Source organism: Pyxicephalus adspersus, chromosome 8, assembly GCF_032062135.1.
Source record: "Pyxicephalus adspersus chromosome 8, UCB_Pads_2.0, whole genome shotgun sequence".
Classification (NCBI taxonomy): Eukaryota; Metazoa; Chordata; class Amphibia; order Anura; family Pyxicephalidae; genus Pyxicephalus; species Pyxicephalus adspersus.
Genome location: NC_092865.1, coordinates 66,104,675 through 66,176,763, shown reverse-complemented (window position 1 = coordinate 66,176,763; position 72,089 = coordinate 66,104,675). Strand labels below are relative to the sequence as shown.

Genomic DNA, 72,089 nt, shown 5'->3' with positions numbered 1-72,089 from the left:
AAGAAATCTCTAGCCAAGGGCTGGGGACACAGGCACAGCTTTATCACAATAAGATCCGGAGGGTCATAATAATATAAGAGATAAAATTTAATATACTGTAGGAATAGAAATACAGGAAATGTTGAACAGGAAGAGATTTTTTCCCGGTGTTACTGTTTTCTTGAAAAATACAAAAAATGTCACATCTGTGTGTATGTGTAGGGGAATTTGGTGTAGTTAACTCTTTTTTTTCTCTTGTTGCCACTTTCTCAGTATTCAAAAGCTCATTGTATTCTTTTGTGGTTCACTTCTTTAGTTTGATGTTTGCACAATATTTTTTTCAGGTGTGACAAAGTAATAAGGGGTCAACCATATTAGTGGGTCTCTATCTAAGAAAGATTATTCCCCTTAAAAGCAGGCTATTGCAAACATACTTTATCTGGGAGTATTTCTGAAGGTGGCCATACATTGGTCGATGGGTGCATGGCTAGGTAAATGATTGATAGCTCTCTAAGACTGAACCAGCATTGTTGTGTTGTTTTGTAGTAAATGTTGAGGATTGCTCCCATTGGCTGAGTTGTTAGGGAGCACTTCTCCCTGGCTCTAACTTCCAGCTTCCTGGACCCCCTATATTGGTTTATGTTAGATATTTAGAATTTTCCAAAGCATCTAACCAACTATAATGCTTCTGCAGCTAGGTATCCTCTTTATAGTCTTGGCTACTGTGCTCAATAATCATATTTCATAAAATCTGTGGTCTTCTCATTAGCATTTGGCACAAATGATATAGCCGTGCCTTTATGTTTTTCATGTGATACAGTTTTAATATGGCGAAAAAAAGCTACAGGAAGCTTTGGCCGTACTTTGCACATGCTTTGTAAATGCTTGCCTAATGTGATGCTTTTCCAAACACAATTTTTAAGCTAAGATTAAAAAAAGGCCCATTTGTCGAGACTCTTTTTTTCTTATTAGTGTTTAGCTCTAAATATACATTTTTAATGATGTGGCTTGTCATTTAAATCTAAGGTTTATTGTGCTGTTATGTACTAAAATAGAGAGGTTTAAAACTAAATAAACTTTTGTAATCCCTCACTTGTATGTACCTTCTTTATGCTTTAGAACTTTGTCCCCCTTCCCAGAAACTCCAAAACCCAAGGCAATTAACATAAAATTAGTGGCTTCTAGGTCTTTAACTGAACCCCCTGCACAATCTCAGTGCCATTATTGTAAATCACGCTGCCTCTCAACCTCAGATGGGCATGTAATCCAGGTTGGCATGCCAGAGCCCTAACGTCTGAGCCAATATGAGGTTCTAGGGGTTCTTGGGCTGCAGATTAGCACAGAAGGATAAATAATGTATGTGGAACCATACCCAGGGGCTGCTTGAAAAGTACTATCCCGACTTTGTTACAACAGTGAAGTGACAACCTATGACAGCTTTGCCTCAATAGTATGTCTTTCAGATGTTATATAACACATCGTACCCTCTTTGCATTTTATACAGCTCAGGGTGGTGATGCAGACAATAGTGCCGATGTCTGCTGAAACATTTGAATGTACAGCAGAGAGCCATGGTGGCTTTTGGCTTCATGAAGTGGGTGGATGAGTCCTTGGACTAATCGGAAGAAGACCTAATAAGAATGAAAGTCAACAAACTTGGAAGAAGTTTGGCTAGGTACACACGTGCTATTGATCTGGTCCGATAACCGGCTCAGAGCCGATATCGGACGAGTATCTTACGTGTGTACAGCGCCCGTCGTCCATCGTCCGAATGTCTGTCCTGGCAGATCTACGGACGATGGATGACGAACTATTGTAATGGAAGTGAAGGGAGAAAGAGCCCAGCGGAGTGCCGCTCCATCGTTCTCCTCTCTGCATAGAGCAGACGGTGCTGCGTTTACGCTCATGCATCATGCAGTTGTTAGTCATTGAAAGATCCTTTCCAACAACAATTATTGCACGTTTGTACATAGCCTTTGACAATGGCATACAGACCAGTTCATTTTTGGGGACATGGTAAATGTGAAGGTGAGTATTGCCAAAGCTACAATGACTTACATGGGCAAAGCACAGGTTTGCTTTAAATGTCCTGTGTACAAATGATATACAATCAGACAGATTTGTAATCTCCTTATCAAGGACGATTTGAAATTATATCATCTACGTAATTACCTAACAGAGACTGGGTCATTTATGTCTGTCACTCCATTTGTACATATGATAAAGATAAACCTCTGTGCTATCGGTTCCTTCTTGGCGGGTGATAATTGCATTGCTCATTAGAGTATTTCTAGTGTTGCCCAACAAGAGTGAAAGACCCGGCTTCCCCAGAGATGTGGGAGGAAAGTGGAAGAGCCCAGACTATTGGTCCTCATCTTGGGAAGGGCTGGCAGCTTCCAACTGGATCTTGTCCTATGTACTGCAATCATGATTAAATCAATCTGTGGTGTCAGCATAATATCCTTAATTTGTTAGTGTGAAATCTCAACTGCCTCCATCCTGCCAGGTTTGGAGATAGTCTTTTCCAAGCTGGCTGAGCAGAAAGAGCTTTTAAACATAAATGAGACAGACACTGCTTTGGAGATGTTACCCTGCTCTGATTCCAGAATTTTCTCCTGTCCTTGATGAGGAAAGAGACTCATCATAGTGATAAATACATCTAATAAATAACATCGAATTTCTTCATGTACTGGTGCTGTCACCATCTCACCATTCATTGTGAAATCTCTGGAAAGGGTCACGTTGTCATAAATATTATAAGTAAAAGAAGTTCTGTGGCATAATAAATATTTATATACTAGCAAATAAAAACTGTTTTGTGTACACTAATTTTATTGGAAATGATTGTTCCTTCAATATTGCTTTTAAAGCCCAACTTGTTTTTTTTTTTTTCTTAAAATTTTTTGTAAAACTATACTAGAAATCTAGATGTCCACTTAAAAACCTATAACGGTGCTTTAAAAGAAAAAAAGTACATGAAGCATGGAAGCATGGCAATGTGCTGAGTGCTTCAATGCTTCATCACAATCAATACGAAAAAATGTACAGTATGGTCTATCCAAATATATAAGGAGGTACAAAACATTTTATTTTAGCATCTCTTCTCTGGGATGATCAACAATAACTGAATCTTTAAAACTCATTTTGAAGGTTTGGGTTCTGTATTAGTATATCACGAGGGATGAGCGAGCAAGTTTTTAAAACTCGATCTTGCGGCGAATTCGGCCATTCTCGCTTACCGAAATTGTAAACGAGGACGTGTAAATTCTCCAAGCGAGATTGAATCTTAATTAAAAAAAAATAAAGAAAATAAAAAAATATAGGGCTGTGCTGATCAATGAATGCAGCCACTGCTACATTCATTGATCAGCTCAGTGTGCAACTCTCCCCATTCAAAACCTCTAATGCTCTCTGATTGGCTGAGGAAAGGAAAATTAACCTCTAGTGCTGGGGATCGCACACATGATTCCCAGGGCTGCATTAATGAATGCAGCCATGGAAACCCTCTTGTACTGATTTCCTGGAACTTCTGATGGGATCGCCAAATTGGTTCGCTGAAATTTCGCAGACCCATCAGATGTTCGAGGAAATTTTCTTGAGAATGCCAGAGGCATCTCATCCCTAGATATCACCATCTGTTTGAGAAGTGAGAGGTGGTATTGGATCTGATGTGAGCCTGAATCCATGTAGTCCTCCTTCTGTGTCATCGTTTGTATCTGTCCATAATTTGCAACCCCTATTTATTGTACAGCACTGTGTATTATGTTGCCACTCCATAAATATGATTTTTATTGTTATTATTTTTATTATTATTATTATTATTATTATTAAAAAAAATAAGAATAATAATACACCTAGTAAAAGGGGTTGTTTTTATTAAATTGCAGAAGTGCTTTTGCTCTACAGGTACCAGGAAGCCGTAGTTAAAACCATCATCGTAATCATAGAGTTAGTATAGTTGAAGATATTGTAAAGCATCAATTTATTTTTTGTAGGAAAATTTCCAACTCATTTCAAGGATCAAATATGTCCTCTTTATCAGGGTTATAATAAAGTAGATTATAAATAATATTGAAAGATTCAAAATATAATATAAGTAAAATATAAAAATATATTATAAAAATAATATTGCAGGATTCAAAAATTAAGAAAGATTCAAATTTAAAGAATATATGATCCAAAAAAGGAGTTTACCATTCTGTACATGTTGTGGTTGCTTTGTTTTTTTAGGCTAAAAACTCTTTTGATACTTAAACAGAAATATATATTTTATTATGCTAGAGATGCAGTGACCTCCTCAGTTCCTAAAAGCTCAATCATGTTAACTTCTCTTTAAATAATCCTCTAGGAATTCCGCAACCTTCGGTGTTGTAGGGACAAAAAGGAAGGGAGATGTGTCTGCAGTCCAAACCTAAAAAGCAGCCCAGGACAACGATGGTGTCACCTTAGGGCTACACACACTATATAATTGTCACCCAAAATGAATATGGTTAAAATCTAACGTGTACAGTGCTCCCTGATATTGATCTGTTCTGATTCAAAGAAGTAACGACCGATATTATTTCCTATGGAGGAGGATGCAGTGGGGTACCCCCCCCCCCCCCCATATAGAAATACCAGTGCTTTGTACAGTACCTGTTTTTTAATCTGTCACTGAAAACAATCACAAAACACAATTAACCAACTGCAATTGTAACAAAATGTTGTAAAAATAAAAAGAGCTAAGAGCTGCCAACCTCCAACATCCTGAGCCTTTTGGTTCCTTAAAGCCTGAATGAGCCATTGGGATGCTTAGGAGGACCAAGTTTGACTTTTATTTTAACATCTGTATTTGCATATAGAATTAGCTGTCTATAGTCTTACACCTTTGGTTTAAAATTCTATGTTCGCTGAACCTATACCTTGGGTAACACTTTTATTCACATTCACTTTAAATTGCCATCTTCCTTATCATCACTTTGTGGTTTCTTGATTGATAGTGTTTGGCTCATTCAGTTAGGTTGCATATTCACAAAATAACATGGGGCTCTTTTACTTTATTACCTAATATGCACAGCACATAGCAACACAGAATTGGACCACCGATTCTCTAGTGGTCCGACATGCCCTGCCCCGAACATTGCCCTAATCAACAATGCTGTTTAATAGTAATAATTAAGAAGAGGGGTGCTAATCAAACATCTCCGTGCAAAATTAGGCCGCTATACCCTGATATGTAAAATTGTAGGTTGTAATAAATTCAATTGCAGTGAAATATATTCGATAAACAGTTTCAAAAAGAAAGAAAGATTGTCTTTCCTATGCATACAATTATAATATTTACAAAGGCACTGGTTCTCCCCATCAGAGACAACTTAGAGGAGGGGTAAACAGCAAGACCGTGCACTACACAATAAATTCCTGTTGGATATTTACAGTATATATATATATAGGAAATCTTGTGTCCCAACGCGTTTCTCCTACTTATGCTTTCTCAGGGGACTTGGTAAAACACTTTGTATAGCTGCACATAAACATATGGTATAAATATGTATAATTAGATACAATACTTCACATGTACAAATACCTAGATAATTGAATATTGTAATATTATATGTTACACAAGGGTATTTATGGGCTTAACATGATGAAAGAATCTTTAATCAAATATATAAGGTATAAATTCACATAATTTAAAATGATCGAAGATACAAGAGTAAAAGATTTATCACACTGCTAATGGGTAGGGTACGTGTAAGTCTATAAGTTATCGATGTAGCAAGTGATTATGAGAAGCGTAATAATGGTATACATAAGGATGTTATGGTATTTATTTAGATTTCATCTTAATAAATGATATAGAAATGTAATAGATAAAAAGGGTGCACTAAAAGAGGTGTCGCTTTTCTGTTTTATCAGCACAAGGTATTGTAACCCTTACTGCCAGTGTAAGAAACGTAGCAAAAAATCTTTATTACTGTGTATGTTATAGTCATATATAACAGATGAGTATAATAAATACCTAGTGTTTAATTCAACATTAAAGAGGGTAAAGAAATATTAAACAATCTTTTTAATTTTAGTGGTTTATTTATTACATACGCAAGTGGTGTCTCTATGTTAAAAAAAATATTTGTCCTTATTTTCTAGGTAACGGTTAATTAATTGTAATGAAATATGTTGGAAATATATTGTAAAAGTCACAGTATTCATTGCCTAATCGCCGTATCCAGTCTAGACATGGATACAACAAAATTCCCCAACATTCAGCACTTTAGCCAGCAGAGAATCAGATTAAAACCGCCTATAATATTTAAAAAAAATAAATTTCTAAATTTAACCATGTTCTCCCTCTTGCCAGATCAGAATGTGTGAAACAGATTATTGCTATGTATTCCTAATCTTCGCCCCCTGTTGTCTCTGGAGCTCTGATATTCAGTATAAACTTTAGTTTAATATTTTTATATATAAATTTACATTAAAATAAGGAAATAAAGGCTACACCACACGCTACATACCCATACACCTAAATTATCATCACATATATATCTTTTTAGAGTTGTTAAAAACTTACATGCGTATAGTATCATTTTATTTTTATGAGGGTTTTATTATTTATGATTTTGTCAATCTTCACATTTATTTTTTCACAGCTTTTTCAAAAACCCTCAGTTTGAAAAATTATATTATGATTTCTTTTTAATAACCCTTCCCAATTTATGATTTATATGTCTGGATAATTGAACATTATGATGTGTTCATCAATAATGATCTGATATGAAATAAGTCGGCTTGCTCCTACTTTCTGCACATTTAAAAGCCATCTTTTCAAACTTGCCTACCCGTCTTGTTCTGTCTCCTAAACCCTCACTACTTCCCACCATTCCATATCCCCCTCCTATTGTGTGTTACTTACCACTTCTTCTAGAGTGTGAGCTCTTTTGATCCTTTCATCCTGTTTCATTGTCTGTATCTGTCTGTCAAATTCAACCCTTATGTAATGTACAGCGCTGTGTAATATGTTGGCGCTATATAAATACTATTTATTAATAATACATGGTCAGTATCAGCTATGAAGACACATTTTTCTGCTCCCCTGGCATAGGGACTTTCAGCTTGCATTTACCAGGCTGATTATGTTGAAGTAAGGAGCACAATATTTTTAAATAGTAAAAAAATTTAAAAAAAAGGAAAAACTCTTAATGTTATGCTGTGATGAATTTGCAGTGAATGTGGCATTTAATGTGTCATGAATAGGTTGGATGATATACTAAACACCAAGGACAGTGACAAATTCCTGTTAGACCCAAGGCAACTCTGAGTACTTGAGTGTAGCAAAAAACAGGATGAGACTTTTGCATAACCTAACCTGTCAAAGTGAAGTTTACCTTCTGGTGTCTTAGTGAATAGGGTAAAAAAAGTAAATATTCAACTTGCAGAACCAGCAAGAAAATATTGATATATACAGGAGGTGGTGCTGAGAAGTTCCTGGCTTTGCCCCCTTCCAGATGAAATAGAAAAATGAATTGGAGTTATGGGCCGTCATGAAGTTTTTATTTCTCCAGTGAAAGTCAGCAAAGGACATTCACACTGAGATGTGACAAACACTGGGGGAGAAGTGTCCTTCCTACAGCACTGTCAAAACCTGGATATCTTGTTTCATGACTGGGCATTTCACTGATGAAGATGAGCCCCGCAGTGGGCGCCCCCCAACCTCAACTGACCCGGCAACCTGCAATGCTGTCCATGAGCTGATTGAGGACCGGCGAATATCCGCAAAAAATATAGCCCAAATACTTGACATCTCACGGGAGCGTGTTGGGTTTGTTATCCCCACTATCCTAGACATGCGCAAGGTTTCAGCGAAGTGGGTGCCGAAATGTTTGAATGGTGATCAGAAGTAGGAACGAGTTGAAGCATCCAAAGTCGTTTTGGTTTTGAAGCTGCACAGGACTTTTTGGCTAGGTTAGAGACTGAGGATGAAACCTGGCTCCACATCTATGATCCTGAAACCAAGAAACAGTCAAAGGAATGGCACCACAGTGGGTCCCCGCGGCTGAAGAAGTTTCGAACCCGGAAATCAGCCAAAAAAGTCATGGCATCCGTTTTCTGGGACAAAGACGGTATTCTTTTGGTGGACAACCTATTTCGGGGCTCTAGTATCACGGGACAGTATTATGCTAACCTCCTGGACCAGCTGAAGGAGGCAATTAAGACAAAATGCCGTGGAAAGTTGACCAAAGGGATCCTTTTTTTGCAGGACAATGCACCTGTGCACACGTCCAATGTTGGGGCTGCCAAATTGAACACCCTGGGTTTCCAATTGGTCCACCATCCCCCCTACTCACCTGACCTGGCCCCTTCGGACTATTACCTGTTCCTGAATTTGAAGAAACACCTGAAGGGGCAATGTTTTGAGGACATTTCTGACGTCAAAGCCGCTGCTGAGAGCTGGTTTGCGGCCCAACCAAAGGCCTTTTATTTCAACGATCTAGCAAAGCTGCAACTACGCTGTACCAAGTGCATCAGTCTCAGGGGGGATTATGTTGAAAAAATGTGTTATTTCATAACTCTGGCTCTCTTCTTTCTGGGCAAATCCAGGAACTTCTCAGCACCCCCTTGTGTGTGTGTGTGTATATATATATATATTTATATATATATATATATATATATAATTATACACAAAACAGGAGTTTTACTTTTGCTTGCACATACCCCAAAAAATTAAATCAGCACAACATCACCATATTTGCAAACATGAGTGTATTTTCTTTTTCCAAACGTAAATTTAACTGAGCTTGGTGAATCAGATCAAATAATTCTATAGAACTGTTATTGTCACCATTACACTAAAAATATATCATTTGCAATTTGCACCATTGATTTCATTTCATTAGATTTTTTTCAGTAAAATTATTTCCCCCAAAAATTGTAAAAGGAAAAAATTATTTATCAGAACTCACAATGGCAAATTGAGAATAAAACAGAAGATTATTATGTATAAAATACATCTTATACTGTACTTTATAAATTCTGAGAATAAAGGACATTTTCAAGGACAAAAAAAAATGCCAAGGATATGTTTTCAAAAACATGATTTTTGTGTTCTATATAGGGACAGAGGGAAACTGTAGCTGGAATTTGAAAGCCTTTAAACTATTTTGTTTGTAATTTTGCAAAGCTAATGTAAAGGAAAAATAGATTTGAGAAAAAAAGGACTTGTTGGTTTAACCATTCATTTTTCACATATTTTTTGTTCTTAAAAAAAGGGGGGGTAGCAGGTCTTATCATTTTCCTAATTCATGCTAAAACTTGTCCTGCTTTCTTCCGTAACCAAAGTTTGGGAGGAACGGAGAGGTACCATTGGTAGGGTTTTAATTGAACAAACCAGATTTTCTCAACCTTTTTTTACAGGGAAAAACCCTTGAAATAACTTTCAGGTCTTCAGGGAACCCTTTCTATAATTACTGTAACCACAGCTCACAGAACATTAGTGTGGTGGTCCATAGGATAAATGTCTCTTACATTATTGGCCATTGGGAAGATTGTCACCCCTACAGATACCCAAAAAGATCATATATAAATCCTGTATACTAATAATTATAATAATTGGTGTCAGTGACGCCATCAACACACATACATTGGCTGCCATTTCTGGCTTTCTGAAAAACTCCATTGTCCTGACTTTGATCTCTACCTTCTATCTTCAGTTAATTCAGATTATTAACCTGTGATAATGACCTGGTTTAGGGCCTGGTGTTGAGGCTGTGCTCCCTGGCAGGTGACACGGGATTACCTGGGGAGTGGAGTGTTTCTTGCTTTTCACCAGAGCAACCCCGCAAGGGATGATGGGGGGGTGACCCTAATGACCTTTGGACTGCTTTCCTGTGGGGAAATCACTAGGTCGGGGCCCCAGGCTCTTCCCACCAGAGGTGGGTGGGACAGAGGGCTGCGGTGTAGGGACAGTGCAGATCAGGGACAACAGGAGGTATAGTCCAGGGCAGGCAAGGCACGGTCAGGTAAATGGCCGAGGTCAGGACAGGCAGCGGACAAAGCAGAGTCAGGTAACAGGCCGAGGTCAAACACAGAGAATCCAAATAAAGGATTAGCTCGCAGAGAGGCAGGAAATGTACTGAGGATCCAGCAACTAGATCCTGGAATCAGGGAGGCATAAATACAGCTAGCAGCCAATAGCAGGGCAAGGTTGGAACCAGGAAATACTCTGCTCATTTGTGCTAGCATTTCCTGAAATACCCTTAAGCTGAGCACAGCCTCAGAGTAAGTGCAGGGGATGCTTAAAAGGGTAAATCTTTGCACAGCTAAAGGGAAGCAGAGGATGCTGCAGGCTGCTGGACAGATGATCTCCGGGTGGGGTGGTAACACCTGGATTCAGGAGGTCTATAGTTTTAAATCAGCTATCCTACAATATCCTATCCTTTTTAAGACTAATTTCTTTAAGAATATTGTCATATTTTTCTCACTATTTGTTAATAAAGCTTCAAATTCCACAGTTCTAATCCAGGGAAGGAGTACCTGGAAACACTGCAACATTATTCCATAGATACCTACCACACTGTAACTGACTCCATTCCTGTGGTTCTGTGACAACGGGTGCCAGGGGTTTGTTAGAAGGTTGTGGGTTGGGGGAATCTGTGAAGTCCTAAAGTACAATAAACCCATCCAAATCGAGTATTGTTTTAAAGCCACCCCATTACGGTGAAAGGTATGGCAACATTTCATTCATCATTCTAAAGTTTAGGTTGGAAGTTTTTATTTCTCTTTTTATTGTTAAACATACTTCTGTGAAAAATGCAGCATGATCGTTGTTGAATTATATATCAGAAATGGCTCATTTGAAGCCCATGTCTGTCCAAAACCAATATTTCACATTTGGTTAACTGCTGGCTATTCGAATTACTCTTTGGCTTCTTTTATTTGTGCAGAATACCAAAAATGAGATATCCCCACCATGGCCCTTGAATCCAGTTCACTGACTAGAAGTGTGTCACTCAGTTCTATTGGATCCTGTACCTATTTTTGGGTTCAATGCACACTAGAAAGGCCATTGAATGAGTGTATGCAGTTGACACATGCTGTTATATTTATATTTGTATTTTATGCAACCTGGAAAGACCATTAAAAAAGTATTACACAGCTGTCTTAGGCTTTTCATACATATTTCTGCATTGTGTGCACCCTGGAATGATCATTAAATGAGAGTTCTACATTTGGCATTGGCTTTTATACCTATTTCTCCATTGTGTGCTTTCTGGAATGTCCAAGAATGTCACACACCTGCTACTGGATCCCATACTTTTTCCCGTATTGTATGTACCCTGGAAAGATGATTAACAGTTAACTGCGTTTGGATTTTATGCCTTTTCCTGTATTCAATGCACCCTGGTATGATCATTGAAAGGGGGTTACACAGTTGGCATTTAACAAATACAGGTTGGTAACTTTGAGACTTTAAAGGCATTCGATCAGACAAATTATACATATTTCATAGACATAATATAAAACATTAATTTATTTAAAACTAAGCTCAGGCTTATGTGCCACATGATGCAAGTGGACTAAAATGGGGATGCAGGAGACACTGGATGTAATCCCTTTAAAACAATTAAAGTTGCTGTTTGGTTAACATATTCCTCCTCCCTGTGCTGTGACATTGGTCTGCATACTTGAACACTCTAAGAGAGGATCACTCTGTTGGTCTAGATGCTCAAACCAGGGAGCCACAAAATAAAAACATATGGTATTTGTTCCTGATGAAGCGGACTTTAGTCCATGAAACAGGTTGAACACTCAATGCCTAATAACACATACTAGACCAATTATGGAATTGTAAAGATCAATCTAATGATTTTTTAAATGTTTTTAAATGAAGTTTTGAACAAATTAATTTATATTTTGTCTGATCGAATGCCTTTAAATTTCAAAGTTACCTACCTGTATTTGTCCAAAATGGAGATGTGTCATGTGATACTAATCTGATGGAGAAAAAGGAGATGTCTACCACTTGGCATTGAACCCTAATCTAGATTTCTCTTGGTGGTCGTTTAAGGAGATTTTTTCCTCACTTGCAAGGAAAATAAACCATTAAATTTTTGTGTAATGCTTTCTTATACTTTTATGTGTTTTTGGCCATGTTCCATTTTGAAAGATTTGTCATTAAGTCCTATGATTGGCTTTGACTGTATTCTTCTCTTGAAAAATCAAAATAAAATATTGTGGCTGGAATTGGTCTTTAAATGATTTAACTTTTGATAGTCTTGAAGCACGTGGGTCTCGTTATCTAACTATTACTCTTGTTGGCCCCACTAGATAATAATTATATTGTCTCCCCTTCTTCCTTAGATGACCACTTTTGATTTGTTGTATATATGTACAGTATATGATGATCCTTGAATGTACCCGCTGATGATGCTGGACACATAGGGGCTGACTTACTAAAGCTCTCCAAGGCTGGAGAAAAAATACATTTACATCAGTGAAGCTGGGTGATCCAGCAAACATGGACTGGATTTCCTAATAGTAATTTGCTATTTGTTAGCAAATGTTTTTAATCCTGGACCAGATCAAGATTCCAGGTTTGCTGGATCACCCAGCTTCACTGAAGAAGGTGTATCCTTTCCAGCCTTGGAGAGCTTTATTAAATCAGACCCAGAAAGAGAAAGAGAGCATTCTCACAGCACTTGAACTCAAGTTCAGGAGTTCACTAAGTTCAGTGTCTTTGCCATTTTTCTCTATTGTGCTACAGTGCAACATTCTTCATTAACTCTGTGATCGTCATCACTCGCTTCAGCAATTCTAGAGCACCGAGCAATACCTTGTACCTGTTTACACGATAGGATTCCTGGCAGTGACTAAAGTGGACCATAGAACTATTGAGATCTTAAATGCAAAATATAAGATGTCAAACTCAACACCTCGTCTAAAACCTGTTTACAATAATAAAGGACATTGAAAAAAATGGAAGAAATAATATACTTAACTTTTCTTGCAATCTGTGCTACCAAATGCAAAGAAATTATTCCCTGAAGTCTTCTATGGAAACTGCCAACTCCATGAGTATTGACCAGGGATGGGAGAGGGAATTTAATAAATTTGGTCTTTCGGCAAATTGGGCCGCTCTCGCTTACCAAACATGTAAGCGAGGACGGCCTTTGGAAATTCAGCCAGCGAGACTGAATTTTTGGGACCTGCAAGACCAACCAGGGAAGCGGAACTGTCAGCTCCCCTCTCCTGATTGCTCTTGTAGCCCTATACTAGTTGTATGTGTTCTTGGATAGAGAAATGGCTGCAATCATTGATGAGATGAGTGTGCAATCATTTATTAACCTCTAGTGCCCCGGGGATGGCACACTCTAGTGCCCAGCACTAGAGGTTAAATAGGGAGATGTCTCCCTATTTAAAACCTCCAATGCTCTCTGATTGGCTGGGGAAAGCACTAGAGCACTAGAGGTTTTGAATGGGGCGACTTCTCCCCATTTAACCTCTAGTGCCTTAAAAAAAATAAATTAGTACAAATGTTGTGTACTGTTTTCATTTACACATACATATAAGGAACTGTTTTCTGCTCGCTGAGCACCAGAGAACCTGAGACATTGTAATATAAGTATCTCTTACTCTGTAACATACTTTCCAGCACAGTAATAATATGATACATTTGTTACATTTTTCTCGCAGTGGATCGCATCGCAGTGGATAAAAGATCCACGGGGCACTGGAGGTTATTTAACCTCTAGTGCCCTGGGGATCGCAAACAGGAGGATTTCCAAGGCTGAATGCAGCTCTGGGAATCCTCCTCTTTTAATCAATTTAATCTCAATCTTCTGATGGTTTCGCGAAATCAGTTCGCCCATATTTCACGGTACCATTGGAAGTTCGAGGCACTTTTCGCGAGACTGCCAGAGGCATTCTCACTCATCCCTAGTATTGGCCTCCTGGACTCATTGGTTCACTTCTGGTGACCCCAGCACTACTACATGACACAGACATGATGAGGGGGTCAATGGTAAGAATCACTAAGTGTGGTAGGGTATTAGGAGAATTGCAATCCTAGAGATGTAAGAAGACTTAAGAATTATTGATCTCTAGGTTTTAGAGAGGCATTTGGTGCAGGTGGGAAGAGAGGTAAGTGAATACTTTCGTTTTTACAGGTAAAGTATTAATAGCCATACTTAGTCAGGCCCACTGCTGAGTCAGGCCAACTTTGGATGTAAACATTTGCATCTTCCAGCTATGTTTTTACTGTCCATAGTTTGCAAATAAAACAAGAATGGAGGGGTAAAAGGAATTTTTTCATGTCAAACTCTGCTTATATGGGGAACAAAACAAGGGCAGTTTTGTACATTACATGAACTTCATCAAACATCATTGCAGATACCTGATTTTCCTGCCTTGATATGGAGATATTAAAACCTTTAAACTTCTGTCCCAGTATTGTAATAAGGAAAAAACTGCAGGAAAGCCAACCACATAAGCAGAAGAGAAGATGGCGGTTCTTAGAGTGCCAGCCCAAAGACAGATACCAGGATAACGCGGGACTCGATGGACAAGACCTCCGGACCAATCAACTGTGCTGCAGGATTGAAGGTAAGTGATTTATTTTTTTTGGCCATTTTTGAGTTTTGTTCCTCTTTAAGAAAGCCTTAGAAATTCACAATCACTAATAACAACATATTGAAGTGTATAAATTGTCCAAACTTTTTTTGGAACCTTTCAAGGTTCCTATTATCCCCACTAGGAAGATTTAAGTTGTTTAGAATTTTCACCAGACCAAAAGATGAGGGGTAAATCTTACAATGGCAAAATGTGTTCAAGTGATAATTGTCTAACGGGGAAATACTTTCTTTTAACTTACTGATGCATCTCTGGTGAAGAAAGTCAATGGGACATTCCCCAATGGAACATAAGCAGCAAAAATCTGAATAGTTTTAGCTCTTCTTTATCCAAAACTAAGCAAAAAAAGTTTAATTTTAGAATTCCTGTAATAATCTGCATATGGAATCTCCTTACCATAGCACTAGCAGTAGAATATTAGGTTAAAGCAGGACACTGTCTGAAAAAAGAATATGTATACTATGTAAGCTGTTTACATTTCTGTTAACAATTAATATTTGGCAATTAGAAAACAAAGAGGTGCATATTACTAAACCTAGAAATGATTGAAATAAGTGGCCATTGTAATCTAATATTGAATTATAAGAAGACAATGGGCGTTTATGCATTTCTTCTCTTCATTGGTGGACAAGAAGTATCTCCCCTTGTGTGCCAGGTCAAGCCCAGGTTACTGCTGAAATAAATGTATTTATGACAAGTTTTGTATATTTTCTAGGCTGTTGGCAGAACAATGGAGCTTCCAGGCAACAAGAAGCAGGTTGCCAGTAAGGGGTTTGTTCTTCTTTTATTGCAAGATCCTCAAAATGACTACAATATTCCAAAAGCAATAAGTGTTACTTTTCTGCAATTGATTGATGAACTGGTTAATCGACTTCTCGATTAAAACTTTTCCCTAAGCCACAACAAGTACTAGGGTTGCTGCTCTGGGAATCAGTGTTTATAGAAACTCTACAGAGTACAGCAAATGCTGATGCTGACGCTGCAGAATTCTTTGGCTCCCTTGTGCAACGCTGGGCAAATAGACAAAATAGTACAACGACAAACAGTAAGCAGAGCAATGTGCCGGAGACCTTGCCAGAAAGACAACAGTAGTGTACCACAAGATAATAACATATGATTTAATGGACAGGAAAAAAAAAGTCTGTTCCCCTGCTAGTTACCCTGCTCTGTGCTGAGGCATGTGATCCAAGCACATTCTATATATATATGGAAAAATAATGAGTTCAGAAAAAATATAAACTGATGGATCTATGCTCTGTTAGAATGGTTAATGATCTATGCATGGTCTGTTTTACTAACTCTTAGCTGATATAGACTTATAAAAGTTTATAAATACCAATACTTTTAAAGCTGAATGCCAAGTAGATGTATGTCACAAATAAATGGAGCTCTGTATGCATACAATAAATCATGAAATGTATGTTTTATGTACTTTTTTCCTACTTTCTGCTTATTTAAAAGAGCACTCAAAACCCATCTTTTCAAATATGCCTACCCGTCTTCTTCTGTCTCCTAAATCCTCACTACTTCCCACCACTTCATATCTTCCCTCCTTATTGCCCTGATATAATAAAGCTCTCCAAGGCTGGGGAAAATAAACAATCTGTGAAGCTGGGTGATCCAGCAAACCAGGAATGGATTTACTAAAAGTCATTTGCAAATTAGCAAATTTTGTTAGCAAATTTTTTCGATCTTGTACCAGATCCATTTCATGTTTGCTGGATTACCCAGCTTCACTATCTGTATTTGTCTGTCATTTGCAACCCCTATTTATTGTAAAGCGCTGCTTAATATGTTGGCGCTAAATAAATCCTGTTTAATAATATTATTATAATTAATAATAATAATAATAATAATATATGTACATGAATTTGACGTGACATTTATACTGTGAAACCCCACTTACAGCCAATGGTATCGAATGACATCCAATGACTTGGTTTTTAGTTGTGTAGTGTCTCCCTGTGGTAGCCCCCATAAGGAATGAATAGGGGTTGCAGTAAGCAGTAGTAGTACCACTCACTGCCGACAGCTGATGTACCAGGGCTTTTTGAACCAGCACTGCTGTGTGAGTCCCGGAGCGGCTGGCAACGTGCTAGCAGCTGGGAGCCACACTTGAGCAAGTAAGAGGTGGGACAGGGGGACATCCGGGTGTACTTTGTTCAAATGATTTACCAAGCAACATTGGAGGAGAGAGCACAGTGAACAGAGAGATTAACTAATATGCTTCCCGCTGTTTTTTCACTCTTCACTTAGTAGGCAGGTGATGGATTCCATTACACTGCATTCCATTAGTATTAGCTTTTGTTTAAACAATTAAACAATTAAAAGAAAACATTTGTACCTTACTTATAACAAAGTCAAAGTCAAAATATTACCTTTAACCTGGCTTTTATATATGGGGGCTCAGCGGTTAGCACTTTGCAATGCTAGGTCCCAGGTTCGATTCCCAGCCAGGACTTTATCTGCATGGAGTTTGCGTGTTCTCCCCGTGTCTGTGTGGGTTTCCTCCCACATTCCAAAAACATGCAGTGAGGTTAATTGGCTTCGCCCTAAAAATTGACCTTAGACTACATTAATGACATATGACTATGGTAGGGCCATTAGATTGTGAGCTCCTTTGAGGGACAGTTAGTGACACGACTATGGACTTTGTACAGCGCTGTGTAATATAATGGTGCTATATAAATACTGTAAAATAATAATAATGGGGGAGTTATGTAAAATATAACCCTGGATGGGCAGAAAAAGAAATACTTTGGCAGATAAAACATTATGCATTTATTTGTATTTTTACATTTCAGTCCAGCTAGGCTTTCCCAACCTTTTTAACATAGGGGGAACTTGTGAAATAACTTTCAGGTTTTCAGGGAACGACTTTTATGATCACTATATCCACAGCTCACAGTATATTAGTCTAAAGATCAGTGGGAAGAATTCCTTTTACTGGCCATTTGGAAAAATGTTGTGCTTACAAATAACCAAAAATCATTGGTGTCAGTTAACTTGACCTGGGAGGCACAAATTGCTAAAAAAAAAAAAAAAAGGAAGGAACCCTAAGGTAAAGTTCACTTTAAATCCGACCATCTTTATCTTGCATGTTTAGTTTTAATCTTTTAAAAATGCAGTACCAAACAGTTTTGAAATATTATGTAATGAATGGTATATAAAATGTTTTTTGGTTAATACAAAAGCTCAGAATGAGAAGACAGGAAAAGATATCTCTCCACTGGAAATAATATTTGCAGTTCCAAATATCTTCTCAATATCAGTTTAACTGCATAAATAAATATCATCGCATTCCTGGAACACATTGCTAATGCTTGCGTCCTTACAAATACTAACATCCATTCTGATTCTGTTTCCTCATTTGATGCTTCCGTCATTTAGTAATTCAAGACCTTATGTTATAGAAAGCAGCTTACAACTAGATGGATTCCAAATGAAAGAAATATACAGCTGGTCTTAATTTAATGCTGTTAGAAATGTAATGTCATTCTGTGAACCAAGTTCATATTGGGAGATCTTGGAAAAATGTCTTCCAATTGTTTTCTGCTGATGCGATCTGTAGGGGAAAAAACATGATGTTATGAAGAAGCAGCTGTGTATGAGAAATGAGAAATACATGGGAGCATGCAAAACACAGACACTTTCACTACAGACATCCTAAAGCCTAACTGAACTTTATAGCAGAACCAAACCTAATTAACCTCCCTAGAGGTAACCCTGAGTGTGACTCGGGGTAGAAAAAACTTGCTAAAAGCGGTAACTCCGAGTCACACTCGGGGTGGGTAATCCTATGGAAGGTAAGTAAATAGAGCCTTACCTGATCCGCCAGTGTCCTGCATCGTCCATTGCCGCGATCTCCGTCTACTTCTCTCTTCTTCCGGCCGGCTTCTGCACCCGGTGACGTCGGTGCGTGTGTCCGTTGCCGGTGGGGCAGGAAATTCAAAATCCATTTGTATTGCGTTCAATACAAAATAACTATTGAATGCAATACATTGCATTTATATGTGTAAAAGCAGTACATTGTTTTCAAGAACATTAATTTTACAGTATATATAATAGTATGAGTATAATGTGTATTTTTAAAAATATATAGATTTTTTAATGTATTCAATTTATTATTTTAACATGATTTTGTGTTTTAAACTTTATTATACTCATACTATTATGTTATACTGTAAAATAAATTTTCACGAAAAACAATGCACCCCTTTTAGACTTTTAAATCCGGACAGCAATGAACCGCTAGGGAGGTTAAAGAATTGTGAGGAGACAGGTCCCCATCCTGCAAGTCCATATCACTCTCATCTGTCCTCGCTTCCTAACAGGCACTGCCGTTCTTACACAGTGTTCTTCCAGGTTCAGGATCTTCCAGGTAATCTTGGCAGGTCAGGCAGTCAAGATACAGAGGAGTTCATTCATTCTTGATATCCAGGAGAATGCCAGGATAACTGGCAATATACAGTGAGAAAAAGATTGCGAACAGACAGGTATGTTTAATTTACATCACCTGCCCTTTCTGCAATAATAAACCTACCTTCTTACATATTCCTCTTGTGATTCAACTTCAAATTTATTTATACAGGTTTACATTCAAAAATCCGTCCTTCAGTTTTCCAGCATGGATTTTGGAGCGCATTTTCAAATTTACACTGTTTTCTGGAGGCACCATTTATGTTTTGATGGTGCTGTACTCCAGAATCAGCTGTATGGTCTTGCTTTTCTTGCTGTTCCTGTTGCTGAGGATGTTGTTACTGTCAGTGATAAAGATGATCATCCTGACAGCCTATCTACTATTTAGCTTCTTTTCCAGGGTACAGTAATTAAATTCTGTGGCACTATTTTCTTTAGTTGAACTAAAATTCTGTAAAACTGTTTTATTTAGTTGGAGAACATTAAAATTTATTTTGCTTTTTTTTAGTGCCATTTCATTTAGTGTTATTTCATTTTAATATATACAGCATATATAACCTTCAAAATTCCGGCACACCTCAGGTCCAGAGATTGCCGGATTTTTGAACCTGTACTGTAGGACATAACATAGATTTGTCAATTGTTATACACCACATGTTTTTAAAAGACAACAGCCATAGCATGAATGGAAATGTCTGTGCCATGCCAACATGCTGCAGGGAAGGACCCTTGCCCAGCAAAAACTCCAACATGTCTCCTGCTTAGTCAAACCTAAGGCTCTCCAGTCAGCAAAGTTCTTGCTCCCTATTTACTGGAGAAGAAACACAGAGAGAAGTTGCCACACAGAGAGAACAAGGATTTTTTTCTCCATCATTCTGGTAGGAGCCTGGACTGGAAAGGGAAGCAAAAGAACCCCTTATATCTGTTCCTTGTACCTGCTGGAAATATTCACTCTCTATTCAGCCTGCTATCACTGGGGGTGAAACTTGGAAAAATCCAGAAGGAATAGAAGGAAAAACTTCCACTTTAATAATTCCATGTGGTTTTATCCATTCTCTACCACCATCAAAGTGTCACCTCCTTCTGTGCTCCCCAAGTATGACACTCCATCATGGGAGCTTGGTACCATTAGACCCAATGGCCAAGCCAGTTGGGTAGCTGTTGGAATTCTGGTAAAGCACTCTCACAACTTGCGTCCTTAAAAACTGTAGGCTACATTAAGACAAAAAGGTTGCGGCGTGTTACTGCTTCCTAATGCCGCTAAACATCTGCCTCGAGGAGATGCTACAAGAAGCTTCTACTCACAGCAGTCCCATGGAGAATGAATGGGGGCATACAGTACCACGCCCTGCTGCCCACTGTCAAATCTGCATGTGCTGGCAAGGTACCAGGCACCAGGAGCCTTGCGGCATTGCTTACTACATTGGCAAATGACATTGCTTATTTGCTCTTGTTACAAAAAATAACGCTGGGTGATCAGAGAAATCAATATATGCATTTTCTGAGAAAACGTATTGACATTGGGTCAGCAGGAGATTTTTTTTATACCATAATTTGCAGATAATTATTTTAGCTGTAGTCTTTTGGTTTATAAAACAATAAATTTAGGTTGATGGAAAACTAGCTGAAAGACCGTGAGAGAACATTAGGATAGTGGTCAGTTTCCCACACAAGAAGAATTAGGTCAACAATTTGGGTTCTTTTAGAGTTCCTGAACTGAAAATTCCCCTGTATGGTCATGAAACGGTCATGCTATGCTATGTATTAGTTTATTACATGACAATGTAAGCTTCCTTCTGGATAAGTAGCATTTGGTGATATGCAAAATTAGTTTAGCTACAATAATTTCACTGCAAAATGACTTTTGTGTTTTTTTTTTTTATTTTTCTACTAATTTTTTATATGATTTCTTTTTCTTTATTTTTACATTAAATAATACATTTAATGGTTGTTTCTTTTAGCACAAAACAAGTACCTGATAGGTAAAAGGAGCAAAAATGTAACATTGATGAGCCAAAGTCTCCATCTCCATCCTACTTTCCTGTAGTTCACCAAAATGGCAACATTTTTGTGAGTTTCCTTGATTCCTTCTGAAAAACTCAGTTTTACTCACTTAGCTGGCCTTCTGCACAGGTTTATTGGGACCTATCTACACCACTTTGTTGGATAATGTACTAAGCATTAGGCAATGGCATTTATTAATATTCTATTTAGTATTGAATGAGATCCACAGGTCTCATTCACAGAACACCTGGAAGTAAAGGAAAGCAGTATCTGTAGGTTTGTTTATGAGTGCATCAATGTGCATATTATTTTAAGTTTCCTTAGGTAACTTTTATTTTCAGATACCATGGTAAAACTGGAGTACTTAAGGCATATCTGATCCCTAAAATAAAAATGTAATATACTGCAGCTTATTAAGTTTTTCTAGCCGAGGTGAAAATTTTTTTTTTTCTGCTAATAATTTTATTTTTTGCGGATTAACATATTTCCCATCCTTTTGTGGCTTCCCTCAATATTTCAAGGTTTTATGAGAGCCATGGTATCATCCAGGTTAGACTTTAACCATGCCTACCTTTGTCCCTCTGCATTACTTGGTGGACTGATGGGTTCAGATGTTTACAAAGGATTAAAAAATATTGATTTTGCCATTCATTTAGCTTACAGGAAGCGACAAGACACTGGATTTGTGACAATCGATTGGTATTTTCCGTAATTGCTGAAAGTGTTCTTAACCTGAACAAAAGCAAATGATCCAGCCGTCACATCTAAGAACCAGCAAGCTGCAATTCATTAAATTTTTGTTCTTGGGTTTAGTTATTCTTCAGACATTGGTAACCTGTGTACAAGTTCTATTCAGTAATACCTATATATGACATATATAATTAAAATCCTACAGTTTGATTACTTATGGATTATCTCTGTTTAGGCTTCAGCTTAAGTAAACTTTAGAGTGTCCAAGTAAATAATTGTCAAGTTTTTCTTTTAAAGGTAGACACAGGGATCAGGGTTCTCTTAGCTGCAATGGGACCCATACACACCAGTCACTGAAGGTGACTCAGCAATTCAGTCCTATGAGACTCTGGGGCTGATTTCTATTAGCTCTCCAAGACTGGAGAAAATAGAACATCATAGGAAAACCTGGGTGATCAAGAAAAACTGGAATGGATTTCTGAAAAATTATTTACTATTCGTCTGCTCCAAGATCAGACAGGCCCCTCGTCCTATGTGTTCTACTCCATTTGAAAGTTCCTGTAGATCTATTGCTGATACCAAAGGTCAAATCTCAATAATTTATGCTGCTCTGGCATCCCCCCCAGACAAACTGTCATATACGAGGGCTTGGACAAATGATCTTGGGCTCTCCTGGTCCCATGAAGAATGGAATAAAGTAGCCGACTCTCTTTCTAAACTTTCTCTCCATTCATCATTAGTCAAGGCTAATTATAAAGTTCCCCTCAGATGGGGTACTTAGTACCAGACAGACTTTCCAAATGTCATCCCTCTACCTCCCCACTGTGCTTCAGAGGTTGTGATGCTAGGGGCACCATGGTACATATGTGGTGGTCCTGCCCCATAGCCCAGAACTTTTGGTCAGAAATATTCTGAAAAGTTTCCAGGGTTTTAAAGAAGGATGTACCAAGTACTCCGGAAAGTGCTTTATTTAGTAAATGTGACGCGGGGGTTTCCAAATGCTCTTAGAAACTGATAAAACTTATTCTATTAGCAGCTTGCATCCCTTTGGCTAAATCGTGGAAATCGTGATTTTGCTAGACGCTCTCTTGGTGCAAATAGGTTGGATTGTGGTTAATGATCGGCTAACGCACACACCCAATAATACTTTCGGAAAATTTGATGCTATTTGGGATCCCAGGAAGGAATACAGATTACACTAGATGGGTGACACTTCTATGTAACAAAGTTTTTATTCCAGAGTCCTCCACCCCCTTTCCCCTCATCCCTGTTCTGTCCAATCCTTTGGCCTCTTCATCTTAGCCTTCGGGCATAAAGGGTTGTTTTTTTTTATAGTCTCATTCATTTTCCTTTTTTTTTCTTTATTATTACTCATGTCAGATTGTTATTGTGCATTCTGTAAGCTGGGGAGGCATGTTTGTCCTTCTGTTATTACTATTGTTATTAATATTTTTATTATTGTTGTTATTATGTCATTTTCTTTTTTCTGAAAAACTCAATAAAAACATTGAAATACAAACATGACAACACCTATGTAAAAGAAAAGCATCCAAAAACATGAATTTTATGTGAACTAGGATTTTATTGACATCTAGATTTGTCTTTGTGATCTTTGAATGCCCAAATGTTTTAGTTACAAGATGATTCTTTTAGAATATTTATGTTGCTTCTGTTTTGGTACTGTTTACATTTTGCCCTAGTGGTGCTGAATAATACATTTTCACGATTAAAAAAAAATAAAATAATTTACTATTAGTTGGCCAATGTTCCCAATCTTAAGCCAGAACCGTTCCAGCTTTGTTGATCACCCAGGTTATCCCATGATAGTCTAACTTTTCAAGTCATGGAGAGCTTTAAATAAATTAGACCCCTTGTCTCTGCATTAGCAACTAGCACCACGCTCAGTGCATATTCCTTTACAATGATCAGTAGTGGGCTTGTACTAAGACATTCTTTTTTCTTGTACTGTACTAGTGTCTGTATTGGTAGCATATTTACATAATCCTGTATTACTGTATTGGCCTTTACCAACCCTCATGGTTCCTCTCATGAATTTAAAGTATACTTCTATTTTCCCACTTTTGCATTGTTAAAGCGTACCTAAACTCAGAAATTTCACTTTACATAAAAGGGTAGACAACACTTTTATGTTAAGTAAAAAATCTGTTGTTTGTTTTTTAAGTGCAACACTTAAAGGGTGCAGGACCACCCCCCAATTCTCGATCACCTGAATAGGAGTCCATAGCCTTCCTGGATACCTACGTCACGCATCCCAGGAGGCTCTTGGGTGCTCCTTCTGCGCATGCCTGAGCATCTTGGGCAGGGGCAGAAGGAGCCTTTTCGTGAGAAAAATTTGCCGATCTCATGCATGCGCAGTAAGATTGGCAATTTTTTTTTTTAACCTATGTCACCTGATCTTGCGCCTGGGTCGGATGACAGGAACAGGAAGAAGAGGAAAAGATGGCACCGCCCAAGGCCGGCTCAGAGACGGATGCAGGGACAATGCTGGACCTGATGCTAGACACCTCCAGGCTGCCCTGCGGGATTGAAGGTAAGTGTACTTTTTTTAGGCAGTTTTCAGTTAAGTTCCTCTTTACCATTGAAAGCATTTTGATTGGGTGCACATAAATATCTGTTGACCCTGCCAGATGTGCTCTTTTCTGTACTATTAGCACAGTTATCAGTTATCAGCCCTATCCAGTCCTCTCTGTACACAAAAAGAAACAAATTTTCCCTATGATGTAGATATGAGGTAAGGGAGAACTCTTGTTGTCCAAACAGACTTCCTGTTTTAGGGTGACAATGCTGCTTCTCTATACAGTGAGTTAGTATGGTAACTGTAAGATAAAACAAAAATTCCAAAATAGTAAAACATATACCTACTGTATCTAAGGACTGGTAAGTAGTCATAAAAATTTTTACTTTGAATACACTTTAAATGCTGGAACCTTCTACCTAGCATAACTGCATCAGATATCCATTGTTGCTTTACTTACTACAAATAATTAGTATGGTTCTTAAAATTTCTGTTTCAATCTACACATCTAATTATTGCCGTCTGAGGCCAAGGACCGAGCTTGTTTCAGGCAAAAATCTGATGTGTATAGCGGTCCCCCAATGTCATTCATCGATCCATCTATGCAGATCAATGAACGATCGATTTGGAATAATCGCTGTGCATTTAAATGAAGAAGAGCATGGCGAGATTCCACTCGCTTGTCCTCCCCCCCTCCCCTCTTCATAGAACAAAACAGCGCTATGTGAATAGTAATAGATCATTCAACTGCCATTGGAAACATGTCATGAAAAATCATTTCCAGTGACAGTTATCTTATGTGTGTACATTGCCTTATACCTTTTTGTAGATTTGTTTCTTTATTCCTTCTTGGTCTCTTTGCTTTTCTTCAGTGTATTTTTGCTCTTGTCTTGTCCTTTCTTATTTTCAGCAGTCCTTGCTTTTTTTTCTTTTTTCCTTGGCAATGCAGCATATGACATGATAGCCATAGATATAAAGATCACCACCCCTTCCAAGCCACCTATACTCAGGCAGAATGGCTGTGCCAACACGAAGAGGCAAAACACATTCAGAGATGCAGCAGTTCCAAGTATTAGTCTATTTCCACGACTTTCCCAGGACAAAACAGCAAAATAGAGAAGAGCTACTGCTGGGTAAAATAACTTTTCATCCATGTTGATCTATTCCAGAAGCACAGAGTAAAGTCTAAAGGTTTCATCCAAAGAAGGTGTGTCAAGAACGTATAACTTTGACATCTAATAAGTATGTGCAACTGTAGCAATTGCTCCATTCATAAAGTAAAATGCAGAAACAACCTTCATGTACTTCATTGCTTCATTACATTTCCAACATCTAAAAGATCTACAAGAAATCTACAAGATTAATAAAAAAAAAAAAACTGGAGCTGCTAAACAATTAAAGATAAAAGTGTATAAAAAAAAAAAAAAGTTAATTTTGAAATGCAGATTTAGGCCCTGCTCATAACAACCACCCTAAAGTGTCTTTAAACTCAAAGGAAAAATGTAGTAAGTAAAATTGTTTGCTAAATTAGTTGTCATATTTCTATTATTTCCACCTGGTAATTTTGGAAAATAACACACTTCACTAACTTCAACATATCAATGGAGGGAGCCATGGTTGTCATCCTAGGACAGGATTTAGCATTTCCAGCAAGATCAACATGTATATCTGTACTTGCTTTTCAGGTTTAGATATCATTTAATTTCTGTTATCTGTGAATCACTTTGGCTTAACTGTTGGTAATTTGGTAAAGGAATTCCCAAATACACCCCTGCCTACTATCATATTCACAATCACCAATTAGATTGAACTAGGATTAAATGTTTTGCTACAGAACCGGTTTGCTAGGTGGACTTTGGATGACTTTGGAAGTGGACTTTGGATAACTATATTTAAAAACTCTCTGTTTATACAGTCTGTTTATTAAAATGCTATCATGAGGGAGAACTTAACTAAGAGTATTAGAATCAAATTACATACAAACACAACGGCAGCCCACAGGTGACCAACAGAGTAATGACCCCTCTAGTAAAAATCAGATCCTCCAAACTGGGCGTTTTGTTAGGAAGTATTTGTTAGGAAGAGACACGGTTCATTTTTTTTTATTAGCTGAGGCTAGACACCTTTTCTCAACCTTATGTAACACAGAAAAAGTTTTGTCTGATGGAAATCTACTGGTAATCATTGTCACCATAAAAAGTAAGGGGAAATCCAAAATTTTAAGTTGTATCCAGAGTAAACAATGAGAAGAAATCTTTTGATGGAAACACTTGTTCCAGACACAACTTGTCAAATGGGAATTCTTCTAATTTTGGGAGATTTCTGCTAGCTTGCTGTTATGCTTCTGGAACAGAATGTAGACAGACAGCAGATTAAAACTGGTATAGCCCAACTTCTCCCCACTAAAATTTCAAAAAAGCTTTACCTATACATAACCCACGAGGCATCCCATGTTAACCCTGAAGTACCCTTAAAACAATTTAAGGTCCCAGGAATTCCCTGCTAAAATCAATTTTTTTTGTTGTTCAGTGGAGAAAAACCTTTTTAAAGCAGATTTATCATAGGGTAGATAACCCTTCAATATAAAGTAAAAATGTGTTTTGTTTTTTATTAAATGTCTTTTTTTTTTTAAATAACAAAAAAAAGACGAATCTCCGCCCATTTTGTAACTGCCACAGCGGTAAAGACAGAATGGGGGCCCAGAGCCTCTTGTGATATGTAAGTCACGAATCCCAAGAGGCATCAGGCTGCACCTTCTGTGCAAGCCTGCTTTTCAGTTATTGAAAAAAAGAAAGGTGCTTATCTCATGAAGTCGCAGGGGGATTGGCACTTTTTTTCCCAAATACAGCAACATACATCACCAGATCGTGTGCTTGCTTCCTGTTTCCTGACGTAGGCAGAAATCACAAGAAAAAGGAGGAAAATGGCAATGCCAGGCATTTCCTCCACACTGAGACGAAGCAATAAACCAGGATAACGCAAGATTGTATGGAAGACAGCACCGGAGGGATTGGAGGGATCTGCAAAAGTGAAGGTAAGGATATTTTTTTATTTTTTACGTACTATTTTTACTTTAAGTTGGCAGCTTAAATAATGCGCCGTCACAGTGGTTGTTAGATTAACACCTATATAAAAACCTAAAAACATAATTACAGTTATACAGCTGGCTCTACCAAGTGGATGTGAGCACCAAAACTTTGAAGCCATCATGAATATGGAAGTAAAACAGCCACAATCCAAGGAACCCCCAGCAATCATTGGAGAAACCATGGTTGGGAATGGCAGATTTAGAGGATCCTTAGGGTTCCACAGAACCCATGGTCTAGAAAAGCTGCAATAATGAGTAATAATTAAACACTTAGAATTATAGTCTCATACTTTGGAATAAATATATTGAAAAAGAAATATTGGGTATATAAATAAGTACTGGCTAGAAATACAGAAGACTGAATTATTGCTACATATAATAGAAAGATTCACGGTTACAGAAAGTCGAAGTGATTTAAGTGGCTTTTTCATAGAAATTGTATTTAGATATTACAACATATGGTTTACACAGATTAGTACATTTATACAGTCATGGTTACCCACTCCCATTAAACATCATGGGGGTTAGGGTAATCCAACTAGACAAAATAAATACTAATTGCTTTGAAGAGTAGATATTTTGTCACATCAATAATTAACGTCTGGTTACCCGACGCGTTTCGCCTAATGGCTTCTTCATGGAATTTTGGTGTATGAAAATTGGTTATTGATCTTGGAGGATGCTGCTCTATGAGTAAAGGAGGATGATAGAATATAGGTATGGATGGGTTGTAGATATCCAAAAATTATTTACTCAAAGTAAGTTGAAGTAGTCTCTATAGCAGGGAATGGGCACACTTGCCCACTCTTATTTTGAACAGAAATTTTTGGTGGTCGGTGGCTCTGGCTGGTCCACCCCCTTGGGTCAGGAGAAGGACCCCACTGGGGGGGCGCAGTGGCCAGGGTCACAGACTATGTCTCTCATATGGAATTGGAGGCTCAGGGCAGTGGGTTTTGTCTTTGAACACAACCCGCCCACTCTCCCATCATAGGCTCAGACCTGTGATGGGAGAGTGGATGGGTTCTGGTATCATGATATTACTCTAGGGGAAGTTTCTTCCCCTTTCAGCTACACATAGGCAGGGGTGTAGTTGGGAGGGCATGTTTACATGCATAGTACTGTGCCCCCTCTTGTTTTTTTAGGACTACACCCCTGCCATAAAAATTTGTATGAATATTTGAAGTATGTCCCAAAGTTCCTCTCAAGTAGAGATGCCCAAATATTTTTTTTCTCCAAGACAAGTAGTTGAAGTTGAATCCCCATAAGAAGGTTTATTAGAGTTAACTCATCTTCCCAAGCTCGTGCTCTCTGGTTTCCCCTCTCGGTGTTTTCCTCCTCCAACTTCCTGGTTTCTGTCTCTAAGTAGCTATATAGTAAATGTAGGACCACCCATAAGCATGTCATTCACCAGTTTATTACGTAAACATGAATGTTTGGTTCACCAAATTGTTCATGATTAAGTGAATGTGGAGTGAAGAAGGGAGCAGCATACTTACATCCCTGTATCCATTTATAGCTATAGGACATGCTTTTACAGCTTCTTCAATTGATCTTTCTTAGGTCTTTACTTCAAGAATAATCAGCTTGAGGTGCCTGCTACTGGCACATAGACCATTCAGATCTGGTGATACTTATCAAAGGGGACAGATTTAGAGAAACGTGATTAGGCTGAGGCCATAGACATATTAATACGTCATTTATGTTATGTATTGAAAAATAATTTCACTCACACAACTTCACGATGAAAGCAATTATCAAGGACAAACCTCAATTATCAGCAGATGTCTACAGTTTCTTTTCCTGCTTAAGGAAGCGGACAAGAAGAAACTTTACTCATGATATGCAGGGAATCTTTTGGCAGTATATCATACAACAGATGATATGGCTTGTAGTTTACCCCAATATAATTAGTTTCAAGGGGGAAATACAGTAAAATCATCTGTTTATTCTCTTATACAAAGTTAAGACATTATCTTTGGCTGGACAGATCCCTGACATCAAACAGGAAATTAATTATCTAATGATGTTTAATAATTTGCATGTCTGAGGAAGAGCTGCAATCCAAAAAGAGGGGGAGAGATCTATTTGCTTTGCTTTGTTATCTCTCCAATTAATGCTTGTATTGTCCTAGCAATGAAGAGTAGAATTTTCCATGGCAATGCAATCTGGCTGTGCTGAGAATCACAAGTGATAATCAACTAGTATAAGGATTAAGCTAAACTTTACTTGACAATTGAAAACATTTACTAGCAAGCAGGCATTTTTGCAGAGAACCATAGGGAAGAGCCCTTTAAGGCTAAGTACACATGTGCAATTGTTCTCATCCCCTAATCAGCTCACAGCCATTATCTGACAAGAATCTGGCATGTGTACAGCGCTCATCTTCCATCGTCCAAATGACCGTCCTGGTGGATCCATGGATGATGGATGATGAATGATCGTAATGGAAGTGAAGTGGGAGAGAGCGCAGAGCGGTGCCGCTCGGACGTTCTCCTCCTCCCCTCTATATAGAGCAGAATCGTGCTGTATGTACAGCACTTGTTATGCGTCCCGCAGTCGTTGAAAGATTGTGAAAGTCATTGAAATCAGGAAATCAAGTTGTCACTGAACAATAGGTGAGAGGAGACCTTAAAATTGGGATGTTTGTTCCACAGAGAGCAATTATTTTCATGGTATACCTATCCCCTTCCCCAAACCAAAAAGAACAACAACACATTTTTCGGCTTTACATACAATTACAGAGGGTATGGGAGATTGACTGTGATTGATTGACTGAAGATCTGACCTAAGGGTTGACACTAAGGCTAAGTTTAACATTCTTGTATTTAGATATGTGTGGTTTACACTGTTTAATGTGATAATATACTGTAATATAATTACATAAATTAACCATGGCATTTGAATACAACATTACATGACAACATAGATTTATATTATTTATACTTACCTTGTATTGACCTAAACTGTTCATGCTCATCATCACTTACTATTTTATATATATATATATATATATACTTTTTTTCTTTGAAATGCAGCTGTTACTTTAATGAATTATAATGGATTTGTATGTATGTTTGCTGTTTCAATCAGTACTTCAACTGTTTTTCCCCATAATCCCATGAGAAAGGCGAAACGTGTCCGGTATTGGGACCCAGTTTTTTTCACCAACATATTGGAATATTGTACTTGGAATATTGGAATATTGTACTGTATGGCAGTTGGACTTGGTCTAGCACCTAGCTCTCTGAAACCACCCTTACTTTGTTCAAGGGTGTCCTACAGATACAAAATGCTTGTATAAGTGCTCCTTGTAAATACCTTGACCTTTGTTTCTTCAAAATATTGCATGTGTAATAAATTATCACAGCCAAAAATCCCCTGCTCTTTCAACTTCTCTTTCTCAAGGCATAAACAATATTAGGTATAGATATAAAGTACATTTCTAAGTCATTTCTTTCCTGAGGTCCTATGATTCCGAGACCTCCTGTGATGAAGTACTCCAGTGACTTTTTGTGCTTTAGTGACCCTTCATTCTCCCAAAACACACTTGGTCCTGTGCTTCTAAAACCCATGTGCTCCTGTGATTGGTACACCTGTGTTTATGTAGCCTTATAGTAATGTGAACACGTACACCTGGAACCACATGCGCTACTTTGAATCCTAAGTTGCTGTCTTTCAGGTTATAGATTCCTGCTTGTTAAAATGTTTGCATGCTGCCTGCTCTGACCTTTAGCCTGTCCCTGGTTCTGATGTACTCTGTCATCCCCATACCTTGCTTTACAGGTATCAACACTAAGGTCTGCAAGGACTAGAACCTGGTACTTCCACCAGTAAAGCCCATCGTCCCTTGTAGGCTGCTTTGTTGAAGATCTGCCGAAATGTGTTTACATTCTAAACCAGCGGTCGTCAACCAGAGGTCCGTGGCTCTGACCGGTGTACCCCCCAGTGGAGTCAGGAGAAGGACCCCGCTGGGGGGGGTGCACCGGACAGAGCCCCGGGTCATGTCTCCCGGAGACATTGCAGGCTCCAAGCAGTGGGTGGGTGGTGTCTCTAAACACAACCTTCCCACTCTCCCATCACAGGCTCAGACCTGCCATAGGAGAGTGGGCAGGTTCTGGCATCCTGATGTCACTTGGGGGGATTTTTCTTCCCCTTTTAGTGACACATGGCTCGCCGCGCATGCGCGGTCCATAGCCTGTGAATTTAGTCCATAAAGGTTGGCAACCACTGCTCCAAACCTTTTGGGATTTACCTACTTCAAGCTTTTGTAATAAAGATCTGCTGCCCGGGCAGGTATACTTTTAGCATATTCTGATCCCTGTTCATGGCAATCCTTTCATTTAGCTGGTGAAAATTCATTTTGCAAAAATGATCCAATCATGACCATGGAACTTTTTTTTTTTTTTTTGTGCACTATTGGATTGAACTTTAAAGTGAAAATTTCCTTTGTAAGGTGATCAATAACTTTGCTAAGTGAACTGCCTATATTACTTTAGAAAATCAACCCTTTCGATATTTACTGGCTCGGGTTCTATTTCAATATGCTGCTTTAAACCCCTCTCATTTTCAGCACAGTGGGGCGGCATCCACTGTTTGCTCTTAGATGTATATTCCCAATGTAATATATTTGTATTTGCTTTCAGTTGATATTCTTAAATAAATATATGTTTTGTAGAAGACTAAAAAAGGTCCAGGAATTGTTAAAAAAAAAAAAAAAAAGATTAATTTGCTCACTAAATATTTAACACAAGCAACTTAATGATTTATGAATTTACCTGTCCAAGCTTCTTTCTGGGTAATAGAATGCATGGACTTAGCCCTTTATTTTATGGAGAATAATCATTAATAGTGATTTTATTATCAAGATAAAACCTAAGAACTGTGAAATAACATTTTTCTATTTGTCTTGTCTCAGTCAAGGGCAGGTCTGTAAGAGTCACAGAGTCACAGTGATCTTGGGTGGGAGTATGTTAAATATAAATTTAATTCAAGTGATAAAACCAAAACAACTTAAAAATAATGGCCACTATCAAACGAAAAATGTTCTAAATCTAAAAACAACATACTTGCTTGAATTAGTCAGCACATCTGGAATGTACAGCATACCCACATAATTCTGTGCAGAAAGAAAAACATAAAATACACCAAAACAAAAAGATATAACGTTCATTAACACAAATCAATTTAGAAAAATAAAAAAACGCCCAATTGATTTTCTAGCCCTTTGTTATCAATAGACAATGATACAAGTTACAAGAGTCATAAATCAATTCAAAACCGCCCGTTCCAATCTTATCCTTATTATGTACAAGAATGCAAGGTGTGTTGCCCTCTTTCGGTGTCAGTTCTGGATCTGGGTAAGCCAGGCAGCTGATATGTTACTCAGCCTATTGTGCATATGTGGTTTGCCCAGCGTACATATCAAGTTTTCAAAGAAAGTACTCAGTGGCTGAAAATCAATGGATAGCCATGGTGGAAGAGTTCAATTATCTGCAGTGAATGCCTTGGAGGGGTAGCCATGATACAGTGATGTAAGCACTTATATAAGAGTGATCTATCCCTAACAAAGAAATAAAGAAACCCAGCTAACAACTTTTTTTAACAATTTTTTTATTCACCTACAATGAACCTTTGAAATTGACTACTCCAGGAAGAGTAATTTTCCTAAGACAGCCCCATCTTTATACATCATAGTCAACTTCTCTATCTAATTATTGTCAATGTTTGTCGAGCTCCTCCACACCTTCCTTATCTAACCTTGTATTTATCTCCTGGTGGAGGTGAGATAAGAAATGACATAAAAGGGCCTGATTTATTAAAACTCACCAAGGCTGGGGCGAATACACTTTCATCAGGAAAGCTGGGTGATCCTGCAAACCTGGAATGGATTTCCTAAAAATCATTTGCTGTTTGTTAGCTATTGTTCTCAATCCTGGAGCAGATCCATTCCAGGGTTGCTGGATCACCCAGCTTCACTGATCAAAGTGTATTCTCTCCAGCTCTAAAGCCACATACAGATATCGGATACACGTCAAATGATTGTCACTAGAAAATAACTTTTGTGATCAATCCCAGTTGCAGGAGAACAAACAAGTGCTGTACGCACAGAACCATTCTGTTCTAAATGGGGTGTCGGAGTTGAAGATGAACGAGCGGCACCCCACTGGACTGGCCTTCTTAAGCTAGGTACACACGTGCAATAATTGTTATTAGAAAACAAACAACTAACGCACAATTTTTTTGAACGATGGCATTGTGCAAAATTCTGTACATGCTGTAACGATAGGATCGTTCAAATATAATCCACCAATAGTGTACACAGGTTAGATACAATTGTTTGAACGATGCAGGAAGTGACATGTAAAGGAGCAAGTGTACTGCAGAACAATCCACGATCACTGAACGACTGTACACACAATCGCCACCCAATCAGATCCGCCAGGACGGTGGTTCCTTTCCAGTGACATTCCTCCTTCATCTGCATCGTTGTGCACTTTTTTGTTAATGATTATCGGACGAATGGTCGTTAGTCGTTCGTTTCCAATGATAATTATTGCACGTGTGTACGCAGCTTTAGGAGTGAGCAGTGTTTGTTACCAAACAGTTGTCCATCAGTACGTCACAGTGGATTATTGAATGACATTGAGGGAATGCTGTGCACATGTCAGATTTTCGCCCAAGATAAGCACGTTCATTCATCTTGGGTGACTTGGGTGTGCTTTAGTCTGCTGACATCACATCCAGTTTCGTATTATCCTTCAGCAGTCTTATGGCTTTTAGATGTCTACACAAGGGAGGCTTTTACATGTAAATAAAATTCCTAATATAAATTATATGAGTCTTAAAGTAAGCGCCTGAAATGATAATTGAAATTTATGCTCACACATACCCAGTTTAGTGTAGTATGCCTGTGACTGCTGGGGATGAATGGACTCCCAATCACATGCGCAGGAGTTTCATCATTCCAGGCCAGTCAATAAATATGCCAAAGATCCAACACTTGTAAGAAAACTGAGTGAAGATGGCAGTGCCTGCATTAAGTGGGAACCGATGAATGTAATATTAAGAAATGTGATCAGGCAGGTAAGTTTATCCTTTTGCAAAAGGAACATCACCTCTCCCTCCTGCAAAAAAAAGAACAAGTTTTCGGTTGTAAGTTTTTATTTAGAAAGTTTAGTTCCACTTTCAGGATGTGTTGGGTGACTTCTGCCTTACCATGGTTTCAGTTTCATCTTCCAATTCCTACATCAATACAGGACTCAGGAAACAATACAGATTGACAATCAAAAATCCAGCAATGTCCGGACCGAACGGAGGAGTGCCGAATTTTTTAAAATTCTGAATTTTTTTTTATACTCACCTTCACACACAGACTAGCCTTCCTCTTGCAGCACCCGCGAACATCTGGCACAGTTCTAGGGAACAGGCAGCAGGGACGTCTCAGCGTGTATTTAGTTTAGCAAGCAAGACCGAATTGCTGTTTCTGTAGAACAGCGCCATGAAAACATTACTGGCCAAACAGTGTACTGCAGTCCCTGTATTGAAAATACGATCTGAAATTCATGCCGGTTAACTGAAGGATCCGGATTATCGATGGCCGGATTTTTGATTGTCAACCTGTATTGTCAACCTGTGCACCAAACACTCCTTTGTTTTAAATGCCCTGGCAGATATTAGTGCTGGAAAGGAAAACAAGAAAGACACATGGACTCCCACATGAGTTTAATGGCTGTTCTCCTTTAGGGAACTGACTGTTTGACTTCCTTTCTAACAGGAAGCAGGAACTATTAATCTGGATTTATACCGCAGGTAATGCAAAGCAATTCAACATCACATCTTGTTTGCTAGAAAATGGAAATACTTCCTGATTCTGCCAATTGATCTGTTGAGTCATTGGAAGCACCACTATTCCCACTTGTGGGGCTCTAAATAGTTGTGTTTTCCTAATGATTAATAAGTGCTTTTCACTGTGATATATGTGTCTAAGGACATCCGACATATGCTATGCATCTATCCTAGATACCAACAGGGCTTCCCTGCTCTCTGTGTGCAGAATGGAGGCTTTGAGGGGGGAGGGGCAGTTTGCATGACTTGCAGAAGAAATCTTTTGCTAAACACAGCTGAGGTTGTGCGTGATTTTAAGGACTGAACTCTTTCTGCAACCTCTTGTAACTCTTTAATGACCAAGACAAACTCTTCAGTTGTTTCTTTTTGCATATCAAAGCACAGCTTGCTCCAGAAGGTAATGAATGTCTAGTCTCCCTTAAGGTTTTTTTTTTGCTTTGTTTGTGATTAGCTCACAGTGAAGATTTTATACAGTAACTGACACCACGCTGCCTAATATTATGTTAAGATGTCTGTCCTAATTGCATTTTTTAAAATAATGTACCTGTTCCGACCTACATACAAACTCAACTTAAGAACAAATCTACAGTCCCTATCTCATATGTAACCCGGGGACTACCTGTATTTAAAATTATGTGCTAAAAAAAGCAATATTATGAATTTGCTTGCTTATGCCTGATGGGGTTGAACATCTATTAGCATGCAATCTACAGGGGGTGTCAAACTCAAATACACAGAGGGCCAAAGATAAAAACTTAGACAAAGTCGCAGGCCAACCTTAAATTTATTGAAAAAAATTGAGAAATTTTTGCTTCCCATTAGATATTAACCACCTGGACGTTACACTGATGTAGCTCTATTTGTAGCCTTCTGAGTTAGACTTCAATAGTAACCTTTTTGCACAGGCTAAGAATAATAATAACAATTGTCTTCTATAAAACCATTCAAGTCCATGCCCTGGAGTAGCAAGGAAAAGTACAGCTGAGGGGGAGTGCTGAAAATGCCAGGCGCGGCCAATGTGGGGCTGAAACTCCCTCTTCATTGAAATAGCAATCCCCAGCATTACTTGCCTCTATAAAACAATCCAATGTGGGGCCACACATAGGCAGAGACCGCTGCTCTATAGATGCGAGTGATGCCGGCCATTGTAGTAGCGGCGCTATTTCATTGCAGCGGTAGGCTAGCTGCAGTTCATTTTTAGGATTCCTTTGGGGGCCAAAAAAAAAGGACGTTGAGGGCCAGATTGGGCCCCAGGGCCAGAGTTTGATATCCCTGATTTTAGGGTTATTCTAGGCATACTAAAGGCTTCTGTGCCCCTCGTGCATCCAATTATCAGATGGACTCTCCTAGTTTTGTGATCGCAAACTTTTGCAGGCTGTTTCAGTAACCAATGCGAATGCCAAAAGGAAACAGGCCTGGAATGGCCCTATAATGTTTACTGTTGCATGTCACACATATAAAATCTATTAATATGTAACTATTTCATTTTCATTCGACAACAGCGTGTCTGAGCCATAACAATATTTTGTAAATACTAGACCTTTTATTGCTAAAACATGAGGAACTTGGCTATGTAAGTCCCACACTCTGGTCCCCACCAGAACATTTTAACAGTTTTTACTCAAATAAACAATGTACATAGCATGGGGGACAGGGATGATGATTACTTTATGGTATTTTATATTGTTTGATTCCTCCTTTATTTTTACTGTCTTCTGTGTGAACAAATTATATTTAAAGTGTAATGTGATTCTGGAAACAACTGGATGATTCACTTTATAGGTTCACTTATTAACAAAACTTACACATGAAAATATTCCTTGTGTACTGCATAAATGTGAAAAGGCCGTACTCAGTCAATAGATTATATCCTGATTAAGGAGCAAAAAACAATGTCTATAAACAGCCTTAGAGTCAATTTTTAAGTGAAACACTTCTTTGTTTCTGGACCACCCCATTCAAGTTATTCTCATGTTTGTCATGTTCACTTGTCCCTTAGAAATACGTTTTAGCATCGAGTGACTTTTTTTTTATTTTCAAAGCAAGCACCAGCAGCACTAGTCAGGTGAAGTAATATCCTGTCTGACAATTAAGGTTCAGACAGAAGTAGTTCTATTATAACTTTGATTTAGTTATTGGGCACGTCTCCCAACAGGTGCTGCTGGCGCCAGATGGAGACTGCACAGTTAAAATTCTGAGTTCTGATCCGTCTTTGACAGGTATAATAATTCCACCAGAGCCAGGTGATGACAACTCAGCACTCAGATTGGCTAAAAAATGATTGGAGCTCAGCAGGGCTTCTGTCATGGGGTGTAGAGTAAATCATGCAAGGGGTTAGCAGAGAACAGCTGTCCTTCACTGCTCTCTTGCGTGATTGGAAGAACAAATGTAAACAATTTGCTTGTTCAGCCAACCAAGCAAGAGGGCAGCAAAGGACAGCTGTGAAGGACTGCACTTTATACACTAGCAGGTGATCCTCAAGTTAAGGACATCTGACATATGGGCGACTTCTAGATACAAACAGGGCTTCCCTGCTCTTCGTGTGCAGGAGGGGGGCTTGATGGGGAAGAAGGGGCGGTCTGCATGCCTTGCAGAAAAAGTCTTTTGCTGTTCTGCAACAGTGTAACTCTTCAATGACCTGCAGTTTTTTCTTTTTGCATATCAAAGCACATCTTTGATCACATCTTTGAAGTTTTTGAATATCCAGGCACCATAAAGTTTTTTTTTCTTTGTTTGTGATTAACTCACAGTGAGGATTTTTATACAGTAACTGACACCACACTGCATAATAATATGTCCTAACTGCACTTATTAAAATATACCTATAATATACCTGTTCTGACTTACATACAAATTCAACTTAAGAAACTTACAGTCCCTATCTTGTATGCAACTCGGGGACTACCTGTATGGTAATGTAAATATTGCTAGAGTATGAAGTGCAGTATATAGTACTAGTGTGTAATAGATACATATATATACACACATTTTTGTTAAAATATTATTACCAGGAAGTATTTTTTAATTTTTTATTTTTTACCTATTTACTTCCAAAATCATAACAAATATTCTAGATACAATATTAGCAAAAGGAACCAAAAATTTGTAAAAATGAAAAAATTAAAAGATCTCCTTTGTGTTTGAATAAATGAATTGTAATGTTAGAGTCATGGGGGCTATTGGTAATGGTTAATTTTGAAATTTGCCATTCTAGACCAATGCCTTTGTAGGAGGTCATTGTCATCTGTCTAATATTAAGGATTAATTTCTAATACCAGAGCACCCCTTTAAATTACAAGTTAAAACTGTTATACCTTACACTCATATTCCACATCTTTGCAAGTTATATTCAGACGTCTCCTAAAAAAATCAGACCTTTATACAAACATCATTAAAGAATAGATGTTTTGCCATGCCAAGGAATGTTCCCGAAATATGCAAGTTTTACAATTAAAAATTGTTGTGGTATGTGGCTTTTTAACCTGCAAACACATTGTTAAATTAAAGAATCCTCAGAGGATGCATCAAACTTTTCCTGCTACTGAAAAAAAAATGCGGAAACATAGCAAATACGAGAAACTGGATATGTTTTGCAAAAAGGATGTTTTCTTAGAATGACAGCAATATGTATTTTGGCATAATATTTAATATATTTTTTTACAACTGTACAAATTGCAACATCTAAAATTGACATCCCGTTCTCCAAATTTGTGTGACCAAGCGGCAAATCTTACTTCATTTTTCATTCAGTATCTTGGGACAAATTAAAGTGAACCTGTCACTTTTCTCTTAGCACAAAGTAATTCTTCCTTTTGTTATTCATGGGCTCTGCTTCTGATAGTTGCTTTCATTACACTTCCCTGCTGAAGCACTCATCTGCCGAAAGCTTTGTGTTCAGTGTCAGCCTGTATTGGGACTTGGCTGTGATCTTTTGATGATTAAAGGTGTTTCATTGAAAATAAATGTGCAAAATATTACCATTTTCATTATATTTGAATTTGTGTTTTTTTTTCTTTAGAAAGATGGATGGATGGATAGATAATTTATATGAACAGGAAAAAACATGAGACTAAAAAAAAATTAGATCTGGGAATCTTTACTAATAGAAAATATATATAAAAAATAATTTACTAACCAACACCTCAAATGGAAATAAATACTTATAGCTAAAATCACTATGGGCACCGTGAACAAAATAAAATTGAATTTTAATTTGCAAATATAAATATAAATAGTAAAGTAGTATACAGCTGTAAAATTATTCTGCCTATTATTCAAGCAGACGATTTTCAGTAATCTTTAAGCAAATACTCTATAAAGATCTTAATAAATATTATGAATCATATAGCGTCACATTCATGCCATCCTTATTTTTATCAGGGTGGGAGTTTGTTAAAATTCACTATCATATGAGAAATGTGAACATCATTATGTTTAAAATATCTTTCTCAATAGAAAATAATAGGGATGTTTTGCTAAATACGTTTAAGCTGTTCACTTAGCAAAATGCGTTGTAACTCTGAAAACAAAAACTAATTTGGAATATTGCAGGAGGCAAAGCTCTGCTGACTTTAGTCATTCAATCAAGTGCAAGCAAACAATCATTTTCCTATGTTTTTTATATTTGCATGTGGTTGGGTATTCTTTACAAGTCAAGTGAAGTAGTTACAAATACATTTTCAAACTATGTGATGTAGCCTTTGCAGAGTGATGTTTCAATTTGCCAAGTGAACTGCCTGAATTATTTTAGGTATAACCCCAATCTGTGCTGCCTGCATGGCCAATAAATAGGGTTAGTATTTATTACATTTAGAGTTGCAGTTAGCATGTAAAGTATCACATAAGAAATTATGAAAACCATGAGCTGGATACTAGGCTGCAAAGGATTCAATAACATCATGCATGGCATGCAAAATTCCTGTTTACCAATCTAAGAAGTCGTTTAGTGTCAGACATGAAAGGCGTTTGTAATGTATTGAATATTATGTTTATTTTGTACTCTATTGTCTTTTTTTGCACTATATATCAACCAGTAGCAACTATTTTTCACACTGGTGGTATGAATGTCTTTAGGATCACTAAATGATAAAGTACATATACTAATTACATTATACAAAGAGCACAAAGTCCTGTAAAGTCCTCAATGCTATAGTGTTGCCAGTATTATACTTCCTCTATCCTACCACCTATACCTTTCTCCTAACACTAGCTGTCCCTAAATATGCACAATATTAGATTTGAATGTAGATGACTGACACAGTGCAGGTATTAATAATCATTATTTATAGATATATTGACTGCATGGTAGCTCAGTGCTTAGCACTCTGTCCTTTGCATTGCTAGGTCCCAGGTTCAAATCTTGGCTAGGATGATATCTGCATGGAGTTTGCAGGTTCTCCCCGTGTTTGTGTGGGTTTCCTCCCGGTTCTCATGTTAGGTTAATTGGCTTCCCCCCAAAGTTGGACTGTACTAAACACATATGAGTATGGTAGCGACATTAGATTGTGAACTCCTTTAAGTGACAGCTAATGACATGACTATGGACTTTGTACAGCGCTGTGTAATATGATGGTGCTATATAAATATAATAATATTCGTCCTGATACAAAGTGTAACTTTTTACCATATCACAGCTTCTATGAATTTCTCGAGACAAATAGGACTGTCATTAGGACATAGCTGGGGACAGAACATGATGGCATTCATTCTCCACCAGGGAATGTCAGATTTATTGCTTTATAAATAGGATTAATTTAGGCTCTCCAAGGCTGGAGAGGATACACTGTCATCAGTGAACGTGGGTGATCCAGCAAACCTGGAATTGATCTGGTCCAGTATTGGAAACATTTGCTAGCAAATAGCAAATGACTTTAAATAAATATATTCCAGGTTTGCTGGATCACCCAGCTTCACTGATGAAAGTGTATCCTTTGCAGCCTTGGAGAACTTTAAGAAATCAGTCCATTTTCCCTTACATTTACAGTTTTAGAGGACGCCACCAACCTAAGTATGGTTTTGAGGACAGGAAACCCATACAACACAATTATAAGCATGTTACAAAGTCCACAATCACATCACTAACTGTGCCTACAATCCATCATCTACTACAGTCATGTAGTCCATTGAGAGATCATACAAAGTTCATGTTGAAAATGTCTCGGCTGGTATTCAAACCTGGCACCTTGGTGCAGCAAGGAAAGCATGCTAGGTACTGATCCATCAAGCTACCCATGTGTATATTGATCTCCGCTCATACGGGATAAACATTTGTAAAGCTGTATCCACATGGGGAATCTCAGCGTTTAAATGAGGCAATCCATAAACCCATGTCACACTGGCAATTCTGTCACCATTAAAAACCTGACTGCACAATCTGATGGCTGATTTATAAAGACGAGCCAATATCACAGTCTTCTCCTCACTGCATTGTGTTTACTGTAATATGTTCTATTAATTATATCTTCTATTTTCCTACTAAGTATTCATTTTAACAGAGCTTACCTTGGCTTCCAACAGCAAATCAGGGGTACATCTGCCTCAGCATGCCGTTGTGCTTTGTAAATGTGCAAATAATAAAGCAGCATTAGGGTCATGGTTAAACCATAATGCTACTGGGTCCTTAGGGCCCCTTTTACATTTGGGGATGCAAACGTTGTGGTAAGTCATTGCCAGATGCATAGCAAACTGCTGCTATGTGTTCAGGATTGTCAAACCACATTAAAGGTTAATTAATTTGTATGCATTGGGCTTGATTTATCAAAGCTCTCAAGACAAGAGAAGATTCCAAGTTTACTCATTCACCCAGGTTCACCCATGATAGTCTATCTTTAGCTGTAATAAATCAGGTCCATTGCCCTTGTGTTAGAGGTGAAAAAGCAAGCACATGGACTGAAGGGACTTATCGCTCCAGATTTAATAAAGCTCTCCAAGGCTGGAGCGGATACACTTTCATAAGTGAAGCTGAGTGATCCAGCAAACCTGGAATGGATTTCTTACAAGTCATTTGCTATTTGTTAGCAAATGTTTTCATCCCTGAAGCAGATCCATTCCAGGTTTGCTGGATCACTCAGTTTCACTGATGAAAATGTATCCTCTCCAGCCTTGGAGAGCTTTAAAAAATCAGAACTGTCATCTCCAGGAGCTGTGTTACAAACCAACCACAACACATCTGCTAATGGACAAAATGGTTTGCCACTACACCCTGCTGTAAAATGCTGCAATCAACTGCTACAATGAAATGGGCCTTAAGGCTCATTCACAATGGACTGTAGATGTTCTCTCCATAATAAACTGTGATGCCCTACACAAACCAAGGCCCATGCCATATAAAATGTAGCATAGAGTAGAATTGTGCTTGGAAGAGCACTGTGCATATGGCTGGAACTGGGCTGTTCTGTTCTGCAAACTCCTGTAACTTTTTAATGACCGAGACAATTTCTGCAGTTGTTTCTTTTTGCATATCAAAGCACAGCTTGTTCCAGAAATTAATGGATGTCTAGGCTCCAAAAAGTTTTTTTTTGCTTTGTCCTAATTGCATTTATTAAAATAATGTACCTGTTCCGACTTACATACAAATTCAACTTAAGAACAAACCTACAGTCCCTAAAAATGTAAACATTTCTCTGGTCCATAAAAGGTGTACAGAAGTGAAAAATGGGGGGGGGGGGTTAATGGAAAAGATCACATGACACTTGGGAGTCTGCATAGGACCTGCAAGGCACTGCACTGTATTGCTTCCTTTATCCAATGGCGTTGAATTTGAAATTCAGGTCATATGCAGCACTGTGCGCCATCACATGCAGCTGCTCCTAAATAAAAGCGCACATACTTTGTAATAACACCTGTTGACTTTCTTACAAAAAATCAAAGGTCCTGTAGTATTCCTCCCTGCTGGATCCAGTTGTTATGATTGGTCCCCAGAAAGTCACCCCCAGTGATTCTCAGTTTCTGATTGGTCTAATCACTTCCCCTTACACTGACATCATCACACATAATGCAAGACCAAGAAAGTAAACAATAGGTAGAATATAAAATATAGGAATATATATATGTATTTTATTACTTTTTTCTTATATAACTATAGGAAAACAATAAAAAGCAACGCCTGAAAAATAAGCTTTAATATTGTTAATAAGTTGGGAAGATGGGCCGTACATTTAAAGTGTACACAAATCCTAATGATGGAGAAAAGAGAAGAGAGTGTGGTCACCCCGGGACAGAATGTTTGTTACTGGTAGGATCACCAGGTAAAAATAAAAGGAAAAAGCTCAGTTCTTCTTTACATGTGTGGTGCAGTGCTGGGTGCAATGTTTGTTTTGCAGGATGTAATATTATAAATGTATGTGATTCTTCTATTGTAAACTGGGATATTGTTTCTTTGCTGTAAATGCGTACCTAAACTCAACATTTTAACTTTACATAGAAGGGTAGACAACCTTTCTAAATAAAGTAAAAAACTTTTTTCTTTAAAAAAGAAAGACAAATGGTGCAGCACCTCCCCTTTAAGTCCTGATCACCAAGGGGAAAGAGATGCCGATCCCACGCATGCGCAATGAGATCAGCTCCTCTTTTTTTTCCTCTTCACAATGAGTATGTCACCCGATCCCACACCTGTGCAGCACAAGATCGGGTGATGTAGCAACAAGTCTGTAGGAGAAGACAGAAGATGGCGGCGACCAGGGGTGCCGAGACGAAGAGGAATCCCAGGACAACGCCGGAGCAGATCACAAGGTCCAGCACCACTGAAGGATCTGCGGGATTAAAAGTGTCATTTTTTTTGTTTTTAGTTTAGCTCCGCTTTAACCAATGTTGAAATTTATACTTCCTGTATTGTTTTAAAGTGGACCTATCATCACTTTTTTAACATTATATTAAAGGAAAAAAGTTAGTTTGTTTTTATTTTTTTTTATTACTTTTTCCCCTTCCCTTCTGTCTCTGTTACCCATGGAGGTAAAAACTGTAGGGGAAATCCACAGCATCCTGGGATACTTGCGTCACATATGCTATCAGGCTGTGGGCTGCTCCTTCTGCGCATGCTCGAGATCAGACATGTGTCATCGAGGGCTTTTCTGATGCTGGATTTCACACATGTGCCGCATTTGCAGGAAGATACCTTAGTCACCTAATCTCGCCTGTGGATCAAGTGATGCCAAACTTGTTCTTCCATCCAGCACCAGAAAGAAGAGGGAAGTAAATACAGCATGGGGCACCCTGGGCTCGGTTTGAGGAGGGATTGAGAGCTTTTTAGCCGTAAAGGTAAGTTAAAAAAAAATCTTATGAAAGTTTTGCTTTTGCTTTGAATATTTTTTTTTTGTTTTTTTTATACTTACTGACACATCCCTAAACTCAAAAATTCAATTATAGAAGAAAAAGACCCAAATATAGCCGGTTAATCCATTAGGTGCCTAGCCTATAGTTACAAAAACATATAGAAGAAAGAAAAAGAAAAGTGAAGGAGGCTTTTTAAATGCTTACTGATTTAAAACCATTGTTTTATTAATTACTAGCATATAAAAAAGACAATAAAATTGTTTTACAAATAAAGACACATTGTATATATATATATCAATCAATAGTGTGACATTAAAATAGACAATACTGTTTTGCCAAACTTGTATTGTTACAAGTATGTAGAGAAGACAAAGTTGGTCCCCAAATCATCCCTAAACTTCTTCATGAGGTATAAATTGGTGTATTTTCAGATATGGGACAATACATTTATTCAGTATATTTGGCACTTTTACTCCATTACAATGAATATGTTTTAAATGGGGTTTGGGCCCATAGTTTTATTCAGTTGTCCATGCTGGGTGGCTGGGTAATGGGTACCAGTATTGGCATGAATGTGTCATCACTGATCTGGCATCTCAACCCAGGCTGTAGATAGGCATTGAACAAAGATGTCACTGTCATTCTAAGTCAGTTTTTCTCAACAATGGTTCCTCCAGAAGTTGCTGGGGGCCTTGAGCAATGAGCGGATTGTGCCTCTCAGGTCAGAATAAGCTGGAACTAAACCAAAATTAAAAAAAAGTACTTACTTATATTCCCACAGATTAGTCGGGAGGATTCTTCCATTGGGTCCCACGTCGTCTCAGTATCTGTTTTCAGCCCAGCAAAGAGGAAGTGCTGGTTCCCGATATCTTCTTCTCTCATCTTCCAGGTTCTTCTTCCTGCGATATAGGTGACGTAGATTGGGAATAAAGATTGCCTATCTCACTGTGCATGTGAGATCTGCAATTTTTGTTTTCCAATAATAAAAGGGCTCCGAGATCATGCACAAAAGGAGCAGCCAACAGCCTCCCAGGATCCGTGACATAGACGATCAAGATAAAAATGGGAGGTGTTGAACATTTTTTAGATATAAAAAAACAACTTTACTTTAAATAGTTAAAGAGTTTAGATCCGCTTTAACTGACATTCTCATCATTTTGGCTATCTGTAAGGCTGACATTCTTCCCACTGGCCAGCAATGTAAGGGGAATTCTTCCTAATGACCACCACACTAATACCTTGTTTCCCCGAAAAAGATTTTTCCGTATTTTTTAGGATGCTCAAAATATAAGCCCGACCCCAAATATAAGCTACAATATATATATATATATATAAATACAAGGACAAGAGGTGCTCATTTAAGGAAAGCCCTTTTGCTAGACATGAGAAATTGTAAATTGAAAGGAAATGGAGTCACAAGAAAATCAAGATGGATTTCAGTGTTTGGAGAGTTATGAAGATGATGACATGACTGTATTTGAATAAATGTTTTTTTCTTCGAGAAAAATGTGGATTGTTGCTCAAGAAAAAATAATAAAAATAAGCCCTAGTGCATTTTTGGAGCAAAAATTAAGACACTGTCTTATTTTTGGGGAAACAGAGTATACTGTGGGCTGTTGATATAGAAATTATAGACGGGGTTTCCCCTTGATAGAAAGATTGAATGAGGCTGCTCTAGGGAGAAAAGCAGATGAAGGCTTAGTCAGGGGAAGTATTGGGGATCTCTACGGAAGGTAATAAATATTCATAGGTGTTACACTACATTACCTAACATTATACATTACCTAACATGAATGTACGCCGGTGCAAGATCGGGTGACATAGCCGCTGTAAAGGGGGGAAAAAAAGAAAGCCGATCTCCCTGTGCATGCTTGAAATCAGCATCTCTTTCCCCAGGAGGAAAAATTAGGGCACGTGCAGAAGGAGCAGCTGGAGCCTTTCAGGATACGTGACGTAGGTATCCCAGGAGGCTCTGCGCTCCCATTAAGTATGCAGCAATCAGGACGAAAAGTGGTGGTGCTGCATCCTTTTTTATTTGTTCTTTAAAAAGGGTGTTTACTGTAAAGTAAAAATGTTGAGTTTAGGTACACTTTAAGGGGAGAGTTGTCACTGGGGCAGTGACAGTCAGGCGGTGTTCAGACTAGCTGTGCAAAACTGTGGTGATTACTGACCCCCTGTCACAGAAAGCAAGGGTAAACCTATCCAACCCAGACACTGCAAGCATATTCAAACTCTACCATTAACCTTCTAAGCGGTAATCCCGAGTGTGGCTCGGGATAAAAAAAAAAATGCCGAAAGCGGTAAGTAGGGATGAGCGAGCAACATTTGGCATTTCGATTTCGCCGCAAATTGGGCCTTTCTCGCTTACAGATGTAAGCAAACACGGCCTTGTGATTCCCCATGAGGTCATGTTCTCCCTCTCCATTGAGAGTTCATCTGAGTTTGCCTGCAGTCACAACTGATTAGAGGCACCCTTATTAATGATAAGTACAGCCCAGGGACGGTGGGAACCTGCACTGTGGACTTCAATGGAAATTACCAAATCGGTTGGTCGAAATTTTGCGGACCCATCAGAAGTTCAGGGAAATTTTCGCGAGACTGTCAGAGGCCTACTCGCTCATACCTAGCGGTAACCCCCGAGCCACATTCGGATTAGCAAAAAATTTTTTTAAAAAACTTACCTGGTCCTATCGGCGTCCTCTGTCGGATCCCATCTTTGGGCCGCATCCTCTTTCTCCTGTCTTCCTCGGGTGCACTGACATTCCCCATGAGTTCCCGATGCATGCGTCGGTGCGGGTGGGAGACGCAGTGGGAAATGTCATTTTTTTTGTAAAATTATTTTGTATAGGATTTAATACTAAATAACTGCATTAAATCCAATACAAAGTTATCATTATATTATATATATATATATATATATATATTATACATGCTACTGTACATTCGTATTACAAGTTTCAGTATTTTTATGCAACCTTGTTTTAATTTTTTTTCTTTATTAAAGTTTAATAATAAATTTATTAACTATTGGACATATTTCCGTGAGTTATGTGTAAGAATTATAGGCCTACAATGTAAAATAAATTTCCATGCAAAGCACTGTACCGTTTCGGCATACAAGTACAGACACAATTAGAACACCAGGGGGGATGAAAAAGTTTTTATAAATACAAACTGATATAGACTGCTGGTCTACAAGAAAAGGGCAATAGTGGCCAAGGCGGTCATTTTCTTGTAGACCAGCAGTGTATTTACTTTTAAGGGAGATTCTTAGAGCCCCGACCGTGCATAACGTTAGCCTTGCACTTTGCCTGACTCCGTTACAAGAGTGTAAAGTTATGTACAAGAGGAAATATTATTCGATGTCTGCCATTGGCGGCCATTTTCTTGTAGACCATACAGAGCTAGAGGAAGTACTGCGTTCACGTGATCAGGATAGTGGGCGGGGCGTCTTGCCTGGTGTATTGGTTGCGGATTAGAGCGCGGAGTGGCTGGGTGAGTGTTAACTCTTTCTGTGCCGGGAATGAGCGAACCCGCTATCACGTGTGTGTGTTACGGGTGTAAAATATCATTATGTGTACAGTCTGGGGCCAAGGCGGTGTCCGTTCTACCATACGTTACAGCTAAAGTTTGCCCAGCTAAAGTATTCGCTGAGGCGCTGATAGGGGGATGTTGTATGCCGGGTGATGTACCCTGTGCCGTGTAATGAAATGATCACGTGATAAAGATCAATGCCCTGCTCACTGATTGGTATATCAGATCAATGTCTGAATGAGACCTGGGGAAGTGTCAGGAAAACTTCCCCAATGTTTCCATATCATAACACTGCCCCCTATAGACACCCCCTGATCATAACACTGCACCCTATAGACACCCCCTGATCATAACACTGCACCCTATAGACACCCCTGATAATCACACTGCCCCTTATAGACACCCCCTGATCATATCACTGCCCCTTATAGACACCCCCTGATCATAACACTGCCCCCTATAGACACCCCCTGATCATAACACTGCCCCCTATAGACACCCCCTGATCATAACACTGCCCCCTATAGATACCCCCTGATCATCACACTGCCCCTTATAGACACCCCCTGATCATAACACTGCCCCCTATAGACACCCCGTGATCATAACACGGCCCCCTATAGACACCCCGTGATCATATAGACACCCTCTGATCATAACACTGCCCCCTATAGACATCCCCTGATCATAACACTGCCCCAACTCTTCAGTAACCACCCAAAACAGCCGGGTGTTATAAGAATTATAACTTTTGTATGTCATTTCTTTAATACACTAATCTATGGTCTTCTCTCCTTATCAGCAAGAAGACAATGTCCCAGGCAACATTCCATGCTCCGAGGAGAAAGAGAAAAGTCTATGAATCGTATGAATCTCCTTTTCCCATCCCTTTATCTCATGATAGTTATGGGAGGGATTTCAGGATCTGCCAGGCTGAGATCATTAATAATTTTGTCATTGTGAGAAACCTGGATGATATATTGCTGCTCTATGGAAAGGTGAATATACATGTTGAACTACTTTTCTTTAAAGCATACCTAAACTCAGAAATGTCACTTTACATAAAAGGGTAGACAGCCCTTTTATGTAAGGTAAAAATTCTGTTGTTTGTTTTTTTTTTTTTTTTTTAAGTTCAACACCCTTTTTTTACCCCCCCCCAGCAGTATTCCCGAGTGTGGCACAGGGTAAAAAAACATGCAAAGAGCAGTAACCCCGAGCCACACTCGGGGTAGCTAAAAACATAAAAAAAACACACTTACCTTGTCCCATCGGAATCCCCCGGCATCCTGCCCGTTGGATCTCCTCCTCGGGCCGCTTCTTATTCCTCTGGCGAGTGCAGTGATGTTCCTCCAGGTTCCCGGTGACGTTGGTGCGTACGTCAGTGTGTGCGGGAGGCACAGCGGGAAATTCAAATAATTTTGTATTGGGTTGAGTACAAAATAGCTGTATTGAATCCAATACAAAGAAATCTTAATAAATGTATATAATTATATGTATATTATTTATGCTACTGTACAGTACTATTACAGTTTTCAGTATTTTATGCACCCTTGTTTTATCAGATTTTTGTGTTTTTTTTCATTTAAGTTTATTATTAAATTTAATAAATATTGGACATATTTCGGTTAGTTATGGCTAAGAATTATAGATCAATAAATAAAAAGACCAATACAATAAAAAATAAATTTCAATGCAAAACAATGTACCACTTTTTGCATAAAAAAAATGACGGGGGGGGGGGGTTAAAAAAAAGGTGCAGCACTGCCCCTTTAAGTCTTGATTGCCGCCACGATCAAGACTTAATGGGAGCGCCGAGCTTCCCGGGATACCTTCATCACACATCTCGGGAGACTCTGGCTCCTCCCTAATCTCGGACATGCGCAGGAGGGGTATTTTTTCCATCAAGGGGAATGAGATGGAGATCTCACGCGTGCGTGTGCGGGATCAGGTGACATAGAAAGAAGACGGGAGAAGGCAGAAGGTGGCGGCACCCAGTGTTTCCTCTGCACCAGGGCGAAGAGGAATTCCAGGACATCGCGGGACCGGATCGTGGGAAGGACCAGCACCATAGAGGATTCTGCAGCATTAAACGTAAGTGATTTTTTTTTCATTTTTAGTTTAGTTCCGCTTTAAGTAATGTCCAGGCCCTTGTAGATTACTGGCTACAGCTGCTTGCACCTTCCATAGATATGTCCTGATACCTGGCCAGACATGGTCTCTGGTTAGTATGGCAGACTGTCCATAAGGGCACCGTGGTCACTCACTGGTTATCTTTCTGGCCTTTGCAGCGCTGGGTCCCAGGTTTGAATCTTGGCCAGGACACTATCTGCATGGAGTTTGCAGGTTCTCCCGGTGGTGCTTGCATGGATGTCCTCCGGGTACTACCACATTCCATACAGTTGGGTTAATTGGCTTCCCCCCAAAATTGTCTTTAGACATATGACTATGGTAGGGACATTAGATTGTGAGCCTCTTTGAGGGACAGCTAGTGACATGACCATGGACTTTGTACAGCGCTGCGTAATTTGTTGGAGCTATATAAATACTATGTAATAATAATAATATTGGTGCCCTTTGGAAGTGTAGGGTATGCAACTGGATTTTTGGAAACAAAGCAAGGTCACTCACTACTTTTATAAAATAAATACCTTGAGATGGGGAGGGGGCTTTATAAAATAAACTTTTTTGAGGGTGAGACAAAGTAAAAATTTACCATACACAGAATACTCATTCATGTGGAAGAAAAATGTTTTATGCCATTTATTAAGAAAAGGTAACATGCTCCAATCCTTCAATAAATTATTTTTATAATCTGTTATTGGAATTGAAACTTGTGTGTAAAGATTGCATTTCATACTCCAGAGTATACAAGTCAGATGCTGTAAGCTATATAAAACATTGAATCTGACATTCACTGAAACATTCCCTGGTGGAGAATCATTTACTGCCATTGAAACACATGGTCCTGGAAGGTTCTTGGGGGAATGTTTCAGTTAATGTTAGATTCACTACCTTATAAATAGATTCCTTTGTTTATAGGTATGTCTATTAATGATTAGTTTTTATGATATATTTGGATAATCCTATCACATATACACACAGTAAATATGCTATTATATATATCTTTTTTTATCCACAGGGATATTTTGGGAAGGGGATCATGTCGAGAAGCAGACCTGAATATAACATTGAGCAGGGAGAGCTGAGGGGCCGGTGGAAAGGCTTTAAATGTGAGTATAACCAGCAATGTTCAGCGTTGCAGATTTCAAATTAGTGTTCAACTCTGAAATTTTGATAAGCTGGGTGGGAAGAAATTGTAGGCAGGTAGTAGCCCCTGTATTGTGACCCAACTCATCAGTAACCACCCAAAAACAGCCGGGGGGTTCCAGAAAAATGGTCGGTGGTGCACCCGGCTAAAAGGTGCTGGGGAGAACACTGATTATATATTATGTTATTATAATGCAATCCAATTGTACTCTAATATTTTTGTTAAAGCATACTTTTTTATATGAATATAGATAGCTGTAGCTGCTGGCATTGCCGTAGTACTATTATGTGCTCAGCTATCATTAAGTAAATACACTCCACTGCTTATTAGACCACTTATTATGGTATTGTGGTATTATGGTTGTAAGCACTATGTTTAAAAATACATATGCTACTTGATCTTCTAAAAGTCAAAAAAAACTGAGAGAATACAATTATTATACTTGGTTTGAAACCTTGTAAATGTATATCTTGTGTAGAATGTATCAGGAATCATGTGCAAATAGCACAAAATATGCAAGAGTGAATGGCAATTTATTACTGTTTATTAAAAACGGAGCGCTAAAAATTAATTCTGATTGCTCGAAATAGATTGTTACATTCTGTGTAATGTTTGGGGAAAACCTAAATGTTATTAAGTAAACATTGTGCTGTTTTACTAATTTATTGAAGTCGATTCACTTGCCAGACCTAAAATATCTAATAAATTATATTATTTTACAGCTTCCAAAAAGAACTTGCCAATCATTTCATCAAAAAAGTAAGTACTGTCAATTGCCTTTATTAAATGTAAGGCTTCTGTCAAGGTTAATGACATCTCTTCAAGGTTAAAGCAAATTTGTATCCAAAGGTATATGTTATATAAAGATTTATATGTTATATTTATATATGTTATATAAAAAAATTATGTAATAAAAAAAAAATGATATGCTTTAATATGCTGATTTTTGCAGAAGAGATATCATCTGTCCCTTTTTAAAATAATGCTTTGCCTGATCCAACATTTTTAAAAGTGGAAATTTAGTTTCACTTTAATGCAGACTACAGGCACACCACCCTTCATCATAGCGTTCTTCTTGCTACTTCGCAGGTGCGAGATCGGGTGATGTAGATTGTGAAAAAACTTGCCCATCTCCTTACACATTTTTTCTCCCTATTGAAGAAAGGGCTCCTTGGGCATGCGCAGAGTGAGCAGCCAAGAGTCCCCCAGGATGCATTATGTAGGTATCCCGGGGGGCTCTGCGTTCCTATTCATTCTTGATTGCCGGGGGGCGGCGCTGCACTTTTTTTTTTAAAGTGTGTTGCACTTAAAAATAAAAACTACATACAAACAAAATTTTTAGGTTTTTAGGTCTACCCTTTTATGAAAGGTGAAAATTCTGGCACGCTTTAAGCTACGTACACACATGCAATAAATGTCATTATAAATGAACGATTAACCACTGGTTTGATAATTGTAAACAAAAAAGTGCACAACGACGCCGATGAATGAGCAATGTCGCTAGAAACAAGGACCGCCTTGGCGGATCTGTTTGGGCGACGATCGTTCGCTATCTATGGTGTGTACTGTGGTCTAGTGATTATGGATGGTTCTGCCGTACACTTTCTCCGGTACACATCACTTCCAAATCTGTGTACATTATTGGTGGATTATATTTGAACCATCGGATCATTACAGCATGTACAGAATCATGCACTATACAATAGTTCAAAATAATAATGAATAATCGTTGATCTGTTGTTAGCCGTTCGTTTTCTAACGACAATTATTGCACGTGTGTACCGAGCCTTACTGTGCAGTGACAGAGAATCAAAATTTTAACTATTGCTGCATTTTACTTGAAGTGTTCCTAAAGCTAAAGTACCTGAACTTGATTTGATATCAGCCTTCTGAAATCCCTTGTACAGCAAAGTTCATAGTGAGAGTGGAAAAGCTCTTAGAGATAATTAGGTGCTTCTTCTTGTCCAGTGATATCCATGTACTTTTTCTGTGCACCTAGCTGTTTGCCTTGAATTCTGCTTTACAAATTAAACTTTATTAACTATGATCCTATTCTAGATACCAGCTTCATGTGGAGTGGGCTAGAAGTCTCTTGGAAGGGCAAGGAATGGACAGAAGTTCCGCTGATAAGATTCTCGAAGATTTATGCTCTCCATTTGATTTTCCAGAGGATAAGACTGTGGATTATGTGGACTGCACATCTCAAAATGAATTTAATTTTGCAGATGCATCATTTCCTGCAGATCAAAGAAAGGAAATTTTGGAGGGTAACCCCCTTTTTGATCCTTTAGCAAAGTATGGCTCAGAGGAGCTGGAGAAACTGGAACCATGCTTTGTACTGGATAAAGAAGCTCTGGAGAAGATGCATTGTCATAGACATGATGACTTGATTCTACATTGTGGTTGCAAACCAACAAAACAGACTGTTCAGGAAAATGCTTCTGAGAAATGTAAAATCAGTGGGGAAGAGCATGAATATGTCTGGGTGGAAGAGGAGAATGACATTTCTGATTTAAAGGATGAAGATGTGCAGGAGGATAAAAATGTATGAAAGTTTTCCAGTCATTGATTCCCACTTTAGTAGTGTTGATGCTGATAGGAAATAGTTTTTTTTCCCACTCCTATAACATTCAATCTCTGCACTGCACAGTTCAACCTCTATAAATTGTTACCATCACTATCCATGTGCTAGGCTGCATGTTCTTCCAAAAATCCTCGACTTGCATATGCTCTCTGCAGCCAGCATATTCATCCCGATCCCTTGGCACATTTCACTTCACCATGTACATCTGCCTGGCCTCTCCATACACTTCTTAAAATATCATTTCTCCACATCTACCTTTGTACACTGTCCCCACCAACTTACCCAATCCATGATCTCTGCACACACTTCCATGGAGATTATTGATCTAACTCCATACTCTGCTCCTGCTATTTTATCAGTTCCTTGATCACTGCATACACTTTCCTGCATCTAAAGCAATGTGTCCAATACCTCTACACACTGTGTGTATATCACAACTTTACTACTTTATCTCTGTGTACTGTACCCAGGAACCCAACCAATTGCCAGATACCCCAATGCAGATTGCTACTTGAAATCCATACACTGTCCTTGTCACATTATTCATCATTAAGTCCTACTTAAGCTTACCCTATCACCTAAGCTTTCTGCCTAAATACTCCACACACCTTGTGTATTTGTCCATTATGGCCAATAATATGGTCTTTCCAACTTAGTTATGCAGTAATGTGCCTAAAAAGGTGCAGGAGATGCTTTGAAGAATCTTTGATTGTCAGCTTACAGGGTTACGAACAGAAGATCTGTTTTCTAATTACCCGAATCCAACTGTCCAGCACTGTCCCCTCCTCTCTAAATAGGGGGCCGAAATTTCAAGTGCAGCCCAATGCCTACGGCCAGAGGCTCTAAATCTGGTGTTAAGTGCAAAACTGCTTCTATATCCCCTTTTCTAAACTTTGCTGGAGTATTGTTGCTGTGGAGAAATCAAACAATTTTTTGCTTTATTTTATTGCCTTTCCATGTTCCAGGCTGCATAAATGTTATTTTAGTTGTATTAACCTTAACTTACGTTTACAATTTCAGGTAGTCAAGAAATGCAAGCTTGTTTGCCGGAGGAATCCATTCACATTGTTTGAATATTTGCAGCTCAGCCGTGAAGAGGTAGGTAGTCCAAGCAGTAAAATTCAAAGAATATTCGAATACCTTTTCTATTCAAGAGGGATCACCAACATATGGGGCGCGATCTCCTACATTTATTTGCATAGAGATGTGTGACCTTTACATCCTGCATTGCATTACCCAACTAAGAATAGCAGGGTTTAATACACCCTTTTTTAGCTCTCTGTGTCTGTAGAGATCTATGCTCTCTTTGCCATAAGAAAGAAAAAACAGAAATTTCAAAATCTTATGTTCCAGTGAGGACACGTTTTCTATTGACAACTGTCACAGGGAGAATTTGCCCTAACTCTGAGAAATGTCCACCTTGTTCCAATTGTGTCTGCTGGAATAGGAAGTGAAATGCAATCCTGCCAATGGGGACACAGATGGCAGTAATAAAAATGAACTAAAATGGTTTAAGATGTAACATTGGCATATTTTTTTACTAGGTATACTATTTCATATGATGTTAGTTCCAGTTGTGTCACTGGGAGTCCTGGGCAATTCACCTCTCCAGTCTTTTATGTGTGCTGCGTTTCCTGTGTTGGACTTTGCATTTAACCTCCTTAAAGCGGAACTAAACTAAGAAAAAAATTCCACTCACCTTTGCTTATGCAGATTCTTTGATCCCAGTGGAGATTTCCTGGATCAGGTCCTGTGCTGTCCAGTTATCCGTCTTCGTCGGGCGCTGCTAACTTCTTTCCTCTTCTTCCTACGTCACACGATCTTGCATTGCGCAGGTGCTGGACCGGGTGACATAGCCTGCGGTAAATGTGGAAAAAAGAAAAGTGTGCCAATCTCACATGTGCGCATGTGTGAAATTGGCAATTTTTTTCCCCCATTGAAGAAAAAGCTCCCTCTGTGCATGCCTGAGATTGGGCATGTGCAAGAGGAGCAGCCAGAAAACAGGGAGGGCTTCACTTTTTTTTTTTTTAAACCCAACCCCCACCCCTAAAAAAGAAGGTTTTTTTACCCTACATGAAAGGGTTGTATTATGTAAAATACAAAATTTAGTTTAGGTCTAATTTTAACTGCATTTGGCTTGCTTTAAGTTTTCTATTTCCACGGACTTATATGGGAATACAAAACCCCTCTGACATGAACCTAAGCCCAGTAGGCAGAAGGGCCATGGGCCATGAGGACTGTTGTTGTTATCTTGGATTTTTGGTAAATCTTGGTATGGGACTTGTGTTGATGGCCTTTGAACTTATGTTGATGGTATCAGTTTGAGATGCTTCTTAGAATATGAAGAATTTACTGGTAGGTGTAGCCTACAAAATAGCCTAAAGCAAACACAATCCAATATAAAGAGTTTTAAATAATACTGCTTAAGACACAACCTGAAAATGATATAACTTCTTTCCTTAGGCTTTCTTCTTGGTGTATGCTTTGGGCTGTCTGTCAATCACTTACAGAAAGGTAAGCATATTTGTTTTACTAATCTCTTTCATTTTTTTTCATGTGTGACAATAAAGTTTGTAGTAAAAGGGTGAAATTATTTAGGTTCAAAGACTAAAGGAGGCACCTAAAAGATGTACATAAAATGAAAAAAGGAAAATACACCTTGGGGAAGATTTCTTTGGAAAGCAGAGCAGCCAAAATCTCAGAAGAAGCATCTTCTTAGAGGAAAAATCTTGCCCTGCTCTGCATTCCAGAGCTATCTTCGTGAGGGTTGGTGACATCACACTTAATGCTTCAAAAGGGGTAGATGTACGTTAAGAAAATGTTTTACTTTTTGCATTTTTTTTTACCTATTAAGAGTACTTGAGTTTAAAAAGAGGAGGGGGCCCTGAGAATGTAAGTGAAACTTCTGTTGCAGTAAAAGGATATTTTGAGGAATGATGTGTGTATGTCAGTTATTTTAATTGCTGATCTAATAAAGTATTTAGAAGTCTCTAAAGTGTGTGACTTAATTAATTATTGCAGACCATCAATCCCTCTTAGGAACCTTTAACAATACTGAAACTCTGGGAGATTTTCTGTGCCTCCCAGCGGAACTTCCAGACAAGTTACATGGCTTACCATCACTTCCGAAGTAAAGGCTGGGTGCCTAAAGTGGGACTGAAGTATGGGACAGACCTTCGTAAGTAGTCACTGAGTTTAAAGCTAGGTATACACAATAATAAATTTAGGCAGTAGCTGCCGATTGCAATGCATGTGTCACAAAGACCTTTTTCTTCTTTTTTCATTTAGTGCTATATCGTAAAGGTCCACCGTTCTACCATGCAAGGTTGGTGATTGAAAGATACCTAATTTGTTCCATTACATAATGTTATATGAAAACACATAATATAAAACACATAATAATTCTGCAAAGTTTAGAAATGGGGGAAACTCTGCTGCTACAACTACATGTCCTGTCCAATGTACAGTGCTGCGTAATATGTTGGCGCTATATAAATCCTGTAATATACCTTTTAAAGCCAGGTATACTCCATTTGCATAGTTCAACACTTTCTTTCATTCCAAAAAAACTAGATATGTGAATATTTTTTTTTCTTACTTTCAGTTATTCTGTAATTGTGGAACTTGTTGATTCCAATTATGAAGGTTCTCCACTGCGACCTTTGACTTGGAAATCTTTATCTGGTCTTAACAGAACAACAATGAACGTATCTAAGGTAAAAATGGTTTCTGTGATTGGGGAGCTACACACATTTTTTGGGTACAGATAGTAAACAAAACTGCAAGCAAGTACATTGTTTTATATGGGCAGCTGAAGGAAAATATTGACCCCGCCATCTTCTGTCCTCTCTTCTGTCTTCTCCTTCGGTCTCCTTTCTCCACACGTGATCTCGCAATGCGCAGGTGTTAGATGGAGTGAAATAGCCACTGTGAAGAAGAAAAAAAAAGAGCTGCTCATGCATGAGATCGGCATATCTTCCCCATAGGAGGAAAAATGTGTCTTCTGCGCGAGATTAGGGCATGTGCAGAAGAAGAGCCTCTTTGGGATGCAATGATGTAGGTATCCCGGGAGGCTCTGCGCTCCCATTAAAGGGGCAGTGCTGCATCCTTTTTGCAAGTGTTGCAAAAGGCAGTATTTTTTACCTTGTATAGAAGGGTTGTCTACCTTTCTATATAAAGTAAAAATGTTGAGTTTAGTACACTTTTATTTGCATACATATAAACAGAATATTTTAAACTTCTAATTAGAGAGAGGTTCAAGAAAGCGTAAAATCCTATTTTCCTAAACGCTTTCAGTTTATGTAATGGTCTAAACACTGTATTATCCTTGTGAGAAACCTAACCTTGTACAAAAGTTTTTACACCAAATCGAAAACCACAATTATTGCCTAAAAAAATATTCTGTTATTTTCACCAGTCAAAACAGTATTTGAATAATTAGGGGTATAAGTCCAGTTTGGACCCAATCTATAATTGCATTTATTTTCAAGTGTGAGTTATAGGGAGATGCTGAGGTGGTTGACATTGTTGTTGGCTCACTTTGGGAAGGTACAGCTAAATTTTTCTGGAAGGATTATCAGATAATTGTCAAAAATTGTGGTGTTCTTAATTATGTAATTTGGGCATATATTAGGTAAATGTTTTCAGTGAAATAATATATTCACCCATATTTGTTTGTTAACAGGAGCTGCTGATCTGTTATTTAATCCAACCGCAGAATTTTACAGAAAATGACATGAAGTCTCCAGAATGCATAAAAAAATTCAGTGTTCAGGCAAGTTTAATTTTTTTTCCAATTAAGTGACAAAACTCCTATTTTAAATTATTCACATGAATATTAAAAATAACACATTATGTCTATATGTGAATTTTTAAAAAAGTCATTTTGAGGATTCTAAGCTCCATAGCCCATGGGGGTAAGAAATAAAGACAAGAAAAAAAAACAGGGTATTTGATGTGCAGCTGTGTGTTGAAAACATTCCTTGTTCAAGTGTACAAGTGTGCATACAACTATATTTGACAAATCAACACAGTGATAGTCATCCCCCCTGCACTTTGTGGCGGTGGTGGTGGTGGTGGGGGGGTTATTGTAACAGTTGAACATTCTGTGGCCCGACACGTTTCGCCCCCTAAGGGCTTCCTCAGGGGACTTGGTACAGGGTATTTGTTCACTGGCTGCACATAAGCATATTATACAAAAGTAATTATGCAGGAAACATATACTGTCATCTACATTACAGGTAATTGCAGTATATCTGTGTTACTAATGAGGGTAAGTCAAAAATGTATAATATGACACACAAATAATGGAAAGAAGAAAAACATAAATATACAGAGTATCCAAAGACTACTGGCTATTAAGGATAGGTAAAGTGTCCAAAAATTATTGACTATAAAGGAGGAGTATATGGCGTAGTAAACATAAGACTACAATGTATATACCAATATGATGCAATTACAAATAACATATGTGTAATGTAATAGAACTCCAATATATGTCCAACTTTAGTGCACTGACCATAGCATACATAATACTTGATGAGTTCATGCACAGCCTTATTGAACCGCCCCTATGCAAATAAAGGGGCGGTTTAATGAATCACGTAGACGAGCATGGCTCAAACAAAGGGTAATAGTGCCGGCCAGCGGGGGTGGTTTAAAGTCTGCCCGCTTTAATGGCGTAAGGGGCCCTACACCCATGTGGGTAAGAAGTTGTGATGAGTTAAAGAGGCCAGTGTTTGAACAAAAAATCTTCACTATTGGCATTTAATGTATTTTAGACATCTTTTTTTACCTGTAAAACTTCCCTTGTGTAGTCAAAAACCCTGAGACAGTTTGTGGGCATTTTCTAAAGTGGTTGGATGTTTCTTAAACTTTACATGTGCTTGGACTACTTGTATCGCACTTACGTGCAGGAGGTGGCTACAAATGGAATTTTTTTTCACTACGCCTTCCTCCTATGTTTCCCACCTTATTCCTTTACCTTTTTTTAGTGGATATTCACAACAGGTGCCTGTTTGTTGGACTGGGGAGGAGTCCAGGGCACACTCTCAGTTCAGGAGACTTGGCTGTTGAAGAAGTCTCATTTCTGGGTCAACATCATGGAGCTAGACCAAGGGACAGCAGAACAATGTCCTGCAGAAACATCCAAAGCAAGAATGCATTCCTAGGTCGCAATTTTGTCTTACTGGACCATGCTCATATAGTAGCTACAAAGAAAACACGGTGAAGGGGATGTGTACTAGACAACCTGGGCTTATAGGAAGCAGGTTGATTTACACTGGGAAACCCTGAAACCTGCCTTTGTTTACACAAGCATTGTGTTTTTTGTGTAGAAGAAGGATAAGGAAAATTTAAGGATACAACATGTTTAAAGTAAAACTTAAAAAAGCATGATCATTTGTGGTAAGAAATTCGATCCAAAAATACAGTAAAGCTAACTAAATTTTAGATCCAAGCAAAACCCTTCCTATTGGTCAGTAAAACTTCCCAGCTCCTTACAACTCCTAGCAGACCCTAGAAGATAGAACTGTAGCCTAACTATATTAGTATATTCAGGTTTTGCGGATATTATTTCCTGGTTATGTAATGTCCCCATCTGCTGATCTTTCTATCATTCAGTCTTTATTGAAGCTAACTTCTCCAAATACTTTTTAATATTATGATTTGGGTTCCTTATTATGGTTATAATGGATGTTTTATAAACATGCTTTATTTTGAATGTAATGTTTTTGTTTTTTTTTAATAGGAAGTCATTGTTAGTCGATGGATCTCATCACAAGAACGAGTGGAGCATGAAGAGTTGTAGGACATAAAAAATCTTTTGTTAATAAAAATATATAGAATATATTTGAAAAATAAAAATATTTTATCGAATTTGTAATTGATATGTATTCCAGGAAAATGTGGGAAGAGGAAAGAGCGGGTGTTTGTTTGAGGGACAACAGATTTATGTGTATCAAGGTGGTCTACAATGTTCTCCCCAGCCCCTTTTAGCTGGGTGCAGCACTCGGCACTTTTCAGTAACCACCCGGCTGTTTTTGGGTGATTACTGAACATTTGGGTCATAATACTGGGGTTCCCACCCAGCTTATGAAAATTTCTGGGTTGAACACTTGGTCTAGTTATCATCAAGTTATACTAAAGTTTTTACCAGTCCAAAATACACAGTGAAAGGTTCATAAATCAAATTCATACAATAAGCTACATAGGGAAAAAATTAGAGAAAGAGGAAGGCTATTTTCAGTGGCACTAGTTTACAAATTGGGTTTTTTTAAATAAAATGGTATAAGTGTGGTTAAAAGCACAGGACAATCTTTGTAGGAGTGACCAGATAGCTAGAACTAATAATAATTACTAACAATGTCATAGATAAAATCTGGGTTTTAATTTTTCAGGCAGTGAACTGTGGGATGGCAGGAAAAATGGGGATCTCCAGAAAGTCTTGTTGTTTGATGAAAGCTTTGGTGCTGTCTGTTTTTGTAAGATGACTGTAATTTACACAGTTATCTAAATCCCTAAAATGTAATATATTGAGGCTTACCTGGCTTTTGTTGTGAATAATGCAATAATACCCTTTTATTTATAAAATTGCCTTTTTTCATGTTGGAATCCAGGGAATATTACTGTTCTTGTCTCTATTTAGCCACATTTACTCCTTTACTGTACCTTTAGATGTAGTCCTGGTTTTCATGGTTGTCACCCAAGCTAATTTAAACAGCATTTGTTCATCTCAGTTATCTGGGGGCTGATACAAATAGTAATTTTTAAAATGATACAAATCTTTATCTTTCATCCATTGGAGCACACTTCCGTTTTACGACTATCATGTCCAAATGTATTTCCATCTATGGGGGTAGGATGTAGGATACAACAAAGAAAATTTTATTAGATTATAGATATTTCCTGTTTCCTCAGTTGCATCATCAGGTTGCACCAGTTTCATCTCATAGATTGTAGGCTCCTCAGGGCAGGGTCCTCTTCTCTTCCTGTGTCACTGTCTGTAACTGTCTGTCATTTGCTACCCCTATTTAATGTACAGCGCTGTGTAATATGTTGGCGCTTCCCTTAAAGCTGGTCCAACGCATGCCTGAAAATTAGATAGTACCGGCCTCCAACCTCCTCATGAAGCTAGTCCAACGCACACCTGAAAAGACAACACCTGCCAAAATTGCCTGCTTAACCCTGTGTTTAGTCACTGTCATGCTCACTGTCGCTGGAATCAGGACCTAGAATGGCTCCTTCATATGGCATGCATGAGAAGCAGAATTTTTTCATGTCCTTCCAGCACTGCTTACAGTAGACAGTTCCACAGTCTGGAGTTGGACACACGTATGAGTCTTTGGTCTCGCTTTGATCACAGACTATGCAGTGTCTTCGGATGAAGTTTCTCAGCCATTTGCAGTGACGATATACAGCACCCATGAAGGTCTTCAACTTTTTCCTGCTGATACGAGCTTTATTCATGATTTCTTTTCTTTTGAATGTGGCGTAGACCCTCCGAACCCGGAGTTGTCCATTATAAAGAAGAGACTGCTTTTTTCTCACTTTGGATAGTAAAAAAGATGCCACAACTCGGCGCAGGCGGTAGGGGTAGACTTGAAGGACTGACAGACAAATCATTCCAAACACTGGTGCATAGCTGCCAAGGTAGTTGATGAAGGTCATCTCAATAGGGTTTGGGAGGCACTTCTCAATCGTGGTGCTTTCCATTGTGTTTCATGATGAGTTAACTGAGTCCAATTGTATATCTTACAATTTAGCCACCCCATTCATTCTTTCAAGGCCAAATCCTTAATAAATTACAAAATAGAGGTCTGAACGATTCCCTCAAAAATTGGGACTTTTCAGCCCAATAAGTACAAATTTAAACAAATATATATCAAAAACCATAATTTTATTAAATACCATGAAAACATTAACAAAAAGAACCTAAAAATGTGCAACAAACACTACAAGAAAATTCATGTCCAGCTTACCCAATAAAAGGGGTAGACCCTGTTAAATCAATTGTTTCACGGATAAATCTGCTTCCCCAGGAAGAGACGGATATCTGGGGTTTGTAGCACATGCAGGCCCACCCATAGGGTGAGAGCAGGCGAGGACAGCAGCCTTATTTTCGATTGTATATCTCAATAGATTTGCCAGCATGACATTTCCTCCTAAGATGACTTCCAGTTTGTGATAAGACTGAAAGACGTAGGTGACGTTTCTATGACTTCCTATTACATTGAGGATGTAAAAAAGGATCCTATCAAATATGATGAGCAGTGTCAGCAATATAATTGGAATGCCACATTGCAGTAACTCTGACTTCATAGCACTCATCTCTGGTTCCTGAATTATAGGACTAAAGGGAAAAATGAACTTTGATATTTCTCCCTTCTTCATGGGCTTCATTTCTTCGTCAAGCGTCAACCTGCCTAAAGTAGGTAGTCACATAGCGGTTGTCATGTTGCATGTTGATATTATATTTGTTTGTGTAGCATTAAGGAGGAATGAAGACAAAAATGAAGGGCCCACCAAAAAACCCTTCAGAAATGTCCATAAAGATTCCATTGTTGCCCTTTTCTTTTCAATGATGCTCAGGACCTTTTGCCTCACGCTCATTTGAGTGATATCTAAGCCAGTGTCAGCGTTCTTGTCCTTCTTCATGATCAGATTGCCTAAAAAACTACCTCCCATGTTCTTTATTACACATTCTGTCTTATCGTACATTTCTCCAAAACCTTCATCTTTGAGAAGGTGTTTTTGATGCAATCCTAACAAATTCATAATTTTACATACGAAAGAGAACTTCAAAGGAAGAAACAAGATGTGGCTTACAACTGGCAGTATAATTATATCTTTAGTATAACTAGCCGTGCATATGATAATACAATAGTGTGTTACTCCCATCAAATGGTTAGGTGCCAAAGCTTTTTCGTCCAAAAGTTGGACTATACATTGATGAAAAAGAGGAGAAGAAAAGCAGGCTTTTTTTTTACGCACAAAGAGGATAATTGTGTATAAAATCAATTATAATTTTATTAGAATACAAAAGAAAACCGTTGGGATAATAGAACAGCAAAAAATAAATACGTTGGGATAATAAAACAATGTTATAAAATAGCGAAAAAGTGTTTTATCCACACTATTTTGTTGATAAAGAGTCACAAACTTGCATACAGGTCATATATCAAGGGGCAGGGTCTCATCCCGAGGCATTTCACCCAAGTGGGCTTCCTCAGGGGATATAGAGACCCTAGAACTACAATAATTATTAGAATGACATTTCAAGTAGATATGTAAGTACAAGTCCTATTTTTATGTACATAATAATATATGATAAGGAGTATGATAAGGAAAAGTCATTCTAATTAATTATTGTAGTTCTAAGGTCTCTATCCCCTGAGGAAGCCCACCTGGGCAAAACGCGTCAGGATGAGACCCCGCCCCTTGATATATGACCTGTATGCAAGTTTGTGACTCTTTATCAACAAAATAGTGTGGATAAAGCACTTTTTTCGCTATTTTATAACATTGTTTTATTATCTTAAAATTTTTTCTTTTGTATTTTAAAAAAAATTATTGATTTTTTACACAATTATGCTCTTTGTGCCTCAAAAAAAGCCTGCTTCTCCCCTTTTTTCTTTACAACTGGCAGTATAATTTTTCTCAAACATTGATCATACTTCATTTCAAACCACTCCAAAAAGGATTTTGTGTTTTTCTTTCGAAGCAGCTCTTGTTCTTTCTGAAAGTCATATCCTGATGTGTTTTCCACTTGTTCTTTCATTCCACCAAATGAAGACTTTATGTTGAACACTCTCCTTTCTGCTGGACCCCTGCTATCAATGAGATTTTCAAAGATGGATTTCATCAGTGCTGTTAATACTTTCCACAGTAACTTTGTTCCTTCATCACAAAAATGAGCTGGAAAGCACTCCCTTCCTTTTCTTACCATATTTGAAATGACCAAGCTACTGCATCATAAATATGATGAAAAGCTCCACCCTTAAAGTTCACTATGAACTATGGGTATGATCAAGTACCTTTTTTTGATACTTATGTGAGAGCTACACAGGAGGGTAGAATAAATACCACTCTTTTCAGAAAAGAAACAGCGGGAAACACTATACTTCACGCATCCAGCGTACACCCTGAGCCACTAAAAAAAAAGTATCCTCTTTAGCCAATATTTACGGTTAAAGCGCAATTGTACTGCAAACGCAGATTTTGAACATGAAGGCAAAGCTCTAAAGAAGAGGTTACTCCCAAGGGGCTACAGCAAAGGCCTTTTAAAGAGAACCAAAAGGCCAAAATACTAGATCGTGATACATTACTTTCCCAGAAAAAACCTAAACCAATGACTGAACGAGTAAGACTGATTACAACTTACAATAAAGGCCATCAGGAAATCCTATCTTTATTATCTAAACACTGGCAAATATTAACCCCCCCTAGCGGTAATCCCGAGTGTGACTCGGTTTAAAAAACTTGCAAAAAGCGGTAACCCTGATTCACACTCCGGGTAATTTTAGAAACCCCCCTTACCTGTGCCCCGCGCTCCAGCGGCGATCAGACAATCCCGCTGTTATGCCAGGGCGTCTGTCCATCGGGGGGTGTGGCCATGCGGGAAATTTAAAAGATTACAGAGTAATCTGCTTTTAAATGCCGCCCGGGTCCAGGCCACGCCGCTGCCCGCATCCGCAGTTAGATGCAATACACCATGCAGGATTTCTGCATGGTGCATCACATTTAACTGGTGATGCGATCACCAATAGTAAATTCTGGGGGTGATGCCAGTGGCAAATTCCTGAATTTACTATAGCTGCTCGCATCACCCGGAAAATGTGACGCTCGCAGCCTCCGGTTGACGCGAGCAGCTATGTTGGTGGATCTAGGGGAGTGAGCAGGGCGGGGACATCCCCATCGCATCACCCGGCAAGATGTTACATCCTCCGGGTGATGCGGTGGAGTGATGTATTCTGGGGGCCGGAAATTGTAAATTTAAAATTTTTTTTACAGTAAATTACACATAAAAACATAAAAAAAAGTATAATTACACATTTTAGTGCACCAAGTGCCCTGATTTAGTGCCCAGTGCCCTGATTTACATTTTGCCCACTATTAGCCCTGACCTTGATCTGACCTTTTGATGGCTTATAAATCACTTCCTGAATGTATCACTTCATCACTTTGTCTTTGACCTTGATTGTTCCTGACTGCTGGAGACCACATGGCATCAAAAAGGCATCTCGCCGGTGCAAGCACTGTTTTGGAGGAATTTGAAAGCAGCGATAGTGATTTGGAGTCCCTTGTGGAATCAAGCGATAGTGATTCACCAGCAAATTTGTGATCAGACAGCGAAAGTGAACTGAGCGACGATTCTAAACCTGAGGTCAGTGCTGTGCACACATGGTGTCCTATTGACCTTGATGCGGACCAGGCAGCACCCCCAAGATTTCCATTTACCGGCGCACCTGGGATGAAAATTGAGGCTAGATGTGACGACCCCCTGGCATACCTGAAGTTGTTTTTGACCAGTGAAGTTATCAAAAAAATTGGTGCGGAGACAAACAGGTAAGCCGCTCTTGTGTTTGCTAACTTTTTGAAATTTTTTGCTAATTTTTTTTTAATGCAAACTTGTGGTGCTTTTTGTTTGCTAACTTTAAAAAAAAAATTATGCCAACGTGTGCTGCCCTGTGCTAACTTTTTGAATTTGTTTGCTAATTTTTTTTTTTGCAAACATGTATGCTGTTCTGTGCTAACTTTTGTCATTTTTTTCTCTGCCAACATGTGTGCTGCTCTGTGTTTGCTAACTTTTTAAAAATTTTTGCTATTTTTTTTTTTTTTATATGCAAACATGTATACTGCTTTGTGTTTGCTAACATATTACTTGCAACCTTCACACTATAAAAGAACATATCCTAAAATACCTTTTTTATTTTGTTTTGAGGTTTGCAAAAAGCAGAAAGTGGAAACCTGTGACCAAGGATGACATTATAAACAAAAATTTCTATGCAAAAAAAATAGGATTACTTTTTGCATAAAGAAACTGACAGAATTAGAACGCTAGGGGGGTTAATGTATTTTTTCAGTTTTGTGACATGCTAAGGTGGGTATTGAACTAGTTGAAGCTACAGAGAGTGCTGCTTTCATCATCTGGTCTACAAAAACATACTATGTCATATACAGTACATGTGCTATACATGCTACATAGGCTATACATGCTACATAGGCTCATGCCAACATTCACATCACAATACTGTATATTTTTACTGTTTTTGAATCGAGTATTACTTCCAAAAGCTGCCTGGGGAGCCAGTTGTCAGCACTGCAATCACATTGGTTTGTGACATTGGCTTCTTTGCCGCTGCTTTCCCCCATTGTCCAGAGTATCTGGTCTTGTATCCACCCCCTACCATACTTATCTGCAAGTGGCCTGTAATGGTGGACCTGCTGATTCCCTCCCACAGCTCTATTCTCTAAGAAGGCTATATACAGACCAGGAATTATGTCACTTCCACATGTACACTACAAGGTAAAGCTGGGTTTACAAAGAAATTAGATGCACACAAATTTAATTATTTTATGGCTATTGTTGAATATATTAAAAGTTTTAACTTCCAGGGTTTAGCTTTAAAGCATTTCCTTACACTTAATCCTCAGTGTAACATCAATGCAGACGCCTACTATTTAATAAAATGCCCTTTTTCTAAATGCATAATATATGTAACGCCAAAATAATGCTTTTAGTACTGAATAGACTGAAAGAATTAAAACTTTTATTGCTTTTATTGCATCTCTAATTCTGTAGAAGATTTAAACCCCCCCCCCCTATTTTTTTTGTGACCCCTTTTTCTAAAAGAAAGACGAAATCCAAAATTGTTAATTTTGTCACCAAAACTGAAATAGAGGGGAATCTAGCAATGCTTATTGTAGTGACATTGGTTTAAAAGATGATTTAACCTTTTAGGTTTAGCTTGTAGGAGGTATCCTTCTATTTTTTGTTGTTTCTCGGGCACAGGCATTGAAACAAAATATCCTCAATAGGATTCAGACAGCAAAAAAAAACCTGACTGGTATCCTCAAAAGAAGCTTTACAATACAAGAATGGCAAAAAAACAAAAAGAATGGCTTTACATACACTGAAACGCTAACTTTAAATATGACCTCTGGGCCCTTGCTATACCCACTCCCTTCTAACGAATCACTTTCATATCTACAAAAACCTCCAAATCACCACCTTTATGACATGGACTTTTCGTACTGGCTGTTCAGCAGCTGGGTATTCTTAGCAGGGTCAGGCCAAGGGCAGGCAAAAGAAACGACCACCATGGGAGCCATTTTTTCCTACTCCGTGTCCCAATCCTACTTACCTACCTGACTTGGGTGCTTCAGTATGGAAGGGAGGGAAGGGAGGGTTCAGTACCTGGAATCTATAACATGGGGGGACAAATTTTAGCCTTTCACCTTAGTTGCTAAAGGGCCTTGTCCTTGTATCACCTCTGGGGATCCAGAAGAGGAATCTACTGGACTGACGTCAGTGCAAAGTGATTGCAGGAGACTGGCTACCGCAGGAATATCTGGAGCATTTGCCATCCCCTGCACCCTCACACAGGACTTTCAGAGAATGTGGATGGCAGATTAGGGTGAGCATATCTTGCTTTACAACATAAGAAAAAATATTGTGCAGAATGGGCTAGATGTCTGGCTAGAGAGAGTTTAAACACTTATTCTAACCCACACGGTACTTTAACATTTAACCCCCAAAGTTTAAAAGAAACACATGGTTTGCTTATATAGGGCAAAGAAAAGGGTTTTTCATTTTTACCTGAACAACACATACTTTTTAGTTGGCTCCTTTTTTGCTTTATTCAGTAGTTAAAACAGGAGAAAAACGTTTAGAACATCTGGGTGTAAATGAGGGGGGTATCTCACTTGGTATGATAACTCTGGAGCAATGTTATATATGGAGAGTCCATAGCCTTCTGTATGCTTTTTTAGCTGAACATTAATGTACCAACAGCTATGTATTGCAATGGCATACCTAAGTATTTAAAAAATGAAAACCATGATAAATGGAAGCCATTTGGCTTTGGTAAACCTAAAGGTGATTGAACAGATATGGTACAACCATATTTTAGATGGGTCAGCTTTTTCTGCTTTTGGCAGCAGGGCGATGCACGAGGGAAAGAAACATTGACAAAGCAGTGGTTCACTTTAAACTACCCCTTCAAAAGTATATCGAGATATTAAACTGAACCCTCTAATCTAGTGTTCCTCAATTTTTTTAACGCGGGGGAATCCCTTGAAATAACGTTCAGGTCTTCAGGGAACCCTAACTATAATTACTATATCCACAGATGACAGTACATTAGTAAGGTGGCCAGTGGGAAAAATTCCACTCTTACAGATAACCAAAATTATCATTGGTTATTATCAAGGAACCCCTAGCAACCTCTGGAGAAACCCTGATTGAGAAACACTGAAACACTCCAATCCCTAATCCTAACACTAAACTCGTTACTCAGAACTCAAACTAATGCTCATCATATCTTTTAAACAGCCAGCATTGAACCCCCATTTTTTTTCTGAAAACTTATCTTGTAGAGGGAGGCAAACAACTAAGTATGTGAGAATAAAATGAGCATTCACATTATTCCTCAACAGATACATGTGTGGTGGGACCGTCACCCAACAGCCCCTTTCTCCATACTGTGTCACAATTTCCAGTGCTTTATGCCTTTGGGTGTTTGGATTGTTACTCCACATAAGACTACTTTCTAATTTGTAAGAGCAGTCTGGGCTGGTGTTCAGAATTGACCTGTTAAAAGATAATATTTATGTAAAATATTTAAAAAAAACATGTAAGATTGTTTTAGCTAAGTGTACACATTTTTGCATCAAGCAGATCCATCTGACTCCCCATTCTTTTATGGAAACAATAAAGATCATTAACAAAAAATAGTTAATGACAATTATTGTTTACTCCCCTAAAGGTCAGTCAGAGGGTGCTTGCAAACCCAGTCTTTTTTGGCTCAATGTCCTTATCATCACATGCCAATTTTCACCTCTAGTGATATGTGATCACTAGTTCACCTTTAGGAGGCAAGTTAAGCAGGAGAAGCTTTTTATTTTCAATCAAACAATATGAATATACCTGGCACTAGTAAATGTGAATAAAGCTATCCAATCCTAATTCCTCATCTTTCAGAAGAGATTAGGTTCCTAGTTCAAGTTTTATCATCAATCCCAAACAGTTTCACATTTCTGAAAAGTGTTATGGACCTGGGATGGGGGATTGGACCCTAAGGGCCTTAAGAAAGAGATGGGTTGTGTTCCACTATGCCTAACACCTGGTAGACAGAGCGTGTATTAATGAATATTTTAAGCTCTAAATCACTGTGAGAATGGCTGAAGACCAGAGAGCTTTTGAAGTTGCTACAAAAAAGGGGCATTATCTGATTCACAAGTTGTTGTTTTTGTTTATCTAATTTAAAATTGTATATTTTACAAAAGTAACCTCGTAACCTAGCTACAAATATCAAAATTGCAAGTGAGATGGAAATTACCCTCATAAATAACACCCCGGCCTTCCAGACACATGGAACACATGCTTCTTGAACTTCGCCTTTTCACTGATTGGACCTAACGAAATATATACATATATATAATAGAAACATACCAGCAGAATGACAATACAGTTATTTTGAATTTTTAATAAATAATTTGACCATTCTTTTCTCTTTTACTTTTACATTTTAAAATTACACAAATACCAAAGCAATTATTTTAATACTGAGGCTGGCACCACTCTTGTGTGTTGCAGGGAACAATGTGCATTTCACTGCAAATTGACAATGCAAGGTAATGCAAGGGGTAAATGTGTGGTATGTTCATTTAGAATAGCAACACATTTGCCATAAAACGAAGATGTTAAAGCACACTGAGCTGAAGTGCCCTGTAACAAACATACTGAGCTTTCATTGCATTGCAGAAAACAGTTCAGCTGCAGTCTTTTACAAATGAACGGGCTGACTACAGGTAACATGCCTCAATGCACAGAAAAGCCCTTTAGGGGCCAATTTACAGCTGTGTGTTGCAGCAACAAGCACACTCATACATGCATTACTGAAGCACATGGCTACGTATCATTACCATGTTAGTGTGTTTCTGAGCCATTCATTATAACTAGAACTCACCTGCACTGCACCTCACTGAAATGGATGGTAATGCACTACAAAAAGTATTTATTATCTAAATCTCTGTTTATTGGGGCCATAATGAATGGGTTGGCTTTACACAATGCATTACAATAGACTGTGAATTGTGAATGGGCATTTTTTAAAGTGTTTTCTCCAACCTTTTTTAAGACCAAATCAAACCACTATTAGGTTTTAACTACTATCTAGGACTCAAAAAAATATCCTAACAATGTTAAACCAGTTGGAAAGTGAGGGTAAATGTCCAATAGAGAAATGTTCAAATATCTTAATGTTTTCAAATTACTATGTTAGATGAATTTGAAACTCAGACTTTGGATATTACTGTATTATTGTATATTTGTTGCTCACTGATTATTTCACTTAATATGTGGAACAAACTTACATCAAACAATGTGTCCCTTCTCTTAGTCCCTTCTCTTAAGTGTAAAACAAAATGTTAAATGTGCATTTGGGATTATTATTTAGTTCACATTCACAGACTCTAATGTGTCCTCAGACTCTAGTTAATCTGAAGGAAAGGAAAATAAAGACAACTAAATCTACCCTGAAGCCTTGTCCAAGCCAATATCACCTGATTAGTTTTTAATTAAACAAAGCTTATAATTGTGGCAGGTCAGGTACTTTGTCAGTAACGTTGGATTTTCTGAACATTTGTTTACATAATAAAGGCAAGGTATTTACTGACAAAGAGAAAGAACATAATGGAGATTTGTAGTAGCTTGGTCGTGCTGCTGAAATCGCTAGAGATTAATCACCAAGGGCAGCATTCAATCACTACACAAGCAGAACAAATAGTGTAAACTACACAACTAGCATGTAGATTCCACACATATTTACACATCATGTGCCAATAATCTTTGCTACTTGTGTAGATTATATCATAGGATAACCTCTTTATATAATCAATACTGATTCTATTTAATATTCATATGCTCTTTTATTGGCGTAAGTTTATCTGCTTGTCCTACATTTAAACATAAGATGCGGTCCAAAGAAATGCTGTTTTGCTTCATTTTGTCATTTGTCTCACAAAAATATTCCAAGTTTTAGTA

At 38.3% G+C, this 72,089-nt stretch overlaps 2 protein-coding genes and 1 long non-coding RNA gene across 4 annotated transcripts; 1 reads left to right on the top strand and 2 right to left on the bottom strand.

The window, feature by feature from the left end:
• Positions 1-17,674: 17,674 nt before the first annotated feature.
• On the bottom strand, positions 17,675-25,567 carry LOC140336255 (uncharacterized). The gene is made up of 2 exons (XR_011921852.1): positions 25,055-25,567; positions 17,675-18,151 (listed from the first exon to the last, which is right to left on the bottom strand). It is a non-coding gene; the product is annotated as an uncharacterized lncRNA (long non-coding RNA).
• Positions 25,568-47,881: 22,314 nt separating this feature from the next.
• TSEN2 (tRNA splicing endonuclease subunit 2) lies at positions 47,882-60,700 on the top strand. 2 transcript variants are annotated; one of them, XM_072420989.1, is made up of 12 exons: positions 47,882-47,933; positions 48,775-48,970; positions 51,112-51,202; positions 51,963-51,999; positions 53,299-53,785; positions 54,845-54,922; positions 56,288-56,338; positions 56,864-57,002; positions 57,113-57,149; positions 57,429-57,540; positions 58,509-58,598; positions 60,573-60,700. In XM_072420989.1, exons 2-12 carry the CDS (start codon positions 48,785-48,787, stop codon positions 60,630-60,632), a joined length of 1,368 nt encoding a protein of 455 aa, XP_072277090.1. In that variant the 5' UTR covers positions 47,882-47,933; positions 48,775-48,784; the 3' UTR covers positions 60,633-60,700. The 2 variants fall into 2 exon arrangements, with proteins under 2 accessions (XP_072277090.1, XP_072277091.1); XM_072420990.1 differs by lacking the exons at positions 47,882-47,933; positions 48,775-48,970 and adding an exon at positions 49,703-50,063.
• A 1,314-nt stretch (positions 60,701-62,014) lies between these two features.
• Positions 62,015-64,685, bottom strand: LOC140337478 (E3 ubiquitin-protein ligase DCST1-like). The gene is given in 4 exon segments (XM_072421227.1): positions 62,015-62,430; positions 62,905-63,218; positions 63,220-63,296; positions 64,461-64,685. Coding segments are annotated over 4 exon segments (1,032 nt in total).
• Positions 64,686-72,089: the final 7,404 nt, after the last annotated feature.

Bases quoted from the DNA above. Each gene is read 5' to 3' on its own strand.
- TSEN2 (XM_072420989.1), top strand. From the start codon at position 48,785: ATGTCCCAGGCAACATTCCATGCTCCGAGGAGAAAGAGAAAAGTCTAT. The intron at 51,203-51,962 runs GTGAGTATAACC...ATTATTTTACAG, and splicing joins CCGGTGGAAAGGCTTTAAAT to CTTCCAAAAAGAACTTGCCA. The intron at 57,541-58,508 runs GTAAAAATGGTT...GTTTGTTAACAG, and splicing joins CAACAATGAACGTATCTAAG to GAGCTGCTGATCTGTTATTT.